General features: G+C 36.9%; 1 protein-coding gene across 2 annotated transcripts; it reads right to left on the reverse strand.

The window, feature by feature from the left end:
• Window positions 1-549: 549 nt before the first annotated feature.
• LOC121428477 (transient receptor potential cation channel subfamily A member 1 homolog) lies at window positions 550-33,802 on the reverse strand. 2 transcript variants are annotated; one of them, XM_041625104.1, is made up of 25 exons: window positions 33,637-33,802; window positions 32,557-32,877; window positions 29,617-29,794; window positions 29,156-29,247; window positions 27,900-28,070; window positions 26,725-26,946; window positions 22,661-22,754; window positions 21,327-21,576; window positions 19,168-19,363; window positions 18,581-18,678; window positions 15,942-16,094; window positions 15,144-15,258; window positions 13,955-14,100; window positions 13,385-13,503; window positions 12,778-12,915; window positions 12,145-12,242; window positions 11,305-11,406; window positions 10,578-10,898; window positions 9,393-9,545; window positions 7,127-7,235; window positions 6,811-6,902; window positions 3,916-4,128; window positions 2,696-2,764; window positions 1,801-1,977; window positions 550-1,279 (listed from the first exon to the last, which is right to left on the reverse strand). In XM_041625104.1, exons 2-25 carry the CDS (start codon window positions 32,866-32,868, stop codon window positions 1,139-1,141), a joined length of 3,759 nt encoding a protein of 1,252 aa, XP_041481038.1. In that variant the 5' UTR covers window positions 32,869-32,877; window positions 33,637-33,802; the 3' UTR covers window positions 550-1,138. The 2 variants fall into 2 exon arrangements, with proteins under 2 accessions (XP_041481038.1, XP_041481037.1); XM_041625103.1 differs by having other exon boundaries at window positions 32,557-32,887; window positions 33,637-33,801.
• Between the last annotated feature and the right edge of the window lie 38,287 nt (window positions 33,803-72,089).

Genomic DNA, 72,089 nt, shown 5'->3' on the forward strand with positions numbered 1-72,089 from the left:
TTTCAATTTTCTAAGAAAATGAGATTTCGTTCACTTTTTTTACCATTCGCTATGTAGGAATGCTGCTCGCATATGACGTCACAAATCAAATAATTGAAAATCTAATAACTTTTCAATGATTTGATGAATTTTTCTCAAACCTTCGGCAATATTTTTTTATTATTTTTTCTGCTTTTTTTACAATAAACCTTTTGTCAGGGTGAACTTCCCCAAATCATTCAAACAATAACTTTCTATCTAAACTATATAGATTACATTACATATGTTAAAATGGGCACTTGCTCAGTCACTAACAAAAAAAAAGAGCTATAACGCAAAAGGAATGATTTGACAAAAGGAGTAGAATCTGGATTAAAAAAAAATATTAGCAATGCTTTAGAATGAATAGGATCAACATAATTTATAAAGTAAAAAAGATACCTGTGATCTGCATTGTTAAATAACATGATAAATGAAGGTAAATCTCGTCTCATATCAATGGGCGAATACTATTTTACAAGTCGGGTCAAATATTTTCTTTCGGGTATTCATTCGACTTCTATTTACATATATTATACTCATGAGTTGGTAGTTTGTTAAAAACCTTGTTTTTCAGTTAACTTCTTTTTCTGTCATTCAATCATTACATACAGTTTGATATTCATTTTGTAAATCAACACCCATGTTAGACAGTACCGTTAATACTCGGAGCTTGTGCGGCAATGCGACATGGACAGGCTTCTAACTTTTAGGCAAAGTTCTAAGTCTCAATCTGTCTGATATGAACGAGGAAAATAAAACAAATCAAACTTGATATATGCCTTCCATTCTTTCGCCATCATACCAGAACACTGTTTAATAGAACTTAACAATAAAACGCAACTACGACTATATTTAAAATAAACCTACCAAAACTTGTTTATCAACCAATGGCGTTTGGAGGTAACGTTTTCTACTCCAGACCCCACACCGTTACTGTAGTGATATCGTGATATCTGACCATATAGTTACTGTTCTAGAAAGTATTGCGTTGTCAAAAATCAAATGCAACATGATTTTCAACTGATCAGAAATGTTCAATATTTTAGTTGTTTCCACATTAATGGAATTATTGCGTCTGATTCATTGGAAATGACGTTGAAACATGTACGTTAAAATACTACTGTTTCATCGAGTTGAGTTTTGTTTTGATGTCCATGACATTCTCCGTGATTCTCATGATTTTTTTGCTCATGTCATGAATTTCTTCTCTCATATCATTGATTGTCATCTCATTCGTCTTCACGAACTCAACGTCCTCCTGAAAAAAATGAAAGAAAACGATAGAAAGTTCAGAAAATTTCAACACAATCATTCTTTTTCATTCACTCATGATTTTGTTGTTACCTTATTAATATATTCATTTATTTATCTATTTATTTATTATTCATTTTTATCTATTTCTTGTTATTCATTTATTTTTTTTAATTTTTTTAATTTTATTTTCATTATCTATTTATTATCATTATAATCATTATTATTAATGTTGTTGTTATTATTATTATTAATATTTTTATTTTATTATTTATTGATTTACTCTTTTTTTTGGGGGGGGGGGGTCTCCCCACTACATGGTAACTGTGTTTTCACTGGGTAATAAATTGCAGATTCATCCCCCATGCATTTAATTAATTTGGGCTTTGCAATCAAAAGGTTTCAAATAGTAAAGAAAATTGAAAAAAAAAACTCTTCAGGAAAACAAGTTCAAACAAAACACCAACACCAATAACAAATTATTCAAAAGAATGAAGAAAATGAAATAAAGAAAATTAGTTTATTTACCGTTCTCTCGAGAAAGCTGACCAGCAAATCATGAGTTTCCTTGTAGCCGATGAATTTATAAAGCAGCTTATACCAAGCAGAAATGCGGGTCCAGACAGGTATTACCTCGAACTTGATAACACTGTTCTTCCACAAGAACAGGAACATGTTATCTTGAACGTCCAGGACCGTTTTGACCTAAATAAGACGAAGAGATTTAGGAATGGTAACACTAAAATAGGACGGTAGAACACGAACCTGACGCTCAATACTCTACTGTAAACCGTTATATTCTTTATGCTAAATATTTCATTTTTTCGACACGTTGTAAGGGTAATCGGTTGTGTTTTAGCTCTTTTAAGAGCATATTGAAACGCTATTGTGAAATTGAAAGGGTTCTCAGTCAAAAACATCATAATTTTGTCATATCATTAGATAATAGTACGCATGTACAGTTGTTGTAAACATGTTCGCTTCATGATTCTTTTGTAAATTGAATTGATTTCGAGTTTGATTTCTGAATAAAATCTTTCTATGAAAGAAAAAAAGGGTAGAACACGAACCCCTCTTTCTCTCTAGATTTGGATATTCATTCTTCCCAAAGATAATTAAAGGTTAAACTGTTACATTGAAAGTAATTATCCATGATGTTATAAGCACGACTCTGACGTTTCTTCTAACAGGAACATAGATGAAAGATCCTTTTAAACAATCTTACAATAGTATACTTTCAATTTGTAATTATTTTATCATTGGAAGGATTTTTTTAGAAAATCTGTTTTTATACATATTAAAAAAAAACCCTGTTTATAAATATCACTTCATAATGATATAAATCATTTATTCTCAGCATGAAATAGAAGAATTCATATTTTTAAGGGAGAATTCCCGTTTAAGCTTTGGTGTTTTGACTTGCCTCCAGAGTACGTTTATACATCTTGGCCTTCTTCTGAATCTGTTCTATATCGTAGACGGCCAAAGCAGTCTGTAACGAAAGATTCATAAAACAAATAATGATCGCACAGAAATATAGACATCGGGGGAAGTGGGTGGGGTGGTAGTATAAACCATATATTACTAATCGTACGTGATAGCAATGTTCTTATATTTTGAACAATCCATGTTTCTGACTAGCCCACTTATGCTCTAGATGAAAGCCTATACATGAATTGGTTGGGGTTTCACTTTGGAAAGCGTCAGCTGGTATATACCCCCCCCAAGTCATGGTATCCGTTTCTCTATCTTTGTAATGAAAATCTATACTTAAACAACATTTTAATCCACGGGCTAAGTATGGTATATCCTATACAATAATTTTGTATGTTATGTGGGGGCAATTCGCAAGGTTGTGGGTTCGAATCCCCACTCTGCCATTGTCTCCACTTTGATAAAAAGGCCCAAGAGTAATATCTGTCGCCTATAAGGTCAGCAACTATGACTGATTAACCTAGACGTAAATGTTTTTCCTAATATACCAGCTTGGCGTTTACCAGTAAACTGCTATCCTGCCGAGTTCCTACGGGAGTTACCATAAACAGAAACAGATTATGTCTGTCAGTTTAAATCTATACTTCTCTCGTTTTTGGAAAGTTGGGGACCTTTGCGCTGGCTTGATGGGTCAATCTATACCGCAGGATGGGCGTTAGTGGCCCTTCTACTGCCAAGCCGGATACCTATATATTATCTAAACTGGTTTCATATATATGTCTATGCATGCGCTCCATGGGTAAATTTTAACGACCGAGGGGCATTTCCGAAGGACAGAAGCTACCCCTTTCCGAACGCCACTCCAGTTAGCTTTAATATTTCTGTAATGTGTGATATACTCCTATCATCCTTTTGACACTGTGATCGATATGGTATGTATATCGACAGAGGGGCGTTTTTAGAGGGGATGTTGGAGCCAAAGCGACCGAAGCACCCCAGCTAAAACCCAATAATATGACTCAAAATCCTGATCTTAACACAATTCTTAATTCTTTAAGAATTCTTTAATCTAATGGAATCAAATGGGTAGGTCAAAATGTCGCAGGCTCCCCGAATATCAGGTCAGCGCGTGTTTGTTCATAAAAATTAATAAAATGGGTATTACAGGCCTAGAAAATAAAAAGAGTTTACATTAGCACGAAGGCTTACCAATAGATTCATGATGAGGATCGGCATGAAGATGATGAAGATGTAAAATATGATCCGAGTTGAAAGTGGATAAAAGACCAAACTCGTGAAGTCTTCAGAAGGGTCTGGTTTGTAGAGGTAATCAAGATTATTGAAAATACCACCGTAATCCATGTCTCCGCTTAACATGCCTATAACCTTGCCGAATGAATCCCAAAAAGTGTTGAAAGGTACCTAGCAAAACAATTAAGAATAGGGAGAGAAGTTAGTCGATTTAGCAATCAGTCGTGCCGGAACACTTTCAGTTTTTTGGGGGGGGGCAAAATCCCGAAGGGGGCACAATATTTTTGACAGCGTGAGATACCGAAGCGATCGAGCGGGAGAGGCTATGGGACCCCCACCCCCCCCCACGGTAAGGATTTTGTGTAAAAATTTAGTATAAAAGTTGCGTTTCTAAGTGCATTCAAAAATAAATTTCTTGAGAATTAAACAGTCTTGGAGTTCTTTTTGCTCCTTCTGTTTCCTCCCTTCTGACCCAGCCTGGTGTTTCTTCATGACCAGGGTCGCAGTTCCAGCAAATTACGAGCCTTATTGCAAACGAAATTGTTTCAAACCAATGTAATATAGGCCTTTTAAAGACTTTAAGATGACAAACATGACCGTACGCAGCCGGGGGCCGCCGATCGAGAGGGCAAAATTCACAAAATTCACCAAAAGTGTGCACGAAATCCTTTAATTTTATTCTAGAAAATGCAAAAGCTCCCCCATCACAAATCCCCTCGCTCTTACGTTTCTTCGAAAATTTAGGTCTTGCAGCCCCACCCACTCCCGGTTGTTTTTTTATTTTTGCAAACGTCCATGAATAACAAAAGCTGGGATGAACCAGAGAACATAGCTGCCATCTCGATCTGATTAGTAACAGGTAATGGGAAGAAGTTTTGGAATCTAAAATACATATATAAGTGCTATATATGAGCTGAAATAGTATCAGACAAAACGCCTTCCAATCATGCCAATGAAAAGGAATAGAGGAAAATACGGGGCTGTGAAAATATCTTAAGATTTTTTTTTATAGTAGAGCAGTACTGTAACGCTTATTTTTTTCTTTTATATTCTTTACATTTTTATTCATATCTCGGATAATATGAGTCCGGTCAAGAAGACACTTTCACAGATGATTTTATTTTTTCATGTCTAAACATTATCTCTAAGTTGCTTTCGAGTGGGATTCACCATTTTTACAAATTATAAATTATAATCCTCTACACATGATTATTCTGAGTGTAATTTTCTGATAACATGTCTATATTGAGTTGAAATGACCTTGGTATTTTCTTTAGGGCACTGAATTGTTATTATTATTTGTTTGGCGTCACCTGTGCCTGGGAGGCGAAAAGCGAACTGAATCACTATGATCCACAAGTCTCTCCTCCCGATATAACTGATTGGGGGGATGCAGGTGGACCTCGACACCGGGGTTTCCCCCTATACGAATAGTGCAGTGAGTTCTTAACGTGCAAAGGTGGTGACTCTCCTCTACACGGGGCCTCCATTTAACGTCCTATCCGAGGGACGGAGTGTTTTCCATTGTAACATAGCCTGCATCTATGAAACATGGGAGAGACGTTTACACACAACGCACTGACTTCAGTCATCCGCCCAGGATGGACTCGAACCTACGATCTTTGTTTCGACTTCGACGGGCAGACGCGTTACCGACTGAGCCAACACCGCTCTCTTGTTATCACTGTATTAACTCAATTCATATTTAGTTGAAAATGAAATAATTGAAACAAGTTTCTCGAGATGTTATGGTTTCTGGGCTTGACAGCTATGACATAGATTCCATATCTTGCTCGAGTAACTAGTGTTCACGCGCGTTAGTGATATCGGGTCCGGTCTGAGCGTTTCTAGGCGACCGCGCGTTTGTTAGACGACACAGCCAGCATCATAGAATTATAAACCTAATCATTGGTGGACCACTATCAATTTGCCATTCGCTTTTAGTCTGAAATGCATTCATTAAAAGGTTAAACGTTATCACACTGTAAGGGGCTTATCAAAGCTATGTTTCACAGAGGAACTGTTCGTCAAAAGACGCGTGTCTTACTATGATAATGTATTTGCCCCGTCAGGGGCAAACTTTTTTCATTTTTGACAATGGAAATGACAATTTTCAGGCAGAAAAGTGCCTTCATTTACTTTTGTCCTTAAATAATTTATAATTTTTCATCTTTCAGGGGGGCACGTTGGGGGGGCAAAATCTCGTTTTGCCCCCCAAAAATTTTATTTGGGGGGCAATTGCCCCCCCCCCGCTTCCGGCGCCCTTGTTAGTCGATTTAGCAATCAGTCGTCCAGCCAATCATTCATTCAGTCAATCAGTCAATACGCCAATAAAATAATCAATCGACCACCCAACCAATCATTCAGTCTGGCAATCGATCAATCAATCAATTAATAAATATGTCAATAATCGATAAATTAATCAGTAAACCAATAAACGTGCGGGCGCACCCCATAAAATTTGAAAATGCAACAATTGAGTATCTCATAAAATGCTTGACAAGACTCCCTCTCGCAGTGTGTGTTGTGTGTGTGTATAGATATATATATTATGTGATCAATCTTGGCGATGTACGTGTACGGGTCTCCTTCATACTTATATTTGAGATCAGTAGTATGGAGGGTAAATACAATGCAGTTGCATTGCATTGTATTTACCATTGTTATTAGAAGGCCTATATTTTGTATTTTATATATTGGTTTAGATCCTGATGAAGGGCATGTGCCCGAAAGCTTGATGAAGACGGCTCTTGACCTTGCTACGGCCCTCTCCATACTACTGATCTCATATATATACATATAAAACCGTTTCAATATCCATTATCATATTTCAAAAACATTGTGCAGATTTACCTGATTCAGGAGTAATATGCAGAATACAACTGCAAATGATATAATGAATATGCCGACGATCAAGATGAAGTTCATTAGAGTAGACAGTACCTCTGAGGAAAATAAAGAACAATTGAGATTAAATGAAATAATCATAGTCGTTTTTTTTTCAAAGAATGATTGTACGTACATGACTCTTCAAACTCAAGCACGAGGACAATTCTTTCATTTGACGTAAATATAAAGAAAGTATGTTTTCAACAGCGGTATTATCATGTGTACTATTATCTACTGATATACATATATACATATATATATGTATGTATACTACATTTACCTAGAAACATGAGGACATAGATCCCGAGGAAAGGCATTGTCTGAAGATATAAGATGAAGTTAAACCAAGCCAGAGATACTGCAAATGCACCAAGTTGCCATTGCCATTCCTATAAACAGAACATGAGAAAAGATTGAGTGGTGGGGGAGATAAAAAGAGAGAGTGTGTGTGTGGGGGGGTGTGTGTGAGGGTGGAGAGAGAGAGAAAGAGACAGAAGGGGGGGGTAGAAAGAGGAAGAGTCCATTTCAATCTTACAACACCTCCACCAGTTTATGGAGTTCCGTCTCGTTCTTAGGGACGTTTCATGAAATGACTTGATGGGTGTTTTATTTGACAAGACCCGTTTTGTCCGACAGTTACCATAGTAACAGTGCTTCTCAGCCAATCATAATCAAGGATATTTATCAGACCTGCCAAGTTGTCGGATTTTGGTAATAAAGAAACGGTCCTGACCAGTGATCTAACATAATATTTGTACTCAGCCCGTAACACCTAACCTACACACAAAAAAGTTCAAGTTGAGGTGTTAATTTGCAACTTTTAACCCTAATTCTCGGGGGGGGGGGGCATTATGCCCCCTTCAACAATTTTCGTGATACATCTGCTGCGCAAAATTTTTTGACCTCGCCGCTCACCGACTTTTTACTTTCAAGTTTCGCGCAAATTTTCAGATCAAATTTTTGACGCCCGGGTACGCGGTTACGACATTACGCAAGTGGATGTCGACCCAAATTGCTCATAAACGTGATTTCATGTACAAATCCAAATTCAAATTGTGTATTTAGTCAAAATTCATCAATGTATCATTATTACTACTTTTACTGATTAAACTTAATTAATTTTGCCTTGTTTATGATCAGAATTAAGTCTGGAACGATTTCCATCGGAAAAACAATGAAAAACAAAAAGTAAAAAAACACAGAAATACATAAGAAAAAAAATACATAAGAAATCGCTCTTGGTACCAGAATTTATTTCATTCACAATTGTTAAGAATGCTATAAAGAGTATTTTCACCAAAAAAATAGCATTCTAGGAGCTTTGTTTAGTGAATCAGAGCAAAAAGTATGATTTCATGAATAAATTAGCATAATTAATTCATATAACATAAAAATATATGAATTTAGTGAAATTTACCAATGCAACTGCGTAGATTACGTCATTCTCTACCATCACGCCAGTTTTCGTTGTGATCGCGCGATCCGCGGCTGAGATCTTAAGGGGGGCCATAATGCCCCCCCCCCCCCGAATGACAAGAATCAAAATACCCCGGGAGATTTAGGGTTAAGATGCAGCCCAAAATGTACAAAAACCGACTTCGGGTGCAAAGTTGCACACTAGAAAGATACTCCCAGTGTTATCTTTCTTAGTGTGCGTAGAACAGTGTGGAGTCAACCGATTTGGAGAGAGAGCGTTTATCAGTGATCCTTAACCCTAAAAAGACTGGGGGGCTGATTCAGCCCCCCCCCCTCGACATTTTTCGTGATAAATCCGCCGTGCGAAATTTTTTGGACGCATGGCTCGCTGACTTTTTACTTTCAAGTCTCGCGCAACTTTTGAGACCAAAATTGTGACCCCCGGGTACACGGTTCCAAAATTACGCAACATTTCGTAAGTGCATGCAGACCCCAAATTACTCAAAAACGTGAATTTGTGTACAAATCCAGTGCAAATAGTGTTCTTAGCCTGAATTCATAAATGTATCATTATTTTCCTTTTACTACTTAAAATCAATTATTTTTATATTTTTTATGGTTAAAATAAAGTCCCCGACAATTTCCATTGAAAAAAACAATAAAAAACAAAAAGTCGAAAAACATAGAAATACATAAGAAATTTAGAAAACAACAGAATACAAAAGAAAATAAATGTGATTTTGAATTTTTTTAAAAATCAATTTGATCAGATGCCTATCTAGAGTATGTGAAACAAAAATTAGCATTTCAGGGGCATTATTTTTTTAATCAGAGCAAACTTGTGATTTTATGCATAAATTAGCATAATTAATGAGACATGAGATTTTTTGCAGAATTTGATGTTATAGTTTTGTAGACAATGCCATGGGTAACGCGTATGCCAATTTTTGTCGCGATCGCGCGATCGACAGCCGAGATCATAGGGGGGGGGGGGCTGAATCAGCCCCCCCCCCACAGTCTTCTTAGGCGTCGAAATAGCCCAGTCTATTTAGGGTTAAAAACATGATCACTTATACATTAGGTATATATAATTAAGGCTGATATAATACTAATGATCACATAATACTCACGGCCTTCAGATTAACATCAAAATACTGATGGTTACTAAAGCCAGGTAGGATAAATAAGATGGTGAAAACCTGTAGAGCAATCTCACGGATTATACTCAACAATCCTTTAATGGAACTCAGTGTTGACTGTCTGTACACCCAAACACGATACAGCTGGTAAAGAAAATAAACATAATAATAATTGTATGAAAATATATCGCAATAGTGATGATGGTGTCATACACCATGGTGTAGTATTTTATTTTGAATGCACAAGTTAAGCCGTTTTCAATTTCCTGAGGAATTAGAGTTGTAATGACTAATTAAACATAAGGGACTGTCGATATATGTGACCTGATGAATACAAATTTGAGCGATTCTGCTATTCTGTTACTGTTTTTCAAGGTTTCCTTAAAGCAAAATTGATGTTGGACAAACGCTCCTTTTATTGAAATGACCACTGAACTACTTTTTGTCTCGCCCACCAGAGGTGAAGGCGAGACTAAGGGATCCAAATGTCGTCCGTCCGTCCGTCCGTCACAAATCTAATTACACATAACTAAGGTCAAATGTCATTTTCAGGTCAACGTTAAAGTTTACATGCAAGATTCTCTTATGACACCTAACTCTGCAACCGTAAGTCACTTTTCAACCAAACTTGGATGGTGGATGGACTTGGGGGACATGCATGTTAGGCTGCAGTCGGAGGTCACATGATAAGGTCAAAGGTCATTTTCAGGTCAATGTTAAAGTTTACATGCAAGACTCTCTTATGACACCTAACTCCGCAACCATTAGTCACTTTTCAACCAAACTTGGATGGTAGATGTACTTGCGGGACCTACATGTGATGCTGCAGTCCGAGTGCACATGGTAAGGTCAAAGGTAATTTTCAGGTCAACATTATAGTTTACGTGCAAGGCTCTTATGACAAGGGTTATTCAATCCCAATCATTTCACAATGAAGTTTCGATACAATTTTGTTGTGTGCCCTCGCAAATCACGATATTTCTGGTTATTTTCACAAGTGGGCGAGACACAAAATTGCTTTTGCCTTGTTTAAAATGTATAATAATAAAAATAGGCATTTATATAGCGCCATCTATCTAGAAATATTCTATTCCGAGGCGCGTTGTTATTATTATTACCCATTACATTATAACACATTGATTACTAATTATCGATGGGATTAATTCAGTTTCTTACAAATAGCAAGAAGTATATCACAGTCAGGGTAAGAATAATCCAGATCCCAACTTTTCCAAAGACGATCAGAGCAACCGGGTCCAGCATCTCAACCCACTTCCTCTGTCCATCGGCCAACCAGGTGTAGTTGCCGCCGTCCCCCTCGGGCTGAATGTAGAAAGGCGGAGGGATGTAGAGACTGTGGGCAGTTACCAGGATGAGATGCGTGATTAAAATGAAGAAATTGAGCCAGTACAAGAGACGGGTTGCTTCCTGCTTGTGAGCCAACATCAAACGGACAACAGGGTGATTCAACAATTCCTTACTCTCTTCCGTTTTCAGCTGCAGAAATAAACAAAAAAAGGTTTTCACGACAGGGGCAAACATGGCAAAGGAGTCTGGTAATCGAGACATGTTATTGGGGATCATTCATACGGTACAAATTTAAACAGAAATCTTAATGGTTAATGATTCTTTTGAACAAACTGCACGGAAAATAATTGTGTTTGGATTGGCCGATACAATATCACTCTCGTGCGAATACAGTGATTGGCCCTTCCGTTTAAATCTGATTTAGTTTAGGCAAATGAAGAATCACATGTGTGATAATAGTAGTGGAGAGGTATCTTAATGAAATCACTATGTGTCCGTTACCCCCAATATAATCAACCATATTGAGATTCGACCACTCATCATTTTGGAACAATATCAAAACAATTTTCAAATGATGTTAATTATTTTTTTTTACCATGAGACGAAGGGGATGATGGGCAGCACGGTATATGGGATCCGTCACATTGATCCGTGCATCATCTTTCAGCTTTCCATTGTCCTGGAAATTGGAGGATAACTACAAGAAAAACAGCCAAGGAAATAAAACCTTTGTTATCTGTGTATTGGCAAAAAACCCGTAAAATATTAAGTTGAAGTGTAAAAGAAATCGCACAAAGAATAAAAAAGGTTATGGGTTTTTAAAATGAGATCACAAAAGTGTCGTCGTGCTTGTCCTGAAAAAAAAAGAACGACGAAGAGCGATTTACAACCAGATTAGGCGCCGTGATGAATCTAGACACAGGAGAGATGTTTCTTCTGATTTTACTTGAGAGTAATTTTGATGGCCTGCCTTGGACTACTGAAATCTCACATTGGCAACTTGGTGAGTAAATTACAATGAGTGGTTTCGTTTTAATCCACTTTCCAAATCACCTTTCACTCAAACAAACCGGAGTCGTTTCACCAAGAGTTAAGTATGATTTAGAGTAGCACTTAAATGCCGAAGCGTACACGATATGAGACGGGCAACCTTATTGGTCAATACGGAATAGCGCGCGTCCTCTTGGCATGATCTGACCAATGTGGTCGTGCCTTTTATACCGAACGCAGCTAGACATTTAAGTGCGACTCTAAACCTTTGTGAAACAACCCCTGGAGTGATATATAATAAATAATTCTTCTTTCATTCATTGCGAATTTAGCATTCTGCAGGGTGGACTTGGCGCATCATTAAACACATCTGTTATCGTTTTCATTATTACTACAGTGGTGAATTTCATACAAAAAGACATGGGGAAAGTGTTTCCATGCTTACCTGTTCGGCTGCCTGGTCATTTTGGTCACCGTGGCTAAATGTGTGCAATATCATATCATATCCACGCGACGCCATGTAATCTAGAGTCATCATTCGTCCTGGATAAAAGAGAAATACATATTTGTATTCACCAGCAAACCAGCTTGTTCATGATAATGTCCGCCACATCCGAGAGGTGCAGTTTTCACAGACGTGTTTCTATCAGACGTTTGGGCCGACTTTAAAGAATAATAAAAATCGGGCACTCCACAATCGGCGGCTGAAAAATATTTAACCTGTTCTGCTAGATTCGAATGAGATGTGCGTGAACAATTTCTTTTCGCGGGAAACGATAGTGCCAATTAACGTTTAAACAGTTCATGAGGAAAAAAACTGAAATGATTATAAGTTTGTAACAAAATGTGACTTTAATCTGATAGGCTATATAACAAAAATTGATAGAAAACATTATATCGAACTAGAAACAGAACAACCTGCATGAGACGTCACATATTCATCACCATTTTGAATAAAAGTCAGAAATAAACCCACTACACTCTGGTGCTTTACGGTATGGTAGTAACCAAGGCTTTCCAGGAGAAGTAGATGGATGTCTTTCAGGAAGGGGAGGGGGTAATATAAGTGTAGCCTTACTATTCCACATGTCATCTCTCATCCAAGATGAGTACCAGTCTTCCAAGAGCTCGTAGTCGACACTGATGTTGCAATTACTGTTATCACGACTACAACTTAGCTTCGTAACGCACTTATCTAGTACAAACTTGGCAACTCCTACATGGTTTAAAAAGATGGGAATAAAAAAGCAGATTTAATGATGGTGATCTTAAAACAACTCCAAATATAGAGTGAAAGTACTAATTGTATGTCATTTATTCAATCACGGTTTAAATGTCATCCATCAGCTAGAAGCCGACAGCAAGGCCGTGAACATTATTAGATTTAAAGATTTCCTTGAATTTGACAATACAACCGGCTAATTTGGTTTGTTTTTCAAATAATATTTGGCTTCAGTATTACCTGGAATCGGAAAACAATATTTGATTTTGGCCAATCGACTATGTTAGAATATGTTCAAGGCAAAGTAATGACAAAATGCAGAGAGAAACGTGGAGTGTGAAACTAGAGCCCTAGCCACAATGCCAGAGGACCATCCGAAAGATTTGAAAACGAATATAATGATGTATATAATCTTCGTCCAGTCCAGCCATTCGTGATTCAATGGGACTGTTCTTCTTGTTACCTGGCATCTGTTCAATCAGTTTCCTCATCGGAGTCGTTTTATTGCCCCCTTCTTCGTCTGTGGATCGAGCCAAAAGGCTACGCCAATCATTCTGCTCCAACAACCTTACAGCTACCCTCCTATAACACAAAATGGGAAAAAGAATGAAATAAATGGTTTTGTTTGTTAAAATTACGATTTTTGTTTTATTCTCCATCATTTTGTCCATCGTACACCGCTTCAAACTTCATATAGTACCAATACTAATGTTGTTGCTACTCTGACTATGACTTCTATAGCATTTACTAGTCCTATATTTGGGGAATACTACTGTAGAGTCTCTAGTCATTGGGGTCATTACTACTGATACTAGTATTGCTAGTATAATACGTTTAGGCCCACTCCGCTTCTTCCACCGCAACTACTATAATAACTCCAAACTGTAACAACAGACTGCTGCTGCTACTACCATGCCATCCATTGATATTGCGGCGACCCCAAATATGTCTTGGAAACAATTACTGAAAGCATTACTGATATGTCGGGGATATAGTTCAAAATTAGTGCTTCGTAAAGAACAACAAAACATACTCATGACCGCTGTTGATGGCGTGGTCGAGACAATTGAGACCTTTCATGTCGTTTTCGAAGAACTTGATTTTCGTTTGACTCTGTTCAAGAAGCAGATCAACTTGGAACAGGTCACCTCTTTTGCATGCATACATCAATGGAGTAACCTACAAAATTGACAAACAAAATTATAAAGGAAATAAATGCTATGATCATGGTAGCAATACTAATGCCGTCATGGTCTATGTTCGATGACAGTAAAATAGTTGTATTGTCTGATAGATAAGCTCCTTTTTTAAGAAGTCTGAAAAGGTGGCATAACTTTAGTTGCAACAAGAAAATAATATGGCACTGACTCTCATCGTCCTTAATGAATGTGCAGAAGCATGATAAAAGAAGTAGGATACTAGAAGGAAGATACAGAGTTTTTTTTTTTTAAAAACCCCTGATTTTACAGAAATAAGAAGATTTTGCAGAAAACACTAACATAATCCTTCTGTAAATTCATAAAACAGGAATTTTTCTGCAAATTTAACGGAACAGTTTTTTTTTAAGGGGAAAAGTGTGTTTTATTCAAGGAAATTTGTAAGATTCCATACACCAAATACCAATTTCCTGTAAGATTATGCAATCTGGTAAGATTACAGGTGTTCTTGAGACTCTGCTGCAGGAACTTCTTTCATTTTAAGGACAAATTTTCTAATAGTGTAGATTATGGCTTTGTTGAAGAAACCAAATCAACCGTTACTACTATAATATACATTATAAGAAGAGCAGTTGGTCATGTGATGAAAGTAATGAGGGGAATGGTGATGGAGAGGATGAGGAGTTAGTATGAAGCTGGAAGGATTTCTTATGGCAAAGAAGATTGGAGGGAAGTGAAGGAGGGAGAATGATGTATCCTTACAACCGGGACCCCGTTGCATAAAGGTTACCATTATGGTAACTTTGCCATGCATTGGTAACTTTCATGGAATCCTTGATTTTGATTGGCTCTTGATCAGCGTTACCATCGTTGTTACCACTGGATTTAAACTTTCCACAATATCAACTTTTATGGGGCCCAGATCCACCATTTAGATGCCTCACTATGATGTTTTACCATCAAAAACAAAGAATCGACTTCTTACAACTGTTCCCTCAAGGACGAACAGATTCATACGACTATGACTTCAGAAAACTTACGTCATTACATCAGAAATGTACTTACTTTCCGTGCATCTGTTACACCGGCAAATGTCTCGTCAACTTCCAAGAATAGTTTGGTCAATTCTCTATGACCTTCCTTGATCGCTAGGTGAAGTGGAATTTGTCCTTTAGCATTCCTAGTCAAAAGAGAGTGGAGATAAAAGATTCGGGTTCGGAGAAATAAACTTTACATATCGGAAGTCAACCCAAGGCTAGAAATGCTAGGAATGGAGATCGAAAAGAAATTCTTCTCACCCCCCCCCCGCCAAAAAAAAATCTCGGGTGGTGACTACATATAATCTATTATGTGTCAACCCTGTTGGCCTTCGTATCGAAACCGCCCCCACAGATATAGAAAAACAACGACCCCTGATTACTCTTGACTTTCCAGAGGATTCGACATTCTCCAACATTTCACACAATCTGTAGAGGAATCGAACAGTCTAGTACGGTGTAATCCTTCATCATGGTTACTACAACCGGTTTGCAATTACCAGTATTGACGAGATGTCTAGTGCAGGGCCCCGTATTACATAGAGTTGATCCAATCAACCGCAACTATGGAAAGCCAGGATATCAACATCTTTGTTCAAAATATAGTCTACGATGTATATTCATACATTCATTGTTTTTTTTTTCAAATATTCAATGTGCTTCTCTTTGTTTACAAAGGACGTTGTTCAAATTACCCGCAGAAGATATTATGGCAATGATGTATTTCCATAGAATTGAGGTTGATCGGATCCATAACTCCTTGCAAGACGGGACCCGTTTTCTAGTCAAATCTATTTGACATCGATTGGGCATCGATTAAACTTACCCACTTTTGAAATCTACATTGCTATTTTTCATCATGTTTTTTGCCGTGTCGAGATGACCTCCTTTCGCAATCAGGTGCATGACGTTATTCTCAGTTTGTTCTTCTTTGTAAAAGAAAGCAGCCTTGCGCCACTTCACGAATTGGTGGAGACTCCTGGAAAATGATCAGAGGGAAAAGTCTTGGAGGAAAATCTAAATCGCGTTTTGATTAAGGACAGTAATATAGGAAGCCTGAATTTAATACCACATGTTCAAAAAACCTTATGTTTCTGTCATAAACCATCGTACATGTGGATTATTGCTTCAGACGCACGTGCATCGCAACCTACTATCAAATGAGCAAAATCTTGCGATCGGTCGTGGTCACATACAGTGGCGTAACTACGGGGGGCATGGGGGGGCACGTGCCCCCCCCCCCCAATCGGCTGGCCAAAAAAAAAAAAACGGGAAAAAAGAGGGAGAAAGTGAAAGTAACAGTGGGAAGGAAGAAATTATTGTTAAATATTTTATATCATATTATAATTATGTTATTTTATATTACATAAAAATGAAAAAATTTATATAACTTTATGAAACATAATTTGCTCAGGGCCTATGTCTTCATTGTTCCTGATACTCGAATTGTCTGTTTAACGAGATATATAATCTTGTACTAAAACCTCCCGTTTTCAAGTCAATATACACCAAATATATCTCCTCGCACTTCGAATTATTATTGTTTTATGTAGTGACGTATTTTAAGGTCTTAATATAAAACATTTTCCGTCCGTGCTTACGTTCGCATTAGTGGATTAGTGAGATAATATGTCTGCTTTTCATGATTTCCTAAAATCAGTCCTTAAAATGTCAATTTTTTTAAAAACTGAATATCAAAGATTTCAGCTTCCGCTCGCATCATTTGGTTAGTGGTCTACGTGAATTCCTACAAACAAGCCTTAGAATGCCCCTCTCCAGGTGTGAATTTCCAAATTTTTCAGCTCGCGCTCGCAATATTTGACTAGTGAGAAGCGTATGATAATCATGACTACAGTGACTACAAAAAGTATGTCTTTAGGTGTAATTCTAACAAAATCAGCATGAGCTTGGCACTCGCATTAGATAACTATGGTGAGATATGTGTACTCTTAATGGATTCTTTTAAAATTAGTTCTTAAAGTATCAATGTTTGGGGTCAATATATACATTAGGTTAATGAAATACGTCGTCGTGAATTCCTATAAAAAAGCCTTAAAATGTCCCTTTTCAGGTCTGAATTTCCTAAATTTTTAGCTCGCGCTTCGCGCTCGCAATATTTGACTAGTGAGATGCGCATTTTAATCATTGTTACAATGACAATTGCTTTATGTGTTTGGATGCATATAATTCTAACAAAATCAGCAAGCGCTTGGCACTCGCATTAGAATACTATGGTGAGATATGTATACTCTTAATAGCTTCCTAAAATATAGTCCTTAAAATGTCTGATTGGGATCAATAATATACAAAAATTTCAATATATACAAAAATTGTTTAGCGAAACAGGTACATATCATGATTACAAAAATGTTCTTATAATTTCCCCTTTTAGGTCTGAATATAAAAAAAATTTCAGCTCGCGCTTCGCGCTCGCATTATGTGATCAGTGACATACATATCCGTTTAATGACACTGTCCTTAAAATATCTCTATTATGTCAGCATAATTAGCAACTGAGCGCGCTTCGCGCGCTCACTTGGTGACTCAAAATTTTTTGCTCGTGCCCCCCCCCCCATGCCGTGACCCACGGTACGCCACTGGTCACATACATGCTTAAAAAGGTCTGCGTCAACGGGAGTCTGCGTCTTCTCCTGGGCAGCTACACCATGGGTAATTTTGCTTATCAAGAGAACTTGCGTGAAACTTGAAAGGTACAATTGACACGCAAACGACTTGGTAGATGCCACATGGCCCCATTTGAACCATGATATTCGGTTGACCTTTCCAATTTATCGACGCGAGAGGCACGTGCAGGAGGTACTATGGCTGTCCGTATCATTTGCGTATTTTTGCGTTTATAAGAACACGTGGCCACTCTTATCGATTTTGGACATGTCCAAGTGCCATAATGCTTGCTTTGCGTCTTCCTAAGAATGAGATGAAAAAGCAACAAGAATTTCGTACAGAGTTTGATGAGGAACACACAACGGAGGTGCTCGCCGGGTTGAGGCCGAGGTATAAAAATGCTAGCATAGTGTGACTTGACATGCACCAAGTGTGTTACATATTGTACCTTGCAAGTAAAGCACCCTAATTTTGCCTCAATAATAATACATATCTAATATCAACAAGAAGGGTGGTAGAGACCAAAGGACTGGTGTAGGCCTACAGCTGGATGTGACCAAAACAGATCGTTGAAATTTACAGAGAGTCATTTGCAGTAAGCTGCCATGCAAACTTAGTGAATTAAAGGTCCTTGAATGAAAAGAGGTACTCAAAATCGTTTGCCCCTTTTCGCATTTGGTTATTACATATTTCTGCACGGACACGAAGGTAGATTCATTCAAACGCTGAGACATTGCTCCTCCGCAAGGCATGGTCTATGTAAGAATTCTATACGTCTATGGCCAATGTTGTTTAACTTTGAAAATCGTAATTTCAATATCTAGAATGAACATTTCTTACTCTGTCCGTCCTGCTGCCGCACATCGAAGAACAATCCTTTCAATTTCATCATCATCAAGGTGACCTCTCGAGATGTAGTCAAAACTGTCCAGCAAATCCTTGGTGTGTTCGAAAAATAAAAGATTAATTCAACATCATTATGTGTTGTGTGGATCAGAAAGCACAGTATATTTCGGCCAATCTAAATTACTCCTCTGTTTTTGCTCTTGTTTTCCTACATAATACATTTTAATGTATCTTCTTTGTTTCACTTCCACTACTTCGTTTTTCAGGCCAACTCATCCATAAGTGTAAAAAAAATAATCCATGATTTATTGTTCGAAATACACATTTAATGAAATATTCAGAAAGTTGTACACCTCTCTTCTAGTAGACCTGTCCCCATTACCTGATACCTCGATTCAATTAACGTTTAATTATCGGATTTCATTCCTTTTCACTTCAGATAAACTTGAATTGACGTCACCTTTATCATTTGCGGTGTTTGTTGAAAGGTCTCTGTGGGAGACCTTTCAAGTATTGTCTATTTGGTCCAGGAACATTGATAATAGGGATTTAAAACGGGGAGGAGTTTTCGTTACACCAACCTTCAGCACTTGTGCGATGTTCTTTTCGACTGCGAGCCACTCTATGAATTTCATTATAACGGACCGATCCTTCACGTATTTGAGGAGAACGATCATGGATTGACTGGAACCTCTTGAAGCTGAGTACTTGAGAAGAGAATGTTTCCCATCTTCAACTTTAAAATCATCCATTGTAAGGGGCAGTTCAGTCGAATGACTAGACGATAGATTGAAGATAGGAGTGAATTCATAATTAACATGAAGCTTCAACAAGACTGGACATCGATTCCTTTTCATCAATTTTCGTCCCATTCATTAGGTTTTCCATAAATAAAAGCAATGTTGACCTACTGACTTAACATCGAATTATGAGGCGAATTTCTATTGAACTTTGTTCAATAGGACGACGTATCATTGACCTTTTTATAATTCACGAGTCCTAAATAAGTTGTGGACCCCGGTTGTGGACCCCTTACCCCCGTAAAGTAAGCCGTTTTTCTGTGATAGCGGGCGGGTAGTAGATGGATCAGACGTTCTTATATCTTCTTGATTGGCGAACGCACATCAGCGTGGTTCAAACGGCGAGTCTTAATAGTGATCCGATTTCCTCTCGCAGCTGATCAGTAGTATTATAACATTATGATTCGCCGTGTTTTTTTTTTCAAATAAGCAGCGAGTATCGAATCTAATATTTTATTGGCGGGAAGAGTCCATTTCCAAAGCAAAAGGTATAAAACGCCCATAAAGATCTCACACAGAATTCGGATCCGCCTGTTTAACCATGGACCTATCACAACATCGTAATAGGTCCATGGTTTAACCCTTCATTTTCGAATTCTAATGCTCAGTTTGGATTTGTTTCCCCTGTCTCTATTCACGCATACATTTATAATTCCGAAGCTTCGTTATTCCGAAGGTTCGTTAGTCCGAAAACTAAATGATTAACTAACTTTATTTCGTTTTCGGACTACCGAACCTTCGGAACAACGAACCTTATTTCGTTTTCGGATTAACGAACCTTCGGAACAACGAACCTTCGGAATAACGAACCTTCGGAATAACGCCACAAATGTTCGGATTAACAAACCCTTTTACGTTTTCGGATTAACAAACAACGAGGTATAGGCATTTTGCGTGTTTCGGAATTACCAACCTTTGGAATAAAGAACCTTCGGAACTAGGAACCTTCGGAATTACGAAGTGTAACCCTCCATTCATATAAAGACCAAAACACTCTACAACATTATGTTTGACAGTGGTGTGCCATGCGAAACCCTGAAGTTGGGGTCTCAAGAACTTAACGTGTAAAATGTGGGGTCATGGGAAATATGATCCATCGGGCATTGTGAAAAACAACATAAATGTACAAAACATGAATTGTTATGTATACTAGAACATGATTTAACAATCTAGAGCTATGTATGGACATGAATTACGGGCGTAAGGATAAGCAACGAAGCCTCTGCCTCCGCACTCTACCTTGTCATGTCGTCAATCTTAAAATCCTTTAAAAATCTTAAATCCATATTTTATTGTTCGAAATAGACATGAAATGAAATACTCCGAAAATTTGATTTGCCCAATTGATCGTGTGCCCGGCAGCCGCTGTGCAGCACTAGACCGACGAGGCTCTATCCCTTTAATCGTTGAACGCCAAACAGAGTAGCAACAACTCCCATCTTTTAACGTCTTTTGGTCTGACGCAGCCGGGGTTTGAACCCCCGACCTCCCGGTTGTGAGACGTACGCTCTACCAACTGAGCCAACACCCCGGTAACGATGTGATAAGGGTGTTCTTCGGAGCGGCATCTAGACAACTGAAATCGAGCTCTCAAAAAAGGGCGTCGTCAAACCGGTACATCCCATTATCTTGACCTACTAGTATCTGCTCGTACCATATCGGAGCCTACACGAGTGAACCTTTCCGGGGTTTCTAGTTGAGGAAGGATTTCCACATTTACTTGTTTTCGCGGGAGTAAGAATTCCTGGATCCGAAGGGTTTTTGCGGGAGTGTAACGGGGTTCACATTGTTTCAGGGGAAACTATTGAAAGTATGTGTAAATACGCGTAGAGGGGGATACATATTTTGACGGATCAAAATACACGTTTCAATGGTAGTTTCAGAAATGTATCTGACTGCGCGCGTCGCCGGAAATTGACCCAACACGGCTACAAAATTACCTTAGCATCATGGCGCAGACCTCTTCGGTGAGCTGTGAATGGTTATTTTTGCATGTGTAGTGCAAAGGCGTCATTCCTTCAGTCGTTTTCATCGTCAGGAATTTCGGACATAGCTCGTGAAACATGATCGCCAAATCCAGGTGTCCTTTCATGCATGCTGTATGCATCAGATTGGTACCGTACCTTCCTGTGTAATCTAGAAGATAGTCGCTGTTGTCATCACCTCTGTCCGTTTCGTCTTCAGGAATCACTGAAATTCACGAAAACACACCAGATGTTACTCAATGAGGTTCCGGTGTAGGTCTGCAGTTTTTAACTAGGGCAGAGTTGGTCAAATTTAAAATTACGTGCCCCTTGCCCCCCCCCCCCCGATATGCCACTGGGATCAATACTTTAGAAATGACATGGCATGACGAAGATGAGTAACCCAGAGGAGCGTTTCATGAAAGGACCTGTCGGATGTTTTATTCGACAAAGTATTACTTTTATCCAAACACTTCCCTAGGAATTTTGCTCTTCAGCAAATCAAATCGAGTTAAATTATAATATCCAACAGCTTGTCGAGCAAAAATTTGTTAAAAGCTCTCTTGGAGTATAATGACGGCAATGATGATAATTATCATCCTAACCTCGCTTATTTCATCAAGTAAAAAGGAGGTCATGATATATTCGCATACATTCGTAATCCCGAAACTTCGTTATTCCGAATGTTCGGATATTACTAAGGTTCGTTATTCCGAAGGTTCGCATTTCCGAAGGTTCGTAATTCCAAAGGTTCGTTAGTCCGAAAACGAAATGAGGTTCGTAATTCTGAAGGTTCGTTAATCCGAAAACGAAATGAGGTTCGTAATTCCGAAGGTTCGTTAGTTCGAAAACTAAATGATTAACAAACCTTATTTAGTTTTGGGACCAACGAGCCTTCGGAACAACGAACCTTATTTCGTGTTCGGATTATCGAACCTTCGGAATAACGCCGCAAATGTTCGGATTAACGAACCCTTTTACGTTTTCGGCGTAACGAACATCGAGGTATAGGCAATTTACGTGTTTCGGAATTACGAACCTTCGGAATTACGAAGTGTAACCGATATATTACGTTTGACATTGTGAAATTGAACAGATTCTCCTTTAAACATAAGTTACAACAGGAGATAACATTTTACCAGATTATAGTGATCGTATCATGTTTATTTTTATACTTTCTTTGCTTATTATAAAAAAGCCTGACTTGGTGTGAATATTGTTTCTGAAACCATAAGGAAATATAGTAGATATAAATATAGTTCTACTCACGACAAATGAATTATTTCCTTTTTAACCATTGAGATACTTACAGCAAGAGAGACAGTATGTGACAAGGTTGAGGTTACCGATCTTGATGGCTTGGTGAAGAGCCGTTCGTCCGTGCAAGTTCTTTACCGATAAGATCTATTATGAATATTGAAATGGTGGTTGTTTTCCGGTAAGCTGGCGTATGAGTTTTTCTAAAAACCTGACCGAATTGCTTTATCTTTTTAAATGATGACTCTGCAGTGAGTTGAACATTATTCTGGGGGAGAGACTCTTTGTATGTAATGTTTAATATAACAGATTTAATAAATGGGAGTTTGAATCAATAAGTGTCATTTAGATGTAGAAGACACAATGCCATAAACTGGGATTAAAAACCTAGACCACCCCTCCCCCCTTTTCTGCTTCGGAACTTATGGAAAATACGGCAGCGTTCGGTCCTCGGGAAACAAGTCAACACAACGTTCGTGTACCTTGCATGGTGGAAAATTTGCACTTTGAATCTGTGCGTGGTCAACTGCATGCAGATAGAGCAATGGGGACGTTCCCACCCTGTATGAAGCATTTTATTAATATGGGTTTTCATACCTCGTCCCAGAAGGCGTTCAAGAACCTCGAAAATGTATTGTCAAAATCCCTTCATAACAACGAGTATCCAAGAAGTCTTTGTCGAATTATATCATGATTGGTGATTCAAAACAGCATGCAGTTTCGTCCTAGACTCTTGACAAACTACATATTTGCGATTTTCCCCAGCTCCGAAATTTGGGCCGAATCGTTGTTCCGGTTCAGCAATTTTCGATTGAGACCTCCCGGCTGTTAGCCCTGATTTGATTTGCATTTTCAATACATTTTTGTGTTCTTGAATTCGTTGTGCGTTGCGGCGCAAAAACTGGGTATTGTCGTGATGCACCATAGAGTTAGGTTTATATAACTCTATGTGATGCACGCACTTACTACGTCAAAACGAAAAATCAATTGTTTGCCGCGCGCACACACAGCTGCTTGTACATTATTTTATGACGCCTAAATATGGCTTGTCAATTGATTGGTTGTATTATGTCGATCGGTCAGCCCATTTTACAATGACGTCATCATTCGTGCAATTTTGGATCCATCCGACTTTGTCCATTGCACGAGCGCACCGAGATCGCAGGCGCCACAAGTAAAATATTCGTGTACCAGGCCGCGTGTTGTATGCCTATATTATACGTGACAGTCAACAGTCTGGCCCGTATTCTGAACTCGGTTTTAAATTAAAACCTGGGGCGGTATTCTGAAAACATTCTTATCTTAATTTTGTTCTTATCTACGTCACTTTCTTAAATTGGTATTCTGAAAACGTTCTTATCTTTTTCTTATCTTTTGTTCTTATCTTTGTTCTTATCTTGATCTCCACCCACAATGCTGAGCGCGTAAATTTACAACTCGCGCATATAATACCAAAGCGCGCCAAAAGATAAGAACAGAATGTAGATAAGTGGTATTCTGAAAACGTTCTTATCTTTTTTCTTTCTTATCTTTCACGATATTTAAGATAATATTTAAGATAGCTAGAGGGTTATCACATCTCACGATGTCCGCGTTTTTTCTTGCTCAAAATCGATGGCCTCTAGTAGTAACAAGTACCCACAAGTATTCCTCCCACCATTTGTTTCATTCACCCTTTATTTTGCCCGTCTCTTTTTTCTATCCCTTCTTTCTTTTCCATTTTTTATTCCTTTCTATCTGTCTGTCTTTCTTCCTTTCTATCTGTCTCTTTCTTCATTTCTATCTGTCTGTCTTTCTTCCTATCTGTTTCATTCTTCATTTATGTCTTTACTTTTGTTCTGTTTGAATCTTTTAATTTCTTTTTTTCTTTTGCTTTGTTTCATTTATACTTCATCTTTCTTCCTTTTTATTTTCCCTTTTCGTTTTATCCCTTTTTTTTCTTTACTGAGTCTTTTTTCTGCTTTCCCCCCGTTTCTCTTCCTTTTCTTTCTTTTTCTTTTTTCTTTCTTTCTTCCTTCACTTGTTTGTAATCTTTATTTTTCTTCCATTCTTTCGTTTTTATACATGCTTTTCCTTTTTTAATCATTCATTTCATTTTCCCCCTTTTTCTTCCTTCCCTTTAATAATTCTTAAATTTTCTTATTTTTTTATTTCTGCTTTCTGACACTTTTGTGTCTTTTTTTACTTTCTTTCTTTTTTTTCTTTATTTTGCTCATTCTTTTTTCGTTCGTTCTTTATTTACTCTTTTTCTTTACTTTCTTTCTTCTCTCTGTCTTTCTTCTATTAACTTTTTCTTTATTCTTTCCATTGATTTTTTTTTCGGGTTTTTTTTCCCAACTTTTTATTTTCCCTTTCGTTTTCTCTTTCTTTCTTTCTTTCTTTTTTTCTTTCTTTCTTTCCTTATTTCTTTTTTCTATGAATTTACCTTTCTTTCTTTATCTTTTTGTAGTCTTTATATTTGCGTCAAATTTCCTTTCATTTTTTTTCTCTCATCTTTATTTCTTTGTTTATTTAGTTTTCTTTTTTTTCTCTCTTCCTTCACTTTTTACATTTTTATTCCCTTTTTTCTCTTTCTTTTTATTTCTTTCTAACTTTCTTTCAGTCGTTTTTTTTTAGACTTTTTTTTCTTTTTCGGTTCCTTGTTAATTTATTTTATCTTATATTAGTTTGACCTTTTTCTATTTTTGTGTGTATTCCTTTTAGTTAATTTCTTTTTTTTTTCTTCATTTTTGTTCCTTCACTTTATCATGGATAATTGTTCTATTTTCTTTCTTCCTTTTCCTTCTTTTATTCATTCTATTTTCTTTCTTTTTTATTTTTGAATTCTTTTTGCTTGCTTTCTTTCGTTTACTCCTTATTTTATCATTTATTTTCTGCTTTGTCCCTTTCATCTTTTTTTCTGCTTCATTCTGACTCTTTTCTGTCTTCTTTCTTTCATACCTACTTACTTTCTTTCTTCATATTTTGTTCTTTATTCGTACCTGCTTTATTTACTTTTCTTACTTTTTTTTGCACGTGGACGTCTCGAAATAATAAAATCAGTCAGTGCGTATAAAATGCCTATTTCGCGCAATGCGCCAGAAACGGTGAACGTGCAGCGCCCATGATATTCTTCTTCACACAAGGAACGCTTCTATTGGTTAAACTGCCAATATAAAGCGCATTTTGATTGGTAAAATCTTAAAAATGGGCGTGTTGGAGATAAGAAGGGGGCAGTCCTTACAAAGATAAGAACGCGTTAAGAAGATTTTCAGAATACCGATTTGCAATGATTTTAGCGTCTTCTTATCTCAGTGAGATAAGATAAAAGATAAGAACAAAGATAAGAACGTTTTCAGAATACCACCCCTGGTTTAAAGTTGTGTTTAACTATGGAGAGCCAATTGGAGCACAAATCCCTCACAACACACATTCAATTTATTAACTCATATGACACCCAAATTGTTTATAACTGTCTGGGAATGATAACTGAAGTATTTTTCTTCATTATTAAAGCAAAAAGAAACAAAATAGTAAACATAAGAAATATACAATATAAACGGAATATTTGAACTTTTGGCTTCCCATTTTAGCACAGAGTTAGACCGTGGTCTGATTTAAACCTGACTTCAGAATACGGGCCTATTTTAGACCGCCTGAGCATATTTTGCATCAAAACTCACAAATTCCAAATAAAAAAAGGATCTATTTTGCGATGTCATATACATCAGACAATGAATGTTCTTTTCTTATATACGTGCAATAGACAGAATACTTCGAAAGATGAAATGAATGATCTATTCACCTTATGAAGTATATCCTATCCATTGCAGTCATAAACATTCATTATTGAATATTTGGTATAGTATACACCATTTTCGGACTCCATGGGCCTGTTCCATAAAGGACTTGCAACTGATGTAACTTTGTCGTAATGGCAACTACCATGGCAACAGGGCTCAGCAGCCAATCAGGATCAAGGTTTCCATGGTAGCTGCCATTATGGCAAAGTTACAACAGTTGCAAGTCCTTTATGAAACGGGCCACAGAAGTTGAATTTATGTGGTAAGTGAACAAGAGGGTATGTGCACGCGCATGCAGGAAAAGGGGATAAGCAAACGAATTTCTGGCGCTTTACCTTGTTCAAGTTGTGTCCCTTCTTTTCGCATATTTTCAGGAACTGCAGACCAAACTTAGTATTCTTACGAGTGAGTATGGTGAAGAGTGGGGTATGATTTGTTCCGTCTTCCACCAGAGGGTTTGCTCCGTTTTCAAGAAGAAGTTGTGCAGTTTCGTAATGGTTGTTATTGCACGCGATGTTCAGTAGCGTTGATTTCATCCCACTGATGTTAACGGGTTCCTGCGATTTTATCAAATAATCATCATAATGGAAAATGAAATAGAATATAGTTTTCCTTTCTTTCTTCTGTAATAACAGTTTTCTCATCTAGATTACAGTAATACACGCATCACTGTATTTCCTAAGCTCCATTTAGAAACACACACTTAAAATACGGATTACAGTAGTAGTGAAATCTAATCCTGGCATGAAGTCTTAACCTCTTATCATGCAAGAAAGGTACGAAAATTTTAGCTTTCAATCTTTGGAAGTCGATTTTTATACACAGTCTTTCATAGTGAAGTTAATAACATAACAGGGAGATGCCAGATATACTGCGAAAAGTCAAGGTCGATTGTTCAAAACTAATTGATAAATGGAAAATGACATAACAGTCGCTGGAATGATTTTATCATGTATTTTATCATGTAATGCATTGATGTAACTAGGCCTATCTTTGTCTATGTATGATGGTGGTCCCCAAATCCGCCCACCTAACGATTTGAGTTAAATTTAAAAAGAATTTCTTTTTATTTCCCAAAATCTTTCAGCTGATAAAAAAAATTCTAAGTGTACCAAATATCTCATAAAAAAAATTAAAGAAATATATGATTTTCTTGGAAGAAACCTCATGTCTGCGCACTCATTCACTTTGCACGCGATTCAGGGATTTTGATGAAAAAGAATGCATTTTGAGGTCTTGACACATGGAATGCCCAAAATTCGTTACTTTTCCACCATTTTGAGTCAGATTTTTAAATGAATATCTTTCTATGTATTGCATGTGTAAATTATGTGGTCGTCGCGTATCTTCTTTAACTAGAATCGCGCAGATACGCGTATGCGCAGACAAGGGGACTGCGCAGACTTGGGGGAACTTGCCATATATTTCTGATAAAAAAACAAATCAACAATCTGGAACAAATGTACATTTAATGAAATGACAGAATAAAAACAAATACATTGTTACACACATCCACTTTGACATCCCCCAATGACAGCAGTGCTGCAATGACGGTCATCTGCCTGCGAGATTCGTCATGATTACAAGCCAAATGAAGAGGGGTTAGACCATGGATGTCCTTTTCATTGAACAGCGCCCCCTTCGATGCCAAAAGCTCAATTATCTTCACTTTACTCTGTGCCTGAAAACAATGAAAACGATCGGAAATATCATTCGTCAAGGTACGGGTAGGTGTTCCATAAACCTTTTCTAAAGTTACGAGCAACTTTACAGACGACTGGTGATCATTTCTCACGCGCTAAATCAACATCAATGGAAATTTGGTGTACATCATTTACTACATGAAATGATATCCAGTTGCTTGTAAAGTCGCTTGTAACTTACGAATAGATTTGCCATCAGGTGGGTGTTTTATAAAGCAGTTCGTAAGATACGAATGACTTTACGCACGACTGTTGATCCTTCCCTGTGCAATGTGATATACCTGTATAATTGATATATGACATGAGAACATGTTCCAGTCGTGCGTAAAGTTGTGCGTAACTTTACGAACGGCTTTATGAAACAACCCCTAGGGTCGTATTGTAAGGCCAATTAATATGCCTCTATCCATCATAGGTGCTTATCGGAAGCATTCATTATGTTTCCGGATCATCAGTCCGTCCATCAGGAGCCAGTAACAAAGCTTAGCAATGATCCTGGAATACGATTAATCACTACGCTCTGTGTTACGGAGCCCAGTCCCACTTTGGTTTTCACAAGAACTATTAGAAAGATCGCTCGCTACGTACGTTAAGCGCACTTTCAGGGAGAAGGTTGCTGGAGGTGCGTCCCGTTTGAGGTATCACTAACAAGGTCAATAATCACTTAGGCAACTTAATACCTGAAAATTATGTTCACTCAGACTAAAAAACTAAGGGCCGTATATCATGTATGGATATGATAGTGACTATATTGCTGATATGGTATGATATTGGTAATTACGTGATAGCTTTTGTCGGCCAGTTTTGAGCTCTAATCTGTACAATTATTCATATCAGTGGTTTGGAGTAGGTTTCAATTCAATTCTTTATTCAATTTCCAATCAAAACATAATGCAAAGTAATATAAAAAGTAACACAATTAGTTGGTAAGACTGTAAAGTAGTATGGCAATCGCCAGTGCATTACAAGCATTTATACAACACGATCCTGTGGGAAATCTTCTCGAAATATTTAGATAATCTTATATTTATCTTGTGTCATGACTACATACTTCACATCTCACCTGTGTTTCGTTTCTCGCTTTTTGTCGCACCACGAGATGCGACGGCCGACATCCACATTCACCCTCTGTCTCGAGTATCTTCGATGTATCCTCTGTCACAAGATAAACAAGTGAATCAATCATGCTTCATCTTATAATACATTGGGGCAAGTTGAAAGGACAGTCCGGACCAATCTGGTGTCCACTATGTCGACAAAAAAAATCCAAATTGGCATACTGCTGTGACTTCCAAATTGACAAAGTTTGCTCAATATCCGCCTGGGAAATAAGATTTTGGTGTCTAAACCATGGTTTAAAGGGTCAGGGAATATACGGGGAAAGGTAACAAGGAAGGCCAGTGGTCCAATATGCTAAAACAAATCCAAGAAAGCTTCAAAAAATTTGGTCTAAAATGACTAGTCGTGGAGTACTCGACTCCGCCCCTGAAAACAATTGCGCTGAAACCTTGACAGTAAACTTACCTCCACTGTGTTCTAAGATGAGTTCAACCAACGGTACAAGGGATTTCAGACAGGCATGATGAAGGGCAGTATTGCCCCTTTTGTCTTTGATTTGGAGCTCTTCTTTTATTTCATCTGGAGAAAGATCTTTGAAGATACTCCTTGCCTTTTCTATACTGGGATGTCTGGAGGTCACCAACTGCGGGAATAGAAATAAAAGTAAGTATTAACCTTTGCACATCTGGCATGTCGTCGTTACCCCCCCCCCCATAAAAAAAGCAATAAAAATAAAAACGCCTAACATCTGCATTGGTCAAACCAGGAAGGCGCCATCTCCCTGGTCAGCTACATGTACTATTTCAACGTCTGCATATAAACACTGATTTTATTTTCCCTGACTAATCACATCGCGATCCCTCCTAAGTCTGCTGTGCCAACCCTCTTCACTCGAGTTAAGGGTCTGAATTGCAGCCTACTTATGCTTTGTGTTCTACTTATGCCTTGTGTACTGAAGGCCCTCTCGCTCTTGACCAAAACAGCCACTTATGTATGTGATAGTCTTTGCATGGAGACACACTAACCTTTTCGATCAAAGTTCCAATCAGGGTCTGTGCCTGCAGACTAATCCCTCCTTACCTGTCCCATTTCTCCGTTACATGGCTATTTTTGTATGGCCCAAACCCCACTCTCAATAAAGGTGGTATTCCTGATAGCGTTCTGCTCATCCTCTACTTCCAATACCCCAATGGTCACCTTCAAAGTCTCTACCTTAATCCAAACTAACAAGAAGAAATGTATTCCATGATTGTGATCTTTACAGCAATTACCGTCAGCCCATTGGTATCAGTAGGAAAACATGTCATTCTTTATCTTATAACATTTCCCCGAGGTCAAGGTTAATCAGTTATGTAACTTCCGCTATTTCTTAAAGTATTTCAAGAAACAACGATCTAATAAACCCTTGGGGGTCTTTTTTCTCGCGCAACATCGGTTTTCGGTTTTATCCCAAAACTATTTCTATTGTACTTCGGGTCGTGCGTATGCATGTAGTAACCCCCCCCCCTCCCCCGCAAAAACTGTGTGCATGCGTGTGTCTGTACTGTGTGTAATTGAATTCTACAGTAGTAGCATGATGAGGAGGATAATGAAGGGGGTACTCATGGGTACACATGGACTATTCTTTTTTAAAGCTGCAAGCCAGCAAGCAAATATGTTGAACTTTTGAATGAAAAAAAAACAACGTTTTCTTTTTAGATTTCGACATAATTAGAAAATTGTTTATTTCATCCTTCTCTCTCTCTCTCTTTAGGGGGGTGTGGAAATTTTTGGAGGGTCCAAATGGCCCACTAGTCCCTAACCCTTCCCATCGATATGTATGCCAGTGTTATACCATCATACATACGCTTTCTGGAACGTTGATAATCTTTAAGAAAGTGCTCGTCAAATCACGCTGAGTGAACCGGGACAGCAAATCATCGTAAGACTCGGAGCTGACGAAAACTTACAAATATGTCCTTTGTTCGGAGCGCAGCACGATGATGCGGTAACTTTAGATTCACCGAATTTAGACAAATCTTGCCTTGCTAATAAAAAAGGGTTTTTGACAATAGATTCTCAATGTTCTAGAAAACGTATACGTATACTATAGTGTAGCGATAAACTCCCTGTAAACGATACAGGGATGATGGTCTGTGATTGCTCTATGTATGTGTTGTGTCTTATGAAACGTTGCAAACCTATCCTCCAATTAGCCGCCTAAGAGTAATGCGGATAATTCAATAAAAATTGCGTTCATAAACTCCGAAAATAAGCCGCATTATTTTTACGAGCGCCCGTCCTGAAAAAGGCGGATAATCGCCATGACAACTGGACACGCCCCCTCCGATGCGGTTGTGTAGGAAAAGGGTGACCTTGTGACCGCACCATGGCAATTATCCGCATTATTTGGAAATGCGTTCATAAACTCAAAATCTTGTCCCGATGCTGCTATTATGCGGATAATAGCAGCATCAGAGTAATGCGGATAACTCTTGTCCTCCTCCAATTTTACGACCAAATTATGCTGCTATTAGCCGCCTAATACCCCTTTCATAAACCCCATTAAAATGAATTAGGCGGCTAATAGCAGCATAATTTGGTCGTAAAATTGGAGGAGGACAAGAGTTATCCGCATTACTCTGATGCTGCTATTATCCGCATAATAGCAGCATCGGGACAAGATTTTGAGTTTATGAACGCATTTCCAAATTATGCGGATAATTGCCATGGTGCGGTCACAAGGTCACCCTTTTCCAACACAACCGCATCGGAGGGGGCGTGTCCAGTTGTCATGGCGATTATCCCCCTTTTTCAGGACGGGCGCTCGTAAAAATAATGCGGCTTATTTTCGGAGTTTATGAACGCAATTTTTATTGAATTATCCGCATTACTCTTAGGCGGCTTATTTTTATTGGGTTTATGAAAAGGGTATAATTCATTTTAATGGGGTTTATGAAAGGGGTATAAGAGAGCGTTGTAAGAAAATATTTGCTATTAATTGCAAATATTCTGTTGCAATTTTACAACTGATAGATCAACGTTTAATAGCTGTAGCAAATCAGATTAAACTTGTTGTTTCAAGGAGCAAATTCGCAATCAATAACTAATTTCCAATTAACTGCAAGACATATGATTGATTTAGGGACCGAAAACTGACTTGCAATTGTCTAGACTATGGCAATTTCGTGTGTACCTTCATAATTTCAGCATAGAGCAATACGTCTTAATTTCCAGATGGGGGGGGGGACTTCGGGCAAAAGCTCAGCACCCTCTCCCAAAAACGTTTCACGAACAAGAAAAGGGGGAGAAAACAAAAGGAAAGGGAAAATACGATATGATTTTTGCAAAAATATGACAAAAGCTATCACGAAGTTGTATTTGGAATTAGAATTGGCCTTGGAATTTTCAAGCTGGGTTTCTTACCTTGAGTAGTAAAGCGCGACCTTGACTTTTTTGCAGGATCGATAAACGTCTGTTATTTACTTCGGGCTCAGAATGTGAAGATATATTTGAAGATCTAGCGCGTGAAGATCTTTCCCGCGACCTTTCCTCTTCAGTACTGCTTTGGGTTGGGGTGGAATAACCGGTAGACAGGTCTCCAATAGATTCTTCAGAGCTGTTGTCATCCGGGATGTCACCATCATCGTCTGATGATGACGATGAATTCGATGAATTCAGAGGAGTAACTGTTCTTGAACGGGGCCGCCTTGGCGTCCGACGCGTCAATGGGTACATGTTTTACAACTGTTGGGGCCTTGGGGGTATACAAATGGTTGATTATAAAGTCCGTCAAACAGAATATTTGGGAATAAAGCTTTAAACAGCATTATAAGGACAAGTCCACCCCAAACAAAATACAAAAGAAATTCAATCTGCTCATTTACCTACTTATCAGGATGTACATGTAGGCCCTATAGGCCTAGCTGTTTTGTGAAATTAAGCGGGTATTTTGAAATTTCAAACCTTTCTTCTATTTTTACATTCAATTTTGATTAAATTTTCAGTGTTATGCGTTTAGGATTTTTCTCCTTGCATTCAAATCAATTTTTTGTGAAATTGTCCTTTAATTCTCATTATTTTCCCATTTTTTTTTATTCGGAGAGAGAGAGGGAGAGGGGGGGGGTCAAGTGCACAAATCAGAATATGAGTGACTTCATTCCGTAATCATTCTATTTCCGGGAGTATGCAAAGGTGAATATACATATTCGTTAAGGTGAAGGTAAGAAAAGGCAAATTGAATATTCCACCAATTAAGATCATGAATATAATATTTGCAATGAAAAGAATATGAGAAGGAGCAGGATGCGGCAGGATGATATTGCACAAGACAAAGAGAAGAATAATACAAATAGAGATCGAAGAATGGAAATGGGAAGGACCCGGGAAAGGAACTCTTCCCGAATCGAAAGGAGAAATAAGCCATAAGCACAGTATGCAGAACATTGTCCGATGGCGATGTCATGATGATAATTAAAGCTAGAGAAAATATGATAAATTACTCACCTGCCAACCTGGGAACATCAACGATCCGTAGGTCTACCTTCTTTCGGAACTGGATTTGTGTACACCGCTTTCTATCAACATGGCATGAGGAAATGAGAACAAGGCGTGCGTTATTCGGTACTCGCGCTTTGTTCTCCGCCTTGTTCCCTGTCATATTACGTAATCGATTCGAACCCCGTTCGAACCTGCTAGATTATCGAACGTAATTAAGACTTTTACGATTCCAGAGAATTTATTCATTATGCGGCATGGGCTGCTACGAAGCGACACGCGGAGCATGGATCGCGCTACTAAAACTGATGCTATCCCTTGGCGAATAGATCCACATAAATACATGCAGTGCATGAGTGGAAATTTGACATTTTCGCACCTATTCTATGTTGACTATATACTATTTGTGTTTTGTACCGGGGGGGGGGGGGGGCACTTCCATTCACGAGTGGACACCATGCGCGACCATGGTTTTGTGTATCGAGTCGAATACTCACTTGAACTCTCTACTCAATAACTAGGCATGTCTGCTTGGCTTGGAGTTACATTCACAACTAACTTTATTCTCTATACTCAACTACAATATATAATTCACTGTACATAGTTACATAATATTCCGAGGAAGGCAAAGTGATAAGGAAAGTATAAACAGATGGAGTTGAACAAGGGGTTGTTCATGGTGGGGGTAATACAGCATGGTCAATATTTACACAACTGGTCTGGGGTGGAAACATGATGATAGTGAGCTTGTGAAAGGAGATGGAAACAGTAGTTGAGATAATGAGGCATGAATCAATAGCATGATAAAATGACAGAATGAAAGGATAGTTTGATGAAGAATGAAATGTGTTGTATAAACACAATACATGGGGTCTCGAAAAGCACCCTAAACACGTATTTTTCACATACTGAAAATGCACGAGTATCGGCGTGTAAACCCCTACCCTTAACAAATATTGGGAACTATTAACGATACTTTTGGCAAGTATTCCCTAAAATGAACCCCTAAACAAGTACAGCCATATTTTATTGTTATGTCACGGGTCTTTCGGTCGTCGGTTTTACCTTTACACATCATTTAGTTTAGTACGACCTGCCCCCCCCCCTTCCACACCTCGCGCTAATCGGCCTCTAAACACGTAGTGTTGGGGCCAAAAAGACATCCTTTATAAAAATTAGAATTTTGTTTTATCATCCCCACAAATCTGATCCTAAGCAATTTTCCTAGCAAAATAAATACCATTTTTCATTATTTTTGTGTTTTTGACACGTCACGTTGTAACGGGCCCTATCTTGAAAAAGACATCCTTTTCACGTGTTTATTTTTGGTCGCGCATGGTATCAACTCGTCAATGTAAGTGCCCCCCCCCCGGGTTTTGTATTAAGTATTCATGCTTTTACGTAATAGTGAATCATGATTGGCGATATATTTTTGTTTTTTCTATATTTTCTTCATATCACTCTCTATCCTCCTTCGTCCCCTTCGCCATTCTGTACCCCCCCCCCCTCTCGTCTCTCAAACTCTCTCAATTTATATGTCTATCTCTCCTGCATGCTTATCCCTCTTTCCTTATGCCATGAGATATTTATTGAAAGTAGACTTAAGTTTTTATGTAATATTTGTTTTGTACTACTTTGTATTTTTGTTTCGAGCAAAAATGTTGGCAGATGCCAATGATGTACTGAAAATTCGTTCATAACAAGAAAATGACCTTCTCAGTGACATTCAACATGGAGGAGTCATGACTGTAAAAGTGAACTGAAGCCGGCGACAGTCGTCTCATTCCCATCTAGTCTGCTAATAAATTGCAAATGAATTCCCTCCCTTTTTCACGACGCACAGTGGGCCAGGGCAAAACCTAAGCATGCTAAGTGCGCCAAAAGTCATTTTCTGCCATTTCAGATTTTTTTTTTCATGCCCAGCTGAAAGACAACATTTTGAAGAAAAATGTTCCATTCCGGAATGTGCATTAACATGATTAAGGTCGTCAATTTCCTACTTCAAATCCTAAAATGTGAAATTTCCGAGGTGCCGCGATTGCCTATAATGACAATTATGATTAAATTCAATTATAATTGAAAAACGAGTCATTTCACAGGAGGTTTTTTTTTAATATATGGTATGAATCTAAAATGGCCCCCACATGATGCATTCTTTATTCGTGTACCTTTCAGGTGATTAGAGGAATTCCTCGAAATAATCTATGTTTTGCATTTACATGATAGAAACGTTTATATTTCCGTGGATTTCCGTCTAAATTCCATCACCATCATTTTCCCCCAGGCATTTCCCCCGATGTCTAAGCATAAATTAAGTGACTAGATTTAGCGGCTTTTTTGCCCGTTTTTATTTTTGCTTGATATATCATATGTCACCCAAAAATATACGGTCATTTTTATACCACGCAGTCATATGTCATCGCAGCGTACCGTATGGACGCACATGATCTTTCATTTGTCGATAGGTCGATCGATTAGTTTGAAATACTGGTATAATGTAAACAATATTGTTACCCATCTTGATTTTGATTTGATTTTATTATATTTCTGCATTCAAGATAAATATGCAACATAACATCTAGGTGATACATTTAAGTTTTACAAAACAATAAGCAAAAGTCATAATAAAGCAATGAAAAATAATTATCAACAAGAAGCAATATTCAATTAAAAGAAAATAACCGTTTAAACGAATGCCGGAGACCGCCATCGTGAGCGGTTAAGCTTGAAAATGATGGCGGTCTGCGATAAAAGTGTATCACAAAATAATTTCAGCTAAAACTCTTCTCAGTGATATATGTATATTCAGAGGTTCATACAAGCCGCTTAATATTGATAATTGTAATTTTTTCATTTAGTTATCATTTCGATGTCAAAAAAATTACATTTCACGGTTTCATAGACCACTTAAAGCACAAAACATGGTGCCATGAGCCTAATTACATCAGGAGGGCTCAAGATATTCGTTCGACCCAACCCATTCGAATTTTTTTCAATTTGATGTTGCTGACTGACAAAACTCTATGAATATGATTCAAAATCTAACACTGATTCTAGAAATGGTAACTACTGAACTTCCTTCGCCCAAATTGGGAAGATAAAAAAGTGACTTGGAACTATTTTTTTGACTGGCGGACTAATTAGGGCTATTTTACTGTTTGAGTCGATGAATTTGATCCATTCATAGTTATCTTCATAAATGGCAATTTATTTTTAAAATGAGCTGGCTACGCTACCCTTCCCTGGTCAGATATGGAATGCCAGATATATATCCTATCCAATGGTAGTAAACATTCCACCCTCTAATTTCACATTTATTTTTTATGAATTTTTCAAAAGTGCCACTTTAACACACAAGTCTATGGGGAATGTTTTACGCGCGTGACACCACATGGTTTTCTCAGGTTAAACACCCAAAACAAACAGTCCATTGTAGTATGTCGCCTAATTCGTCACTGCTCAGATAGGTTTTAAGTAACCAATCAACACGAAGTATGAAGATGACGTCATATGGGTTAAGAAGTATATTCAGTCGATTCTAGCCTATGATTTTTTTCTCTTTAAACCTCTTTCGAGGGACTTTATTTACATCTCTATCATACAATTTACAAATCATAAAGTATATATATATAGTAACAAATTAATCAATCAATAAATGAGTTCCAGTAATTTGTCAATTTCTTTTGAATTCTTATTTTTCGTGAAAAATTTTGAACTTAAATACCATCTTAGATTCATTTTCAAATTCATCCATAATCTATTTACATTAATAAAGTAATAGCCTTTTGTCATACTCGTTTCAATATAATTTCTGTAAATGATATATTGAGTAAAATTCAAAATGATATTAATTAAGCAGTATTTCGGTTCCTGTATATTCCAACCTAAAATCACTATATTTTCATTAACACAGACCTGTACTTTAGAAACAGAAAGAATAGAATTCTAGCCTATGATATGTTTTAGTAAAAATATATATTTTGGCGAACTTCGAGCTCATTCTGGCCCACTGTGCGCCATCTGTGCTCAGTTAGACTGTAATTATTGGTATGCGTATCACCTCCAAGTGGAAATAGCGAACAATCGTAATTTGTAACGAACAATTGAAAATGTTGACATAATCATGAAGTCCGAGGACTCGTGTCGCGTGAATAAGCGACGTGAAGACGGCTGGCAGGGGTAGGCGCCAGGGGCGGATCATGCAGCTTTCGCCCGGGAGGGGGGCCACTTACATCGACGAGTGGATACCATGCGCGACCCCAAAAAACACGTAAAAGAGATGTCTTTTTCACGATAGGGCACGTTACGTACGTAACGTGATAAGGGTGTCGAAAACACAAAAATAATGAAAAAGGTGTATCAATTTCGCTAGAAAAATTACGTGTTTAGGGTCGAATTTGTGGGATGATAAAACAAAATTATAATGTTTTATAAAGGATTTCCTTTTTGCCCCAACACTTCGTGTTTAGAGTCCGATTTGCGCGAGGTGTAGACGGTGGGGTCGTACTAAACCAAATAAGGTAAAGCCGACGACCGAAGGACCCGTAACAATAAAACCTTCCTGTACCTTGTTTAGGGGTTCATTTAAGGGAATATTTGCCAAGAGTATCGTTTTGTTTCCAATACTTGTTAAGGGTAGGGTTTCACACGCCAATACTTGTTAAGGGGTGCATTTTCAGAATATGGAAATTACGTGTTTAGGGTGCTTTTCGAGACCCCATGGTCGCGCATGGTATCCACTCGTGAATGGAAGTGCCCCCCCGGAGCTTTCGCTAATATTGGGGGGGGGGCGAATTTTGTTATCACCCAAATTTTTCCCGATCGGTCGCTCAAAAATGATATAGTTTCTTTGAAGGTTAGTCCTACAACTCACTTCTTACCTTTATTCTTAACAACATTAAAATATGTGATAATCTCACAAGCCCTATTCAGATAGTGAGAGCGCGAAGCGCGAGCTATTTTTGTTTTTATTTCTTATAGATTGTCCTGAAAATTGCCATGGTTGGACAGCCGTCTGCAGGTACTAGACTCTGATTGAAACTTTGATCAACGAGTGGGTCTTCAACCTAGCTCTTCACACAACATAAACATCAATACAGCTTGTTGTTGAGGGGCCTTCTGTCATGTCGGTACACTCTTCTGGGCAGGGATCTTAGTACATCTAGACCACTTTCGTGGAGCAAGGCATGATAGTTCGAGCCCTGATGGTCACGTCTTTCGGATGATGACGTCGGTCTAGATGTAAATACTCATATCTGATCTATACACGGCCATGACGACAGTGTGCGTTAATTTACAAACGTAAAGACACTAGGTATTCTATTCACTCGAATAATAAATGCTTAATGAAAGAACCTTTATCCACACATGCTCTGATTGTATTGGACCTGGTTTTAATTTGTAGATGGACAATCAGTCATGCAGAGCGTCCTAATTAATCTAGTTTACGATAGGCTTGCTTTCGCGGTTGGCTATTCATGAGAAGGCAATAAATGAAGGCATTGCGTAACAATGGCTTTTGGAGATGAAACTGGAGAATTTATCCATAATAGTCCAGGATAGGCCCCATAGAAACTTGACCAAACCTTGTTTTTTATATATACAATATTTTTTAATGGTTTCTTGTCAATTCGAGGGTGCTGATTACGAATCTGGATGATGCCACTCGTGTAACCTTAAGCATTTTCCGCAAATTGGCGAAATCCAATATGGCCGCCAAAATATGCAAATTACCTATGAAAATCCTAAAATTGTCCGCACATTGGCTATGGAATGCATGAAAGCGCGTGGCAGGAGTAAAATACACTCTGAAAAAATAATTTTTGACAAAATATTTATTTTACTGATATTCAAAATGGCCGCCATAGTCTATTGTATACTCTATTATGAACAATATGAATAGGGAAAACTAATTTTCACAAAAATGAGCACTAAACTGCAAAAATCGCGATGTATGAACGAAGTAATATATGCAAATCATCATTACTAACAAGATATACCATTTATTATGTCATAAATGGGAACATTTCTGTATTTTGATATCTAAAATGGCCGCCACTGGCCCAAACAGTATTGCGTACAATGGCAATGGGGTCCAAAAAAATCACAAGAGTGATCACTGAAATGTATATTATCAAGATGAAACGAGTGGAATACTGACTAAAACATAATTGTTAACGAAATGTATTATTAATATGCCATGTATGTGATGAATGTTGTATTTTGATTTTCAAAATGGCTGCCAAAGACCCTAAAAGTATTATCCACAATGAGAAAGTGGGGAAAAGAAATCACAAGCGTGATCTTTAAAATGCATATATATGTGATAAATTAATGGGATACTGTTGAAAAACATATTTACTAACGAAATATATCATTCAGGTTTAAAGTTTGTGTTAAATACTGTATTTTTACTTTCAAAATGGCCGCCAGAGACATTAACAGTATAATGCACAATGCAAAGTGGGAAACCAATATTCACAGGAGTGAGCACCATAAATGCAGGTATTAGTGATATATGAGTAAAATATTGTCTGAAACCATAATTTCTATTAAGAGATATCATTTATTCTGCCAGTTAGGTGATAAATACTGTTATTATAAAGTCAAAATGGCCGCTACAGGCCCTTACGATATTATGTACAATGTGAATGGGAACAAATTTTTTCAGCAGACTTTGGCTTTGCTTGGCCAAATGGTGATTTCTGAGTGAAATATCGTCTGAAAACATGATTTATAACAAAATATATCATATCTTTTGTAATTTAGGTGATAGATACTGTATTTCAACATTCAAAATGGCCACCAGTGGCATAAAGAGTATTGTACAATGGCAATGGCCGGGGCAAAATATAGTGACAAGAGTGAGCACTAAAATGCATATTATTAAGATAAACGAGTGGAATACTGACTAAAAACATCATTGTTAATATACCATTTATGTGATAAATGCTGTATTTTGACATTCAAAATGGCCGCCATAATCCCTATATTTATCATGTATAATGCGAATGGAGAAACTAATTTTCACAAGAGTGAGAATCATAAAATGCATATGACTGTGATATACGAGTAAAAATATTGTCTTAAACATGATTTCTAACTAAATATATCATATTGGTTGTGGAGGTAATAAATGCTGTACTTTGAAATCCAAGCCATAGGTCCTGAAAGTATTATGTACATTGTAACATTGGACATATAATTTTGACAGAATCTGGCTTTGTTTGACTCTAAATATTGCCTATAATTGAGAATTCTGATGCAAGGGTGAAATATTGTCTAAAACCATGGTTTCTAACGAGATATATCATAATGTTGTGTATTTAGGGTGATAAACACTGCATTTTCAAATTGAAAAGGCCACCAGAGGCCCTTATCGTGTAATATACAATTTGAGTGTAGACAAATAATGTTCACAAAGAGGGCATATTGCAGCCATTTTGAATGTTGAAATATAGTATTTCACCTAAATTACATAAGAGATGATATATTTTGTCCTAAATCATGTTTTCAGAAGATATTTCACTCATACATCACCATTTGGCCAAGCAAAGCCAAATTCTGTTGAAATAATTTGTTCCCGTTCACATTGTGCATAATATCGTAAGGGCCTGTAGCGGCCATTTTGACTTTCCATTAACAGTATTTATCACCTAACTGGCAGAATAAATGATATCTCTTAATAAAACTATGCTTTCAGACAATATTTTACTCATAGATCACTGCTACTTGCATTTATGGTGCTCATATTGGTTTCCCACTTTGCATTGTGCATAATACTGTTAATGTCTCTGGCGGCCATTTTGAAAGTAAAAATACAGTATTTAACACAAACTTTAAACCTGAATGATATATTTCGTTAGAAAATATGTTTTTAAACAGTATCCCATTAATTTATCGCATATATATGCATTTTAGTGATCACTCTTGTGATTTCTTTGCCCCTCATTCTCATTGTGTATAATACTTTTAGGGCCTTTGGCAGCCATTTTGAATATCAAAATACAACATTCATCACATACATGGCATATTAATAATATATTTCGTTTACAATTATGTTTTAATCAGTATTCCACTCGTTTAATCTTAATAATATGCATTTTAGTGATCACCCTTGTGATTTATTAGGCCCCCATTGCCATTGTACGCAATACTGTTTGGGCCAGTGGCGGCCATTTTAGATATCAAAATACAGAAATCTTCCCATTTATGATATAATAATATCTCGTTAGTAATAATGATTTGCATATATCACTTTGTTCATACATCGCGATTTTTTGCAGTTTAGTGCTCACTTTTGTGAAAGCTATTTATATTGTACATAATAGAGTATACAATGGACTATGGCGGCCATTTTGAATATGAGGAAAATAAATAATTTGTCAAAAATTATTTTTTCAGAGAGAATCTTACTCCTGCCACACAATTTCATGCATTTCGTAGCTAATGTGCGGGCAATTTTAGGGTTTTTATGGGTAATTTGCATATTTTGGCGGCCATATTGGATTTTGCCAATTTGCGGAAAATGCTCAAAGGTTACTTGAGTGGCATCATTCAGATTCGTAATCGGCACCCTCGAATTGACAAGAAACCATAAAAAAATATTGTATATATAAAAAACAAGGTTACGCCTCTTCTATCCTGGACTATAAGAAGTGTTTAAATCACACATCTTGGTATGATTTATCACATTGGCGACAATTCATTGGGACGTGCCTTTCCCCCATTTGAAAAATTCTATACAAAGGGGGGGGGCAGGGATACGACCTTGCATGTGTTGTTACTCGTCAGGGGGGGCAGACTTCCCCCCTCTTAGGTATGCTAATGGGGGGGGCGGTCTTGAAACTTCGACTACTGGTCTCCACTGATCTCTCCACTTAGATCAGTGCTGGTCTCTCAAATATTCCAGTGGATGCAATTATGGTCAAATGAGGGCAGCAAAGAAAGTATATGGAGTGATTACATCGAGTGGCTCACACTGACTGACCCAAAAGCAGGTTTGGTTAATGAATATTGATATCCTCTGAGACATGTAAAAAGGACATGGGTATCATGTTGAGATAATGCGAAAGTGATATATTTCATAATTCTTGAATTATATAGTGTGAGAAAGAATCATCACCCCCTTTACTAGCTGTTTTTAATTAATGTTGCACTAATAATTTGCATTTTGTCTCGATTTGTCTTTTGTTCTATCATAAACAGTTAAAGTGATATTCAGATTATTTCCTTTCCTTCTTTCTCATACCCTTCTTAATACTCCTCCTAATCTTCCTGCCCCTTCTTAATCTTCTTTTCTTCTTTTTTCTTCTTCCCTTCTCCATATTCTTTTCCTCTTTTTGCTCCTTCTCCTTTCTTTTCTCACTTTTTTTAACATTCTTTTATTTTCTTTCTCTCTTATCTCTTTTAGCTTATTCCCCTTCTTGATCATCTTCCTATATCCTTCTTCTTTTTCTTTTCGTTCTTCTTCTTCTTCCCTTCTGCTGTTTTTCCTCCTCCTTTTCTTTTTCTTCTCCTTTTTTTATGTCTTCTTACTTCTGTTTTCTACATGTATATGCATTCTCTATTTCATTTATTTTGCTTTTTGATTGATATTAATTTCAATTTTTTAATGTGTATAATGTGTATAAACGTTTTGCTATTCATTACTATAAAGTGTGATTTTACTATTTAGGACCCCATTGGAAATAAGCTCTTGAGCTTTCATGGGTTCATCCTGTCAAGCTTTATGAATCGATATACCATGTATACCTTAAAGGGGAAGTTCACCCTGAAGAAAACTTTCTTGTAAAAATAGCAGAAAAAATAGTAAAAAATATTGGTGAAGGTTTGAGGAAAATCCGTTAAAGAGTAAGAAAGTTATTAGAGTTCAAAGTTTTGGATTTGTGACGTCATAAACGAGCAGCTGTCCCATGTGTTATGCAATATAAAATGCATAAATTTCAAATTTTGTATGGTTTCTGATGACTTAATTTTGTTTTCTTTTCATGATCGGGTGTGAAACGATTTGTCTATTGATATACAAAAGTTACAGTGAAAACCATTTTCAATTTTCTGAGAAAATGACATTTCATTGATTTTTTACCATTCGCTATGTAGGAATGCTGCTCGCATATGACGTAACAAATCAAATAATTGAAATTCTAATAACTTTTTAATTATTTGATGAATTTTTCTCAAACCTTCGGCAATATTTTTCATTAATTTTTCTGCTATTTTTACAATAAACTTTTTGTCAGGGTGAACTTCCCCTTTAATATGCTTGAAATGTATGTGTATATAGACTTGGCAAATAAATCAAATCAAATCAAATTAAACATTTTTTTTCAAATGTGTGGATCAATTAAAAAATACTCAAGGAAGTGTTGATAACCATGAACATGATGAAGTAATCCAGATCAGACAAGGTATGTTCAAATCCATTCAAAAGGACCATAACACAAGGCAATAAGATGATGATGACATGATGATGGGAGTGTAATGATAAAGACATTTGAGGGCGCTAGATAAAAAATCAAACTGTTCACCTGTTCACGCTTCGGGTGCAATTTATAAGCATTTTCTTTGGCTTGCTACGTAAATAATTATAGTCAATAAATACTTGAATTGAATGCCGGCCAAGGCAATTCACTCCACTTGTATCAGAAATAAAAATACCTATTTGTTTTGTTGATGTTTAATTAACCAGGGATAGGAAGGATTTTTTTCACTCCCTTTTTTTTTGGGGGGGGGGTGTTTATTCCCCTCCCCATTCTTTTAACTTTTTCACAAGTTATGGAACACATCATAATTTTTGGCATTCGGTTTCTATCTAATCTACCTAATTAGTAAATAAGAACTAATATCTACATTAAAAAAAAGTATCGACTAGGAAAAAAAATGATCGTTATAAATTGGTTCTATATGATATGGGACGCTTTGCGGGCACTTCATAAGGTTAACCAATGATGTGTTGAAAGTAGGACATTACTAATGGGTCCAATGAGGACATTAACCATCAATACGGGACATTTATATTATAATTGAAACGTTTTTCCGTTCATGTACCAATAATCGCACATAATACCCTTGTAACCATGACTACCAACAGACGTCATATTTCTCTTGTTATAGTGATCGATTCATTTTGTTTTGATTTAAATAAATATCATTTTGGTTCATGGAAATTGGCTAAAAGTAAGACATATATTGTAAAAATACCAGTCCAAAAGTTGAAACGTATTATAATTACAAGAATTATTTCAAAACGTTGGAGATGTAAACCAAAGTTTGAAAATGAACGAGGGTTGGATGGCCCTGGGAAGCGGGGGGTGCTGGGGTTCACCCAGAAAGTTTTTCCTAGGGGTGCTTCGTATATGTCAGCACCCCTGGAATTCTGGTAGGAGTGACAACATGGAGTAATCTATAAATGGACTTCATTTTGTGTAGGAAACTTTTTTTTTTGCTTGTCATATTTTTCGGTACCAAAATTACCTTAAATGATAATGAAACCCACTTTTTTTTGCTTGTCAAATTCACCTCAGCACCCCTGAAAAAAAAATCGTTTCTAGGGCCCTGAAAACTACGTACTGACCACTACGTCTGTACTACTGACAACACTAACTACGGATGAATCCAGCAGGACCTACGTATAGTCCATAGTTTACGAAATTCCTCAGCAATTTTGAGAATATTACCCAGTATATTGATTCGCTACATGTAAGATTTGGACCATACAAACGAAAAATAATGTCAAAGATATTTGACAAATAATCATACTTGAAAAATGTGCCCATTTGCTTCCAAGAGTCACGAGTGTATTCAAGCTATATTGATACTATATTTTATATTCTAACGGGCTGCGTAATAAGCAAAAGAAAATGACGGGACCAGAATCGGATGGAGCAAAATTTTTAAAGTTTTTTTTTAAAGTTTATGTAAAAAATGACCGAAAACCTAATTGTTAGATTATTTTGACAAAATATTCTGAATACTATGTAATGTTTCTCCCATTTCAATTCCCTATATTTCTTTCTTTTTTTCCTTTTATTTTAAGTCGTTAAACGTTTGGGGGAGGGGCTATGGTCCCAAGACCCTCCCCATATTATGTACGCAAGTGATTCTAATCTTCATAAAATAATATTCATTAAGACGAAAGGCTTTGTTTTCAATGTGGTCTGCTTAAAGATCAAATTAATTATCTGACGCTCGTACTCTGAACCAATATTTCACATAAATTTATCCACTTATTTATTTCGGTATAAAACTGCACATAGCACCCTTACGACTGAATTGCATACAATAATTTACAGTGATTGACACAATAGTCAGTAGCAGTTAAGAACATTGAAATAGGGCAAAATCGCAATGAAGATAACTTACCATTTCTTTTCGCTTTTCATAATTCATTTTATATTCTCCTTAAATCATTCCATTTGGGTTCTTCGTAATTAGTACTGTTGTCAAATCCAATTTACCATTTATTTTTGGTCCGCTTTTGTCAATTTGTTTCTGGCTATGCATTTTTTTTCTCTGTTATACTCTTTATCTCTCAGTCCCTCTTTCCCTTTCACCAATTCTCACCGAAATACCTCAAAAATCTCTCTTTCTTTATTTTCTTCATTCATTCATTCAAACTTTTTCCTTTCCTCATTCCCTTTTCTCTTTTTTGTTCAATCTTTTCTAGTTCCCCTTTCTTCCTTTATTTCTTTTCTTCTTTTGTTTCCTTGTTATTTTTCGCTTCTTTCTTGTTGATCGTCTCTATCGAATTTATTATTATTCAGAACTCCATGGTCTCTATCTTTACTTCTACTTTCTATCTCTATACGTAAAGCCATCATCTGTTCTTATTCTCACCGTATATGTCCTATCGTTGAAAGGTGAACTTGGTCCATGTATAATGCTATGTGGACTTCAGCTTCTCCAGCCCTTCAGTTTTTTTTTTCTGAAAAGACTCGCCTTTTGGTATTTTCAACCTTTTCACTGCACCAATTCACGTATGAATGGGTTATGAGGGAGAAAAGGCCATTCGTGTCACCGTCGGACAATGGTACTTTTGAAAAGGCTCAATCGCTTCAACTTCCAACAACAAAAACTGCTTTAATTTACCCAACATTCCACTCCAAAACCACACTTGCAGCTATTTTTTTTTACCTTGTTGTATAGTGTACCTGTTGTCTCCGCCCATTGGCGGCGGAAGGAAAAAAAATTTGGGGGTGTCTACCTGAAATTTTGGGATGGACACATGTAAAAAATTTGACAAGTGCTCAAAAAATTTTTGACAAGCAAAAAAAAAAAAAAAAAAAAAAAGGTAATCAACCTAAATTTTAGGGGGGACAACACACGTTTCAATGGGGTCCACGTGAATTTAGGGGGGGGACGCAGGGAAACAAATTGACAAGCAAAAAAAAAAAAAAAAAAAAAAGGTTAGCAAAACAAATTTTAGGGGGGGACCGTCCCCCCCACCTAAAATTTAGGGGGGGACACGTCCCCCCCGCTTCCGCCGCCTATGTCTCCGCCTAACGCCCATTTTCCTTCTTAATCTCCCCTTCCACCTTGGAAGAATGAAGTGACTTCATTACACTCGACATTAGATGGGTTCATGCGCACAGCTTCACAATGGACTGCATTTCCAACTAATTATTTTCAGCTTAAATATTTCACGATCCATCTAAGTTTCAAATGTATAATTAAGACATATTGTGTTACATGTCTGTTTGTAATAATGTTGGAAATGAGAAAAAATTTAAAGCTGACACTTGTACTTCAATTGTCATATCATCAAAATTACATGAAGTTCATTAGGTCTTTAGTTGAAAATGACATGATTTTAAAGTACCACCAGCGCATCGTTTAACAAAAAAAAACTAGCCAAGGAAATTCTACCAACACTTGTATTGGGTGAAAATTTAGAAATGGCAAGGCCGGGGTGAGGGATAATTCATATTCATGAAGAATTTCCTTTAGATTCAATTCTTTATTTTGTTTTTAAAAGTACTATAGTGAGTTTTTTCTTCATTTTATATCCGATTTATTCACAGTTTTTTCGTGTGGTCTAGTGGTTAGAGCATTGGAGTCATAATCGTAAGGTTGTGAGTTCGAATCCCCGCTCTGCCATAAAAAGATCCGGGATTACTTTTGTCATCAATATGGCTGACCACTAATTAAGACGTCCCCATGTAATTGGTATATACTACAACTACTACTTCTACTACTACTACAACTACAACAACTACTACTACTACTACTACTACTTCTACTTCTACTACAACTACTACTACTTCTCCTTCTACTATAATAAACAATGTTAATCATCATCATGACAAACGTCTTATTTATCGAGGGTCCGGTCCTGAACATGTTGAATAACATATTATAACCCTTCTCCTTTCCAAACCGAGCGCCTGGCTCGAACGGATAGGGTCCCAATTTTTTGGGAAATACTCGGTCAGGGATCGAACCCATGACCTTCCATTCTTGAGTCACTATTGCGACTTTCATAGTTTATCACCAATTATTAGTTTTTATCAACTACTTTAGGCAGAGTTTAACCAATAGTTGTGTGGACAGTATGTTGCCCAGGGTTGGTTAAAAGTTGGACATTTTTGCCCAACTATTTTGAGAGTGCATATGGAGTTCGTAACATGAAGCTAAGCGATCGATTGCAATTATGAAAGAACTCTTCTGATTGGTTTCTGGTCAGTGTTTAAAAATAAATATACGCATGTGACTTCTATCTTAAAGGACAAGTTGATTTGAATAAAAAGAGAACAATCCAATTAGCATTACGCTGGAAATTTCATCAAAATTGGATGTAAAATAAGAAAGTTATGACATTTGAAAGTTTTGCTTAATTTCACAAAACAGTTATATGCACATCCTGGTGGGTATGCAAATGAGGAGACGGATGACCTAATCCATTCACTATTTCTTTCATATTTTATTACATGATATAGGGATTATTCTATCATTCTTCTCATTGTCAAGTGAAACAACAATTCCTTCCTGAACATGTGGAAAGAGCATTGTTTACTGTATGATTCAGTCAAGCTGGTCCTTATTGTCAAATCTTAAAAAAAGGAAATATTATATAATTCAAACAATAAAAAGTGAGGGACATCATCGACTGTCTCATTTGAGTTGTACATATCACTGTTTGGTGAAAAATAAGCAAAACTTTAAAATGTCATAATTTTCTTACTTTACATCCGATTTTCGATGAAATTGTCAGTGTTTTGCTAGTTTGATTTTTCTTTATCTATTCAAATAAACATTTTTGGGGGGGTGGACTTGACCTTTATAATTCACCAGTCCATTTAGCCATTGATCCTTATCCTCTCCGGACCTTGTCGACCCTCCCTCTCTCTGCCTCTTTCTCTCATTCTCCCACTCTCCTTTTTTCAGCCCTCTATTTAGCGAGGAAGAATAGCTCTCGGTTGTTTGTATAAACGGGCAATGAATACAATGCAAACGGGATCCTTATTACACTTCGAGAACACCTTAACAAACCGTTTAACGCTTTGTGAATCTCACCATGGACCTATCTAACTCACATAACAGTTCACAAATACACGGCCCTGTCGAGCTCTATGAAGTTTTGAAAGATGCAAATTTATAAAGTAATTTTTGCGAATGACGTTGTAAGATCTCATGTCACACTCTCTGAAATAGTAATGAATTTAAAATTAAAATCTGCCAAACTGATCTATCGTTTTAACCCGCCCTTCAATATGTTTTTTGGTACGATGACGTAATAATGACGTACATTGTCAAGATCGTACACATATAACTGGTACGTATGGTAAGTTGAAATTAACTATTGGATATTTTTTGTTATCTTATAGTATACTAGTATTGAACAGTTTGAGTAATTCAAATCATAGGCTAAACTCGAGTAATTCATGTGGGCGTGGCACGTTGGATTCGGTATATCATTATGGTAGGGTCCATGATTAGATCAATGCAGAAAAATCAGGAAATTCAAGAAAAACACACAAACGAAATAAACAAGAAAACTTCCCACGATAATCATTATTCATTTCATTAGTGATGGTTGCGACGTGTTCTGTCAAATCATGGTCAAATTGGTAGAATGGGCGGCAGGGGGGGGGGGGGGGTTGAAGTCCACAACACCGTGTGCAGAAATACATTTGCGATTAGGAACGGCCTGATTTTTTTTCACATTTTCAAATTACTCTTTTGACAGGAAAATTTTGCAAACTCGTCAAAATGCAATGGAACATCTGACGATTTCTGTCAAAATCGTTATGCATATTTGTCATTTACAATTTCTTGGCATGGGGGAACAAGCAGCCCACGCGTTGAATATTGCATTAATTAATGTGCAATATTGCCTAAATTATGGCCTTCATATCAAATTCTGATATTAATCAGCTTTTTAAAAATAAATTGTCACATCGATCAAAACACAGATAACGATTCTATAAATCAATATTTTCCTTCCGTTCGCATCGCTATATCAGCTTGGCATCGCTTTTTCGAATAAAGGCAAATATTCGAAAAATAGAAATACAAAGTTTCTTTTCAGTGATATTTATGTCTCACAATAACACACTTTTTTAAATGGAATATTATCAAGAGCGGCGGGAATGATAGAGAATTATACACGCTATATGGGACTGACTACTGTAATGGTCGCCCCTAGGCAGACCGATGCATTTATCTCGGGGTTCAAGTTAAGGGCATCGTGCGAGTAAACTCTTTTGGAATTCCAATATAAATATAATTCAGATGTAAGAAATCACCACTTGCCTTCACTCGCCCATCTCCCCTGATCCACCCCCCTCTCTTCTTTCTGCCCCCTCTCTATTTTTTCCTCTATATCTTAAAGGACAAGTCCACCCCAACAAAAACTTGATTTGAATAAAAAGGGAAAAATTCAGCAAGCATAACACCGAAAATTTCATCAAAATCGGATGTAAAATAAGAAAGTTATGACATTTTAAAGTTTCGCTTCATTTCACAAAACAGTAATATGCACATCTCGGTCGGTATGCAAATGAGGGAACTGATGACATCACTCACTCACTATTTCTTTTGCATTTTATTATATGAAATATGAAGTATTTTGATTTTCTCGTCATTGTCATGTGAAATATTTCATTCCTCCTTGAACACGTGGAATTCCATTATTTTAACATTTTGTGCTTCAGGCAAGGAGGTCCTAATCATCAAATTCGTAAAAATTGAAATATGGTATAATTCAAACAATTAAAAACAAAAGAAATGGTGAGTGACATCATCAACTCTCTCATTGGGATGTAACTGGCTCGTTCATATAACTATTTTGTTGAAAATAAGCGAAACTTTGAAATGTCATAACTTTCTTATTTTACATCCGATTTTGATGAAATTTTCAGCATTGTGCTTGTCTGATTTTTCTCTATTGATTCAAATCAACATTTTTCTGAGGTGGACTTGACCTTTAATTCGTAGTACACTTGTCCCTGGATAAATGGTAAAATGTCAAAACCAGGTCCGGTCGGAACATCCCAGGGTGGGGTGATCTTTTAAGAATTTTGATTGTTCAAGCGTCACAAGGTCATGTTGTAGTAAAATCGAGCTACCAATTTTTCTTTAATTTCAGCGAGATGGGGGATGGGATACAACCGAAATTGGCCTATAATTAGAATAAGTATTCTTCTTTTATTTCTTTTCTCTTACAATATCATGTTTGTCCAACCTGTGTACCAGCCCCCCCCCCCCCCCTCATTTTCTCTATTTCTCGCTTTAGCTTCCACCAGTCTTTCTCTCTGAACAGCCCATTTTCCCTCTTCCTTCCCCATCCCCCATCCTCACAATTTCTCTCACTCTCTCCCACCCTCTCCGCCCCCCCCCTCCCGATCTCATCTCTCACCCCTCTCTCTTTTTCCTCTCTGTATACCCCCCCTTTCTTTCTTTCTCTCTCTCTCTCTCTCTCTTCATAGGATAGGACAAGCAGGTGTCTGTTTAGATGGGTTGGAGTTCTGATCATCCCATGATGACGGACCCGTTAATGCGATATTCACTGATTGCCATGGCAACGCTTTCCCGACCTGTTCCTGTGCCGTAATTTGGTTTGTGTGTTTTTCACTTTTTCCTGTTCAAGGATGCCTTCTTTCTAGGAGATCAGGAACACAGAAGAGGGTGCTCTTTAAGTTTATATTAATCGGTCATCTATGAAGAAAAGAATCCCACACCGTCATTTAACCCTATAAACAAATACGTATGTAACAAAGGAATTCATGTTATACACTTTTTCTCGGGAAGCTTCTCGCCTTCAGCCAACAACCTATATTATGTTTCTTAAAATTATTTTTAATTAAGGCTTTCTTTGTTTCATTACCACCAATATCATGAACATGACCTCATGATAAATATGTGACTATGGAATATGGACTTTCTCTGAAACTATTCATGTAACACCCGGACGCGAAATTTCCTTCTTCAAAAAAATCTTTAGATTATAGTAAACATGGTAAATGTGGTGTCCGATTTATGGACCCCCTACTAGCCCACAGATCAATACCTCAGTTTCGTGCTATGGTCATTGCTGCTGGAGGTCCATGAGGTCCACCGGTCTTGGTCCAGAGCAATTAGTCCAGGTACTCATGAAACACGGTTCCCATTCCCTCTGTATACCTCTTTCCAGCCTGCCTATTCTATTTCTAGGACCTTCTTCACCATTCTGTGTCCAAACACCCTACACAGTAAAAAAAAATAGCACGCTGTTTAAGCCTGTCACTCTAACAAGTTGTTTATTTTTTTAATTGTTTAAACTTTTAAACAAGTTGTTAAAAAGTGAAAACAGTTGTTTAAAAAGTTTAAGCAGTTGCTTAAAAAGTTTGAGTAGTTGCTTAAAAAGTTTAAGCAGTTGCTAAAAAATCAAACAATATGAGTGACGGGCTTAAACAACGTGCTTAAAATTTGAAACAGCGTTTTTACAGTGTATCAACCATTCCAACACCTCCCCAAAGTCTTAAAGGAAACCAAAACCCACATATTTTCGGATTTTCCCCTTTATTTAACATATTTCACATTATCTCCTCCTGACCTTGACATATATGGTGTGGATTATATTTTCCCATGATATATGTTGTGCTCAGAAGGAGGCAAGATGCAATTTGAAAGATAATGAGGAAAATCCAAAATTTGTGTACAAAACAAATGGAGAGTTGATCACAAAATCAGCCATTTTGAAGCACGTTTGCCAATTTGAGGATGCCCAAACTCTCATAACTTGCTTATTTCATAACTGATTTTGATGAAACTTTTTTAAAATTGTTCCTCTCATTTTACTCTTTCCAATAAGATTATATCTCTTCTTGGGTTTTGGTTTCCTTTAAACTTATGCCCGCTCCTCCAAACAAGTATTCTCATCAACCTATCGCATTTCCATCATTTTGATGTAAAAGGGGTGTGATCTCTTGTTTTGATACATGCGGATGGCATTCGCATAGTACCCCCTCCCCCGTGAACCCGTGGAGTATGGAGGATCTTCCCTCGATGTTGAGTAATCTTAATTCTGTTTCTCTCTTTAACTTTGTTTTGACACCATCTTGTAAGTGGTTATCTAGTAACCAGATGTGGTCACCGGCAGGTAAATCAATGAAATTAAGTTTATCGCACTTTGTGACATACGGTTCGGTCACAACATGGACCTACATGGTCACAAGTACAATTGTAGAAAATAAGGAATTTCCACTTGAGTTTGCAGTCGATTTGGAGATTCAAAAAAAAGTGAGAATTGGTAAGGCCATGGACCTACTACGTAAAGACAGAGTTGAAATAAATATTCCAACGAGGCAGACCTCATGAAAATATCCTCAAAAGTGTGAGTTAAAGGGGAGGTTCACCCTGACCATGAATATAAGTTGTTATCAATAAAAGCAGAATTCGTTTTCCAGAGAAAGGTATTGGTTAAGGTTTAATGAAAGTCCCCCAAATAATCATTTATGTTTAAGCATTTGATTTTGATGCATCAAAGACGAGAAGCTCCTCCATATAGGCCACCGTACCCCGAATGCTATTATGCAAATAAATTGAAAGTGGTTTTATTTTTGGGGTGGGTATTTTCACCAGACACATCATTTTATACCCTCTTCTGTAAGTAAAACAAAAAATATTGATAATTTTCAATTGATAATGAAATGGAATTCTAGTACATGATATATGGAGGGGTTGCTTGCATATCACATCAAAAATCAAAACAATTTAAGAGTTTATAAATCTTTTACCTTTTTATGGATTTACAACAAACCTTAAAGATAAATTCCAGTTTTGGTAACGATCTCAAAATGACTTTTTACAGAATCTAATATAATGACCACCCAAGTGTCTGTTTGTATGAATAAAAAATATGTGCCAAAGGATTCTGGGAGAAATTGTGTAATTGCTGAGAAATAAGCAAAATAAGCGCGGATTCGGTCACTTCCGTCGGGTCTTTATTCCAACAATAATAATACACTGTCCCACGTGTGCCTATCTGTGTTGGTGATCTTTAGTGTGAACGTTTTTTAGCGTAGATTTCAAGATTTCACAAAGTTCAGTTTATGTAACTGTACCAGATCTAGATCCTCGATGATTTTCTGACAATTAAGCCTGGTTTTACAGACTTTCTCATGAAATCAGCATTTACTACAACTACTGGAATTTCTCTTTAAGCAACGTTTTCGCTCCAATTCTTCTGCTTGACAGATAAAAGCATACAGATGTCAATGTAGCACCCGCCCGGAGCACCGGAGAGGAGAGTGCCCAAGGATGCCTAGCCGTGGTGGGAATCGAACAAGCTACCCTCTGAAAGGGAGTCAGAAGAACTACATGCACAAGCGTATATGAGCCCAAAATTTTGAGGGGGCCTCACATGCCGTGTGAGGAAAAAGGTTTTGAAGAGCTGCTAGCGAGCCAAAAATCTATTTGTTTTATTGATTTTGACGTTACATTTCTGAAAAAAAATTATCACAGTTTCATCAATTTCCTTTCCTTTGCTGTTTTCCTTTTTCACTTTGTCGTGATTTTTTTTTAAATTTGGTGGGGGGTGTCCATTGCCCCAACCCCAGCACCTATACGCCAGTAGCTACAAGTATCGCCTTTTTTGCCAATCGACCACGGGACCACCTGATTCTCCGTTGGTTTTTCCGAACTTTCGATTCCACCTTTAAAGCCTCCCAGCTCCCTGCTATACAAATACCAAAGGATCGTCGACTGTCTCACTCATTTCGCGCCGATGCTGTGCAAATAAAAAAAATAAAAAATTAAAGGTCAGCGGTAAGGGCACAAAAAGGATCTATTTATTTTCACTGTGGTTCATCGATGTAAAGAATGAGAGAAAAGACGAAGGGCAAGGAAAGAATTCCTCACATAACCATGAGAGTCCATCACTCTCTCATTTCCGTTGACATAGCCCCTTTCCAAAGACGTGTTCCTCAAAAAAAAAGAGAGACTGGTAAAAAAAAGGTCTGATCACTCCTGGGATGATTAAAGTACACGATCGATCTCACGATTATGAGTCTTGTTCTATTGGTAGAAATGGTTGCCCTTCATTTTCTTTCCAAGAAAAATCTTTCCATATTTGTAATAATGTAATGATTGTTTAATGCGAGCACACCGGTTGGTTTACGAACCGTTTTATCTGGAGCCTAGCAACGATTTTTAGAAAGAGAGTGCTGGTTTGTTAACAAGCACCCCTCCCCCAAAAAAGAAAAGAATAAATGAATAAATATAAATAAAATAATAATTCTCACTCCCAAATGAAGGTGATTTGTGGGGGAAAAAATGAAAAGCCCAAAACAGAAGGTTTGCGTTCTCTGCATTCTGGCACAACAACCATGACAACCCAATTCATTTGGGATACTGTGTACGGTTTACAATGTTCATCTTAAACATTGCGTATGATTACGCAACACCCTCAGCATCCTTCACGCGTCATCAATAAATGATCATAGCTAAAATAAAGTCAGAAGAAGACGTGAAACAGCAACAACAACAACAAACAAATTTAAATTTTATCACACATTTTTGGACTAAAATATAGCGCAATGAAAAATTATTAATTAATTTTCTTGCATGGTCTTCGATCTCTATAGATTTAACAAGACCTAGTAGTTTGGGGACTTGGCACTCCCCCCCCCCCCCCGATATCTCCTCACTGCTGCTCTACCGTTGAATTCTTTCATAAGGCACACTCGGAAATCTTTTTTAATAGTTATTGACATAATCAAGGTCTTGGTAAGCCTATTCGTTTGCACGATTGGGAGGCAAAGGGTAACAAATAAACATCTTGAACGAATTTATCTGCAACCTGTGACACTCACGTTCAGTGGATGTGGGGATTCAGTTCTGATAATGGCTTCTCGCCAAGATATGAATATTTTTAGCTATTTTTGCTTATTCTCTCCACGGCAGGCATGTCAGGATTGAAGAATAGGTACTCACTTGACATGCTAGACCAATGACTGAAGCTCAGCTCACAAAAGAATATGATATATTATAATTATGATATTCCATTGATGTCTAGAGCAATTTTCCCCAGATGATTTTTGATCGTTTGCGATTCAGGGATGGTCCAGGCTGGAAATATTTATATCTTGATAAATAGAGTTAAAGGAGAATGAAACCATTGGAACAAGATAGCTTGTGTAAAAACAGAAAAATCAAAGAAACAGATCAACAAAAGTTTGAGAAAAATCGGACAAATAATGAGAAAGTTATGAGCATTTGAATATTGCGATCACTATTGCTATGGAGATAGCAAATTGGCAATGCGACAAAGATGTGTGATGTCACTGATGAACAACTCTCCCCATTACTTAAGTATATATTTCACTTGAATTGCCTCTTTTATCACATCTATCCATAGATCATGTGTTCTTTCTACATGAGGGCATGTAATACATATTTTTTAAGAATACATAATGGATAAAGAGTTTGTATCATCGTAAGAAAAAGCAAAAAGAGACATTTTGAGGGTATTTTATAGTCCACCAAAGGGAAAGTTGTTCATCAGTGACATCACACATCCTTGTCGCATTGCCAATGGGAGGATCTCCATAGCATTAGTGATTGCAATATTCAAATGCTCATAACTTTCTCATTATTTGTCTGATTTTTCTCAAACTTTCTTTATTCTTATTCTTTGATTTTTCTGTTTCTACACAAGCCTATTTGTTCCAAAGGTTTCATTCCCCTTTAAATTCACAGCACAAAATGCTAAAAATTTCATCAAATTCGGATAACAAAATATTGAATTTTAAAGATTTGCATTATTCCATTGAAACAGTTCTAGGCACGTCTCTATGAATATTCATTACGTGGGCTGATGGTGTCATATCTCCACTGTTCTTTTGTATTTTTTTATGTGAAATTAGGTTTATTCAAAAATTTTCTACCAAGAACTTGAACAATTGGATTGACAACTGATTAAGTGCATTAGTTATTTATTGCCGCAACTTATTTCATCATCATGGCGACACATGATTTACACATGTATGAAAAATTAAACATTTATGATTTCATATAATAACATTAGAAAAAGGAAAGTGGGGATGTGACATCATCAGCCCACCTAATAAATATTCATGACGATGTGCATATGACTGTTTTCACGTAATATTGATAAACTTTAATATTCAATAACTTCGTTATTTGTTTTCCGATTTTGATGAAATTTTCAGCATTTTGCTTTGTGAATTTTACTCTATTTATTCGGATATAAATATTTTTAGCCCGGACCATCCTTTTACACAAAAGAAGTAGAAGTGTTTTACCGAGCAGTGTCAGTGCCTTGTAGGCGAATGTGTGGGGAATGTTTTTGTTTGTGTTTTTAAGATGGATAAGTGGAGAGGGCAAGCTCGATTTCAAAACAAGCATGACAAGCAGAATATGCCGTTCAGTGTCCTATAATCATGATAATGGACAATTTTTCATTTGCTACGAACCCCATGTTTTGCTGGTTTATATTTATACGTATTATTGAGAAAAAAGGACCACATATAAAGAGAATATAACAAATTAAACATATTAAGACCACAATTTATTGGATTAAAGCAGATAGCAACCGTCCGTTGACGTATTGCGAAAGATAATTCTCTCTTTTAACATCTTAAACATGTTGATATTGCACTTCTTCATCATTCGTCATCGTTTGTCGTTGACGACGTGGTGTAGTTAGCCAAACCTGCATGATGGCATACTCACAAGGCGTATTTGTGAAATTTCTAACATGCGAGCAAATATTTAGGCATCAAAACATGAAAAATATTCTACAAATAAAATCAAATTTCACCCTGTTCCATTTTCCTTTCTGTGATTTTTGTTCTGTTTATTTTGGGGCCGGGTGGGGGGGGTGGGGCACTGAGCCTATTCTTCCGATCTGTATACGCCAGTGCGTTGACGGAGATAATCATGCTGATGAAATGATATAATTGCTGCATTGATTTATCTTCGGGAATAATCCCAGTCCTGAATAACCCCTGAATCAATTAATAATCAAATAAGAGTCAATCTTTACACCTTTGTATTACCTTTGGGGGTAAATAAAATCACCTTGGTATCATATTATGATCAGTATATCACTCAGTCTTTTATCAGGAATTTTATAATAGTGTTTAAAAGAATAGATAAACTTAGGTTGATGTTGTTATTATGTAAAGAAGAGAGTTATCTCCATGCATTGTTTCAATTCAAATTGAGATGAGTGGTTAATATCATGCACGTAATGTAATATAAACGTTATAATCTAAGAATCGGTTATAGATCATTGTTCATCATCAAGTACCCACCCACTTGAGGAGAATCATTAGTGCAACAAACAATGATTTCATGACTTTCAAAAATCTTTTCAAAATGTTAACATTTCAACAAGCAACTTTTTTTTCAATATCGTTGTAAACAAAATGTTATCGTAAATGTATCAGGATTTGTATGTACGTGAAATTTGTATAATCATCAATTTATACGAAGGAGTATATAGGATCTCGATGACAATTGGACGTTGCAAAATATACCCCCCCCCCCCACCACCACCACCACCAACAACAACAACAATGCAATGGATGGACTGGCTGACAAACAAACAAACAAAAATACACAAATCGACGAGAAGAGAAGGGGAGGGCGAAGAGGTGGATTTTCCTTCTTGAAGGAAATAGGAATGTGCAGAGAGATGGATCATCTTTCGTTCAAAATAAAAAAAAAATCGATGAAACATCCAGTTTACCATCAAGACTATGAGCCATATATACTGCAGTGGCACTTTGTTGAATTTTCATCTTGCCCAACTGTAATTGCTCAAACATCAATTTCGGGATTTTCAAATGTGGACTTTTTTTTTACATGAGATTGAAATATTACACCTTGCCAACTTAGGAGGTTCTCTTAAAAATTGATGACACTCCTATTGGTAAGCTAGGGCGACGGCCCGGGTCCCTACCCCTGGAATGAACTATCCATTAATTTCCAACAATCCAAAAAGATAACATTGCCCCCTCCAACCATCGCGATGGATCCAAGACGACATACTTTTATTTATTCACTTATTTATTTACTTATTTATCTATCTTTTCATACATATATATGAAAATATAATTTATTCATTTATTTATTTACTCATTCATTTATTTATTTGCCTTCAGAGCTTCCGGGAAGAATAAACTATAAATGTTATTATTATTAGTTGAATGTCAAAGTCTAATGGAGACCATTGTCAACCAATTCTACCTCCATGCATACTTTACAAGTGGGGGTGGCGGGGGTGGCTCCAAAGGGGGGCAAGGGGACAACCGCCCCCACATGTTTCAACAAGTAAAAAAAGGAGAGAAAGATTAACAAAAGATAAAGATAAAATGGAAGATAGAATGAAAAGAGTAGGAGAGGTCTATATCTCTCTATATTGTAATACCCCTACAATATTAAATTGAGAATGTTTGCCCCCCCCCCCCTCCTTATATCGTACCGCCCCCACTGGGTGGGGTTTTAGACATTACTCCAATTTACACAATCGTACTACAATCGATTACATTAGATTTTTTACACTAAATGTAGGCCTACACGCCCTGGATAAGTCGCTATTACCATGGTTACGGGAAATGTGAGAACGGTATTATAAATGCCCGCCCCTCATGTGTCGGGTATGAACTCGAACGAAGGTAAAAGGAGCAAAGTACATGTATGAAGTCCTCACCTAATTAATACGTATGAAATGATAATATTGACAAAGGGTTATCATTGATTCCCGTCCCTTCCGAGCAAAGGATATTCAACCATTTGATTGTTTGACTGCCGATAACACTGGTTTTTTTTCCATGTTTGTTGAATCAGTTCCACTGTTTTGTTTGTTTGTGTGTTTTATTTTTTTTCCAAAAGGGCAGGTAGCTCTGGGGAACCTTGATTTAAGCTACGTTTACCATTGTTCTCTTCATTCATTTCTTTCACATATTAAAATACAAGAGTTGCCAAAGCTGTTGTACATGTATAATTCTCACATTTATATATATATATATATATATATATATATATATATATATATACATGTATATTGTTTCAATATTCATTCCTCTATTTGTTTAACTTATTTACTTTGTAATAAGTTAGCTTTTTATTATCCGTTAACTGTTATTCATCATACTAGGATGTACCCCCCCCGTGTCAACTAAATACAATGTTATTTTCCGGGGGTGATTATGGAATTTTCAAGAAATTTAGACGGGAGAGGGAAAAAAGCAACTGGCGCCCGAGATGACATGGGGGCGGTTGTCATATTTTAGTTAGAATTGAAGAATCGATTTGAGAGTTTCGAAGAAAATAGAGATAAAAAGGAGTTTGAAAAATGGGGGGGTGGCAACTGAGTCCTGGTTATGCCAAACTTAAACGCAATATTTAGGCAACAATTGACTGAGATGAAAAATAAAGGATGGGGGGGGTATTATACCAGATATTATAATTATTTCTAAATTTACACTAATACCATGCGGTGTCGTTAATGAAACGTATCACCCATTTATGTATGGACTGTCAGAAACAATGCAATATGAACGATAATGTGTTGGATGAAACGATAATTGTATCACCTTCGATGTAGGCTATCTTTATCAGGGGCTTTATTATCGGTTAGAGTGTTTATTGAACTGATTTAATTTGTTGACATTGTTAAAATGAGGAAGCCGATGCGTGTTACCTCTTCATTTAAGGACAAGTCCACCCCAACAAAAAGTTGATTTGAATAAAAAGATAAAAAATCTAACAAGCATAACACTTAAAAACCTATAAAATTTTTATCAAATTCGGATGTAAAATAAGAAAGTTATGACATTTAAATCTTTCGCTTGATTTCACAAAACAGTTATATGTAAATCCTGGCTGTATACACATGAGGAGACTATGACGTCATCCATTTCTTTTGTATTTTATTATATGAAATATTCTATTTTTCTCCTCATTGTCAAGTGATACAACGATTAATTCCTCCCTGAACATGTGGAATTAGCATGTATGGTTCAGTCAAGTTGGTCCTTATTGTCAAATCTATAAAAGATGAAATATTGTATAATAAAAAAAAGAAAAGAATAAGTGAGTGATGGACATCATCGACTGACTCACCTATTTGTGCATATCACTGTTTGGTGAAAAATAAGCGAAAGTTTTAAAGTGATTGGTTAACATTGGTTTGACTTTTAAAAAATCTGAGCTAGAAGGTCACACTTTGTCACCTGTGTCTGTGATATGTTACAAAAATGAAGCCCAGAAAAAATTGCGTTCGAAAAAAATTATTTAGTGCTTCAAAAATTGAAATATAAAGTGACCGGAAACACCATCTTAATTTCATCCCATACACTTATGTGTACTATTTAGGCGTCTATTTACAAAATCGGGGTTTGCTTTGTAGTTTTAGCTTTTCATTCTCAATAATGGTTGTTTTCAGGGTTTACTAGTTCTAATACATGCACTTGTACACATGTTTCATCTTGGTTTGAGAATTTTTTAAATCGGCTGCTCACAAAGTTAAACAATACCTTTAAATGTCATAACTGTCTTATTTTACATCCGATTTTTATGAAATTTTCAGTGTTATGCTTGTTGGATTTTTCTCTTTTTATTCAAATCAACTTTATGTTGAGGTGGGCTTGTCCTTTAAACATCAGCCAATTAAGAAAGTTATGACATTTAAATATTTCGCTTATTTTTCACAAAACAGTGATATGCACAAATATGTAAGTCAGTCGATGTCCATCACTCACTTATTCTGTTTTTTTTTATCATACAATATTTCATTTTTTTTATAGATTTGACAATAAGGACCAACTTGACTGAACCATATAATATTAAACAATGCTAATTCCACTTGTTCAGGGAGGAATCAAATATTTTCTTAATTCTTGGACGAAGAAATTGAATAAATCTATTAATAAATAATAAAATACAAAAGAACAAGTTTGGATATGACATCAGTTTGCTCATTGAATATTCATGAAGGCATGCCTAGAACTGTTTCACTGGAATAATGCAATTTTTTTTAAAATACCAGAACTTTAGTATTCCTTGTACGATTTTGAACAATTTTTTAGTGTTTTGTTTGTCTGAGTTTTCTTTATCTGTTCAAATCATACCTTTTCAGCCTGGAGCATCCCTTTAAAATCTCTTTTCATGTCGATGAAGTATTTATTCAAGCGGATTATTCAAAGTCTATCTGGATGATCATGATTAGGTTACAAGCAAAGCTGATATATTTTACCAAGATATTCAGTTTAATTATCGAAATTTCCCCTCGACCAATTGAAAATTATTACATTCAAAGCCTGGTTAAAGGCGAAATAAACACGTAGGATGGGGTCCTGGGGTGGCTATCCCGGGCAATGAGAAATGCCCCCTTAGATATGTTAGATGTTCCCAAGGGGGAGGGGGGTTCTTGGTTCTTCCACGGTCACTCTTACATATAAATAAAAGAGAAAAATCCAACTAACATAACGCTGAAAATTTCATCAAAATCGGATGCAAAATAAGAAAGTTGTAATATCTTCAAGTTTCGCTTAATTTTACAAAATGCACATCCTGGTCGGTATAAAATGAGGAGACTGATGACGTCATCCACTCACTATTTCTTTTGTATTTTATTATGTAAAATATGAAATATTCTAATTTTCTCCTCATTGTCAAGTGAAACAACGATTAATTCCGGCCTGAACATGTGGAATTAACATTGTTTAATATAGGTTTTCCCGTCCAATTTCATCAGGGTTGCATTTAAATTAATGAAAGGACTTTCAAATTCGAAATATTTTGTCAACCCTCTGCACACATAGTTCATTTTCATTTATTCATCATTTAATTCCGTTCTATATCATTCCTTTGAATTTGGTAGAAATTCAATTTAGGGAGAAATTCGTTCAAATTAAAGGCCAGAAGTTGTCATTTAATTTCGCAACGACGAACTGATCGTTTAATTTCACCCAAAATACCATTTTCAATTTCATTAATCGGCACACATATTTGCACTTTAAACGTCCAAATTCAGATAACATGTTTCTGTGTTCATTTTTCTTTTATAACGTTGTACAATTTTTTTCTGATCTTTCAGTTAGAATAATTTTATTCCATTATGTTTGATAAAGACGCAATTCATGTAACACTAATACCCTTTTCATAAACCTATCCTCCAATTAGCCGCCTAAGAGTAATGCGGATAATTCAATAAAAATTGCGTTCATAAACTCCGAAAATAAGCCGCATTATTTTTACGAGCGCTCGTCCTGAAAAAGGGGGATAATCGCCATGACAACTGGACACGCCCCCTCCAATGCGGTTGTGTTGGAAAAGGGTGACCTTGTGACCGCACCATGGCAATTATCCGCATAATTTGGAAATGCGTTCATAAACTCAAAATCTTGTCCCGATGCTGCTATTATGCGGATAATAGCAGCATCAGAGTAATGCGGATAACTCTTGTCCTCCTCCAATTTTACGACCAAATTATGCTGCTATTAGCCGCCTAATTCATTTTAATGGGGTTTATGAAAGGGGTATAATAGGATATGGTTGTGAACGGTTATTCTTTTAGTGATTGATGAGTGGGTGCAGGGGCGGATCAAGGATTTCCAAAAAAGGGGGGGGGGCATTTTACCTAGGAATTTGACGAGCAAAACAGGTTTTTAACCAAAGAATAAGGGACGGTCCACGATTTTTTTTTGTTGTGGCTCTCGAAGGGGGGGGGGCACGGACACGAGCCGGGTGTGCCCCCCCCTGGATCCGCCAGTGAGTGGGTGGATGACCTCTGCCAATGGTAGGTATTTTTTTCATCATCTTGTTCTTTTTTTTATTTCATATTATTGTAAATAATATCGTTGTGGGGAAGGAATGGTATTGACCACGATCTATAGTTATGAAAGTGGAAAAACAAGTTGTTGTTCCGATGATGGTTTTTCAGATGGATGATACATTTCAGTATAATGGTAAACATCCAATTAAGAAGTAAAACCCATTTCCATATTCATTCAAATGAAGTAAAAAAAAAAAAAAACGAAAAACACTGTGCATATCCTATAAGTGATCGCATATTAATGATTTTGAATTCCTAAACCTTCGCAAGGAGGGTACCGTTGCGAATTTGAAAACACCTCTTCGGCTATTTGAATTTGATCGATCTTTATACTTGTTTAAATGAAATAACCATGAAATCGCGTGCCAATATGATTAAATTAAATAAAGTATTTGGGTATTTAAATGTTGATCTCATAGGTCATTCGAATTAGTTGCAAATTGAACTATTACATCATTAAATCGGTTGAAATTTTGACGAAATTGGGCGGGAAAACCTATACTATATGGCTCAGTCAAGTTGGACCTTATTGTCGAATCTGTAAAAACGAAACATTGTATAATTCAAACAATAAAAAAATGGAATAGTGAGTGAAGGACATCATCGACAGTCTCATTTGCATGCAACTGAATTGCGCATATCACTGTTTTGTGAAAAATAAAGATGTCATATCACATCCGAATTTGATGAAATTTTCAGCGTTATGCTAGGGGGGACACGCCCCCCCCCCCGCTTCCGCCGCCTATGAGGCTGAGTGGTGTTAGGCCTATATTAGGCCATAGAGCTATGATTAGGCCTATAGCCTAACTGAAACATTGAATGGGTTATTAATGGCAATTATACCAAAATGGTTATAGACGAATTTGTATTAGACCATATGAGAAAAGACCAAACGGAAAGTGTAACACAGGTAGCAATGCGGAGACAAAGGTGCATTATATGGCCTACACTAAAAACACAACATAGGCCTACGCAAATTGAATCGGTACCAAAGGGGAAAATGTCTAGATTCTATTCTAATTGAGAGTTATTGTAGTTTTACTAATATCTTGGGTTTTTTAACGGAAATCTACTCATCACCCCTTTGATAGATTTCAAATTATCGAAGAGGGTCAAATCCAGTCTTTTACCATTGGTTCCACACTCGTTCACATGAATGAATGAGTTGGTGAGTGAATAATTGACTATGGAATGAATGAGTGCAAGGAATAAATGAATGAATGAATAAATTAATAAATGAATGAATGAGTGAGGGAGTTGGTGAGTGAGTGAATAATTGAGTATGGAATGAATGAGTGCAAGGAATAAATGAATGAATGAATAAATTAATAAATGAATGAATGAGTGAGGGAGTTCGTGAGTGAGTGAATAATTGAGTATGGAATGAATGAGTGCAAGGAATAAATGAATGAATGAATAAATGAATGAATGAATGAGGGAGTTGGTGAGTGAGTGAATAATTGACTATGGAATGAATGAGTGCAAGGAATAAATGAATGAATGAATGAATAAATTAATTAATAAATGAATGAGTGAGTGAATAATTGACTATGGAATGAATGAGTGCAAGGAAGGAATGAATGAATGAGTGAGTGAATAATTGACTATGGAATGAATGAATGAGTGCAAGAAAGAAATGAATTAATTAATGAATAACGAAAGTTTTAATGAAATAATTCAGTCAATGACAATGGATAGCGAGCATCATCTCGTTAAATTACGAGATTGGGGACCGGGGGGGGGGGTAGCAATGTTAATTGATATGTGTGCCCTGTGTGTCTACAGATCCCCCCCCCCTTCTCCTCCCCTTTGGAATTTAACCACAACTCATACACCTTTTGTTGTATACGCAGTGATAGTGTACCTATAGAAAGCCCATCCATTATAATACCAAGTTAGTTTTCCCACGCTTCTTAAGTTAGTGTCTGTGAGGGCTCTAATCGTTTCCGTGTGAGTACAATAACACGGGCTGAGAATGTGTATAGAGTACGTTATTTACCAGGGTTGTTCAACATATAATGATTACACTCACGCATTGCAAAAAAGGGTGAGCATTTATATTTGCCGGGCAAACCGTGTTTCACTGGTCAAGTTTGGCTTCATAATTGGGCGACTTTGATTTTATTTTGTTTATCGAAATTTTGGTTATCATTAGTGCTCGAAATTTTTACCAAATCCCCGTTTGCACGTAGGCAACGGTCGGGTGTTAAAAAGGAGAACCAACGTTGGTTAAGAATATATTTTTTTCCGACCAACATATCAATTCAGTGTCTGCCCTTGCCAATAATTATGATCAAAGTGTATGATAGTGAGTGGAAACCTAACAACTGACTTCACTGTGTTTCTTTACGAAAAGAGCAAAATGGAGAATAAGGTTGAAATTATCTCAGTTTCTTCGAAAAAGAAGTAATTTGATTTCATAGCACTGCATTATCATTCACACATTGTAAAATTCAACAAAAATATACTTTTGTTGTTCTGGTAGTTGGGGCCTTGGCAAGTTCGTATCTAGTCGAGATCAGGGGTCTAGATCTGGACAAGCTTGTATCCTGCTCCCGGGGGGGGGGGGGCACTTCCATTCACGAGTGGATACCATGCGCGACCATGGGGTCTCGAAAAGCACCCTAAACACGTAATTTCCATTTTCTGAAAATGCACCCCTTAACAAGTATTGGCGTGTGAAACCCTACCCTTAACAAGTATTGGAAACAAAACGATACTCTTGGCAAATATTCCCTGAAATGAACCCCTAAACAAGTACAGGAATGTTTTATTGTTACGGGTCCTTCGGTCGTCGGCTTTACCTTATTTGGTTTAGTACGACCCCACCTTCTACACCTCGCGCAAATCGGACTCTAAACACGAAGTTTTGGGGCAAAAAGGACACCCTTTATAAAACATTTTAATTTTGTTTTATCATCCCCGCATATTCGACCCTTAACACGTAATTTTCCTAGCGAAATAGATACCCTTTTTTCATTATTTTTGTGTTTTTGACACCCTTATCACGTTACGTACGTAACGTGCCCTATCGTGAAAAAGACATCCTTTTTACGTGTTTTTTTGGTCGCGCATGGTATCCACTCGCCAATGTAAGTGGCCCCCCCCCCCCGGGATCCTGCTGCAGAGATCTCACCTTGTTGTTTTTAGAATAACTATTATCTAGTATAAAGTCTGGATATGGTATAGACTACCAGACCTGCTACATGACCTCGTAAGGTCATGTCTGTGGTCACTGTAGGGGTAGCCAGTTACGTAATGGCAGCGCCTTGGAAGTGACACCCCTTCAGAAGCAGCGCATTCCACCGAGCTGACCCCCGACTAAGGTCAAGTCTGGAATTCTGCACGAGTGAATTGCGTTCAGGGTAAAATATGGCTGGAGGGGGAATCGAAGGAGAAGAGAAAGGAAGATGAATAAATGAATAGAGGGAGGGAGAGTATAAAGAGGAAAAAAACAGGAAGGGGGTATAGGGGCAAACCTGTTTCTGCTACCCTATTTTTTATTTTTGAGTAACAATTTCTTTTTACTAATGGTTCGTTGCAAATGACAAAAAACAAAATAAAGGCCATATATTTATAAATAATAAAACCAAATGAAAAATACTATGATATCCAACCCCAAATATAATTTCTAAAAAACGTGACATGTATAATGACCCCCCCCCCCCCGTTCAGGAAGTGGCCCTGTCAATTCCGACAAACTATGGTAGATAATTCTCTTTTTTTTGGTGCCCATCACTGACCCCCAAATTCATAAATCATGGATTCGCCGCTGAATTAATGGAACCAAGTTATTCCTATAATTCACTTTCCACCCCTCCCCATTTTTTTATTTCTAGGGAGTAGAAGCGTTTCGCCTTTCGTATGAAAAAGTAAAAACTTTCAATTGACAGGGTTTTTTGACCCCGTTAAAATCTGTTCGTGTTTGAAAAATCCGAGAATTGTTAACTATTCCATGGTAAAATCATGGGAGGAAAAAAAAGACATTGATGCCAGTATCTGGGACATGACCATACGCTATTTTTTATCCGGGGGAGGGGGGCAAGACGAGTAAACTTTCAAAGAAACTCTAGAGTGACGAAGCAAAGCAACCGAGCTTGTCATGCACACTTTCGTGAACACTAATTTTGATTTATTTCATTTTTTGAAATTTTAGTGAAAAAATGAGAGCTTTTGAAATTAAAAAATATATATATAACATTTAGATTCAATGAGCAATATGCTTAAATTTTCATCAAAATCTATATATATGTCCACATCAGAGTTATGTTAAACAACACCAGCTTGGTTTTGGTCTAACACCAGATATGTGTTTATACAACACCAATTAGTATTAAAACAGCATCGGTTTGATTCCAAACTAGTGTTGTTTCAATAACTCCCTGGTGTGGACATAATTATATAGATTCCGGGCTGGTGTTAAATCAACACCGGAGTTTTTGCAGTGTGTATTAAAACAGCTCTCCCTTGCAACAAAGTACAAACTGTTTCCCATTTGATCATAACCTTACACAGTATATCAGTAATCAACCTTTTAACATTCTCAAACAAAATTAGACTAAACATAATTTCATAATATCAATATAAGAGAATAAGAGGAGAGATGACATCAACCATCAACTCGCTCGATGCATATTCGTGAGGACATGCATAGACGATAGATCTGCTACACCGACAGTTCAAAACTTTGAACCTGACATATAACTTTGCTATTCAGCATCCGATTTTGATCAAATTTTCAGTGCGTTGTTGTTCTTATTTTACTCTATTTATTCGAATCGAACACGGTTCCAATCTGGACAACTCCTTTTACCCTTTACTTAACTGAGGGGGGGGGGGGGATAATAACGAGGTAGCCCAGGATTATCAAGTTAACTGGTTTTTATGTGTAGTGGTGTTCGAGGAGGTGTGAGTATAGGTGCCACCAGCCTAATTACACCAGGAGGGCTAGAGATATTCGTTCGTACCAACCCATTCGATTTTTTTCAATTTGATGTTGCTGATTGACAAAAATGTATGAATATGGATCAAAATCTAACACTGATTCTAGAAATGGTAGCTACTGAACTTCCTTCGCCCCAGTTGGGAAGATAAATAAGTGACTTGGAACTATTTTTTGACTGGCGGACTAATTAGGGCTATTTTACTGTTTCAGTTGATGAATTTGATCCATTCATAGTTATCTTCACAAATGGCGATTTATTTTTAAAACGAGCTTGCTACAGTACCCTTTCCTGGTCAGATATGGAATGTCAGATATATTTCCTATCCAATGGTAGTAAACATTCCACCCTCTAATTTCACATTTATTTTTTATGAATTTTTCAAAAGTGCAATTTTAACACATAAGTCTATGGGAAATGTTTTACGCGCGTTATACCTGTATATGACGGGAAAACAAGGACGTGGTCTGGTTTGAGCACGGGGAGGTGGAACGAAAGTTGTATAGGGGTGCTCATCTTGGGGAGGGGGGACTTAAGTTTGGAAAATCAGCTGTTGAAAGCAGAAGGGGTACAAATTTCGCTTTGCTTGGCATTGTCGGAACTTTTATCCAATGCGTCCCCAAAGCCTACGCCCGAGGAAGATTTAAAGGGGAAGTTCACCCTCAAGAAAACTTTGTTGTAAAAAAAGCAGAAAAAATAGTCAAAAATATTGGTGAAAGTTTGAGGAAAATCCGTTAAAGAGTAAGAAAGTTATTAGAGTTCAAAATTTTGGATTTGTGACGTCAAAAACGAGCAGCTGCCCCATGTGTTATGTAATATAAAATGTATGAATTTCAAATTTTGTATGGTTCCTGATGACTTAATTTTGTTTTCTATTCATGATCGGGTGTGAAATGATTTGTCTATTGATATACAAAAGTTCAAGTGAAAACCATTTTCAATTTTCTGAGAAAATGACATTTCATTGATTTTTTTACCATTCGCTATGTAGGAATACTGCTCGCATATGACGTCACAAATCATATAATTGAAATTCTACTAACTTTTTAATTATTTGATGAATTTTTCTCAAACCTTCGGCAATATTTTTTATCATTTTTTCTGCTATTTTTACAATAAACTTTTTGTCAGGGTGAACTTCCCCTTTAAGATGTTTCCAGCTCAGATTTACCTATGCAGTTCGTCATTACAAACCATTTGATTTCATGAATTACAACTTACATACATTGTCGGCCTCCGTCATTTTCATTCCTGCAAAATGAAAAGATCATGCTGGCCCATTTATCTTAACATAACAAAAGATAGGCCATTCAGACAATGAAGGTCTTGAAAATAACTCAAAGAAGCGCCTTGTTTTCAGTGTAGACACAACTGTTTTCTTTTCTCCAATGTCTTTAACTTGGAAAACATACCAAATTGGAGTCGGCACGTCAATCGTATACCCGGGAAATATAAATCATATATCTTTTTAAAAATCTTTGGTCTACTTTTGGAAAGGAATCCCTCTGTTTTATCACAAAAAGAATTGAAATTATTTCAATTAATAAAATTTTGATAGTTTATTTACAAAATCACCCTGTCCTTTTCTGGTCATATTACAATCAACATTATTCAAAATTAAGTTTGTGGCTTAGACCACATGGACTGCGGCATATTAGGGAGATGACCAAGACTAAGCAGGACATCCATGGTCCGAAGAGACTATGAACATGGTGATCCGTCGTTCGAATCCCTACCAGGGTACCTGAACAAGGCTTTACAAAATATACATCATGTACATTGCCATTTCACTTTTTTCTCTGATGTTGACGTGAGAGGTTCACTCTAAGACGTACATGATCAATATCATCCGACCGAGCATGAAGGTATATAGTAATGCTGCTGTCTGGGAGGTCATAATAATTATTATAATAATAACAACAGTAATAATAATAGTAGTGGTAGTAGTAGTAGTCGTTGTAGCAGCAGTAGTAGTACTAGTAGTAGTAGTAATACTCTCAGACATACGCACACACATCCACGTAAAACGCCCACTCGCGCGCAGCATCCTCACGAACCCTATATTTTTCAAATAAATGTATTAAAATTTCATGATATTCATGCATTTCGAATTTTTATATTTATGTATTTATGTAACAATAACCTCTTGCCAGATTATATCAAAATATTATTCAAGTTAAATAGTGATTTTCATGGATACACTTAAATACAAGAAAAGCAAATGATTTTCATCTACCTTAGAAGTCGAGTCTCTCATCATTTTAAAAACTGAATTTTATTTCAAGGACCACAACTCTTGAATTCTGTTCATGTAGATATTAAGCAATCATTTTCATTAAATGTTTTTAAGTCAAAATCTAGGCAAGTTTTTTAAACAGTTATACATCAAGTTTGTTTGTATAAGTTTTATGTAGGCTTTTTTTCTCTAGTTTGCTTTTATACTTTAGTTTTGTAGTTGTTTTATTTTTTCTCTATCGTTGTTATAGAAGTATTAGTATATGTTATAGGGTCAGCTAACACCAGGGGCCGCGGAACGGTTTTCAAAGTGGGGGGGCTGAGCCAAAAGTGGGGGGCTGACCTTGCTAAAAATCACAATTATATGGTCATTTTTACGTTTTTGTACACGGTTTTGGAAAAAAGTGGGGGGGGGGGGGGGGGCTGAAGCCCCCCCGGTTCCGCGGCCCCTGAACACGGCTTGTTCCTTTCTTCCCTCTCATTCAATACAATGTTTAGTTATATTTTTTCTACTTTGTGAATTAGATTCAGTTATGTTTTAATATGGATTTTTATAAGCAAATAAATTGAAATTGAATCTAATTAAACATGCATCCTGAGGCCTTACACTCTAAAAAAAATATTGGGTAAAAAGTGCCCAATGAGGGTAATTATTTGTCAAACCATTATTGGGCATTTCTTTGGGGCATTTTTATTTATCCAGTGTGATGAACATTTCGCTAATTCTAGAGTTATTGCTGCTTATTTTTCAACCTTATGGACAACACGCTTCCCGCATCGGGTAAAATACTGCCCCAAATTGGTTGGACTCATACATGTAATACCCTCGTTTTACCCTTTTTTTACAGTGGAGTATTTCTTATAGATAGGTTTTGTTAGAGCACAAGGGGGACAGTGTGGATGGTTTTATTCAATATTTATGCTATATTATAAATATATACACCTGCATTGAGTTCCACATCATACTTTGAAAACTCTTCTGTAAGTAATAACGATGT

Source organism: Lytechinus variegatus, chromosome 15, assembly GCF_018143015.1.
Source record: "Lytechinus variegatus isolate NC3 chromosome 15, Lvar_3.0, whole genome shotgun sequence".
Lineage (NCBI taxonomy): Eukaryota > Metazoa > Echinodermata > Echinoidea > Temnopleuroida > Toxopneustidae > Lytechinus > Lytechinus variegatus.

What these genes read in the sequence shown, in the direction of transcription:
- LOC121428477 (XM_041625104.1), bottom strand. Translation starts at nt 32,868, where the DNA reads ATGTACCCATTGACGCGTCGGACGCCAAGGCGGCCCCGTTCAAGAACA. An exon ending in CATCTTAGAACACAGTGGAG is followed by an intron (nt 29,248 to 29,616) that starts GTAAGTTTACTG and finishes ATCTTGTGACAG; the next exon opens with AGGATACATCGAAGATACTC. An exon ending in TGTATAAACGTACTCTGGAG is followed by an intron (nt 1,978 to 2,695) that starts GCAAGTCAAAAC and finishes CGTCTTATTTAG; the next exon opens with GTCAAAACGGTCCTGGACGT.